General features: G+C 38.3%; 1 pseudogene across 1 annotated transcript; it reads left to right on the top strand.

The window, feature by feature from the left end:
* The first annotated feature begins 38174 nt into the window (after nucleotides 1-38174).
* On the top strand, nucleotides 38175-71710 carry LOC308550947 (V-type proton ATPase subunit d 2 pseudogene; annotated as a pseudogene). Its single transcript has 2 exons — nucleotides 38175-38280; nucleotides 70885-71710. The product of its transcript is annotated as a V-type proton ATPase subunit d 2 pseudogene (transcript).
* Nucleotides 71711-72089: the final 379 nt, after the last annotated feature.

The raw sequence follows: 72089 nt of genomic DNA, 5'->3' as shown, positions 1-72089 counted from the left end.
TACATACTTACCAGCACTTGTACTTTGTTGATTTATTGATGATAGCGATTCTGACAGGTGTGAGGTGCTATGTTATTCTGGTTTTAATTTCCATCTCTCTAATTATTAGTGATGCTGAGCATTTTTTCATATGTATATTGGCCATCTGTATGTCCTTTTTAGAGAAGTGTCTATTCAGGTCCTTTGCCTATATTTAAATTGTTTGTCCTTGAAGTGTTGAGTTTTATAAGTTATTTATGTTTTTAAAATTAATCCTTTATCAGATGGATCCAAATTGACAAATATGGTCTCCCATATAGTGGTTTTGTTTTTCATTTTGTTGCTGGTTAATTTTGCTATGCATATGCTTTCTAGTTTGATGTAGTTCATTTGTTAATTTTTCCTGTGTTTCCCTTTCCCTAAGGGATATATAAGCAAAAATATTGCCACAAGAGATGTCTGAGATTTTACTGCCTATTTTTTCTTCTACAACTTTTGTGGTTTTGAGACTTACATTTAAGTCTTATCCATTTTGAGTTTATTCTTGTGTATATTATAAATTGGGGGGTTAGTTTTATTTTTTGCATTTACCTGTCCAATTCCCCCAATATAATTTATTGAAGAGATTGTCTTTACTCCATTTTATGCTCTTGCCCTCTTTGTCAAATACTAATTGACAATAAAAGCCTGAGTTTATTTCTGAGATCTCTATTCAGTTCCACTCATCTATATGCCTGTTCTTATGCCAGTACCAGGCTGTTTTAATTACAATGGCCTTGTAGTATAGTTTGATATCAGATATTGTGATACAACCAACTTTGTTCTTCCTTCTCAAGATTGCTGAGGCTATTAGGGATCATTTTTTGTTCCATATAAAGTTTTAGAGTATTAGTTCTAGACCTGTAAACTATGCTAGTGGTATTTTAATAGGAATTGTGTTGAGTCTATAGATTGCTTTGGATAGTATGGAAATTGTAATGTTAATTCTTCCAATCTATGAACACAGAATATGCTTCAACTTATTTGTGTCTTCCTCAATTTCTTTCTTCAATATCTTATAGCTTTTTGAGTACAGGTCTTTTACCTCCTTGGTTAAATTTACTGCTAGGTACTTTGATATTTTTGTTGAAATAGTAAATGGGATAATTTTCTTAGTTTGTCTTTCTGATAGTTCACTGTTGGACTGTTGGTGTATAAAAATGCCACACATTTCTGAATATTAATTTTGCATTCTGCTACTTTAGTGAATTTCTTCATTAGATCTACTAGCTTTTTGGTGGAGCCTTTGGGTTTTCTATGTACAATATTATGTCATCTGCTAATGACAGTTTTACATCCTCCTTTCCAATTTGGATGCTTTTATTTTCTTTTCTGATTGCTGTGGCTAAGACTTCAAGTTCACTGTTGAATAAGAGTGGTGAAAGTGAACATCTCTGCCTCATTCTTAATCTTATTGGAAGCACTTTTAGTTTGGGCCATTGAGTATGATGTTGACTGTGGGTTTGAACATATATGGACTTACTTGTTTTGAGATATGATACCTCTATTCCCACTTTTCTGAGGGATTTTATCATAAATGGGTGTTGTAGTTCATCAAATGTTTACTTGGCATCTATTGATATGATCATGATATTTATATCTTTCATTTTTTTCTGTAATCTATCACATTTATTGATTTGCAAATATTGTATGAACCTTGCATCCCTGGAATAAATCTCAATCATGGTGTATGACCTTTTATATGTATTGCTGGATCCGGTTTGCTAATATTGTGTTGAGGATTTTAGCATCTATGTTCATTAGAGATATTGTTCTATAATTTTATTTTTTTGTAGTGTCTTTATCTGGTTTTGGAATTAGGATAATGCTGGACTCATAAAAAGAGCTTGGAAGTCTTCCCTCCTCTTGAAATTTTTTTTTGAATAACTTAAGAAGGATAGGTGTTGGCTCTATTTAAATGTTTGCTAAAATTCACCTGCAAAACCATCCAGACCAGGACTTTTGTTTGCTGGGAGTTTTTCTTATTACTAATTCAATTTCATTAGTTGTAATGTGTTTATTCAGGTTTTCTCATTTTTTCTGATTCAGTTTTGGAAGATTGTACGTTTCAAGGAATTTATCCAATTCTCACAGGTTGTCTAATTTGTAGGCATATAGTTGTTCATAGTATTTTTGTACAATCCTTTATATTTCTGTGGTGTAAGTTGTTACATCACCTCTTTTATTCCTGATTTTATTTATTTGAGTCCTATCTCTTTTTGTCTTGATGAGTCTCTTTAAAGGTTCATCAGTCTTGCCCTGGCCAATGTGACTCAGTTTGTTGGAGTTTTGTCCCATACACCAAAAGTCTGTGGGTGTGATTTCCAGTCAGGGCACTTACCCAGGTTGCAGGTTCCATCTCCATTAGGAGTGCATATGGGAGGCAACTGATCAATGTTTCTCTTTCACATCAATATTTCTCCCTCTCTCTCTCTCTTTCTCTCCCATTGTCTCTCTCTAAAATCAATAAAAACATATCTTCAGATGAGAATTATAAAAAGAAAAAAAGGTTTTCCCATATTGTTTATCTTTTCAAAGAACAAGATCTTAGTTTGATTGATTTTTTGTTGGTTTTTCTTTGTCTCTATGTCATTTATTTCCTTTCTGATCTTTAGTTTTTCCTTCCTTCAATATATTTATTTTTGAAATCCTCACCTTAGGATATTTTTTTCATTGATTTCTAGAGAGAGCTGAAGGGAGGGAGGAGGGAGAGAGAGAGAGAGAAACATCAACATGAGGGAGACACATCAATTGGTTGTCTCCCACACGTGCCCACAGGGAACTGGGAACCTGCAATCAAGGTACATGCCCTTGATCGGGAATTGAACCTGAGGCCCTTCAGTTCACAGGCGAACAGTCTAGCAACTTATTCAAAGGGCCAGGGCTTCCATTTTTCCATTTACTCTGGGCTTTGTTTGTTGGGCTTTTTCTAGTTCTTTTTCGTGTAGGGTTAGATTGCTTATTAAAATTTTTATTGATTACTTAGGTAAGTTTGTAATGGTAGAAACTTTTCTCTCAGGACTGCTTTCACTGTGTTGCATAGATTTGGGATTGTGTGTCCATTTTCATTTGTTTCCAGGTAATTTTTTATTTTTTCTTTGATCTCATTGTCAACCAACACATTGTTTAATAACATGCTATTTAGCCTCCATGGGTTTGAATGGTTTTCAGTTTTGTTGTAGTTGATTTCTAATTTCATACCACTGTGTTCAGATATGATGCCTGATATGATTTCACTCTTGTTGAATCTGTTAAGACTCATTTTGTGTCCTAACATGTATTCTATTTTTGAGAATATTCCATGTGTTCTTGAGAAGAATGTATATTCTGTTGCTTTGGAATAAAATGTTCTGTAAATATCAATTAAATCCCTTTTATATAGTGTGCCATTTAAGTATGCTGTTGCCTTGTTCATTTTTGGTCTGCAAGATCTATCCATTGATGACAGTGGTGTGTAAAAATCCCCTACTATGTGTGTATTGCTGTCCATCTCTCAATATCCACCAAGATTTTCTTTATATATTTAGGTGCTCCTATGTTGGGATCATATATGTTTATAAGGGTTATATCCTTTTGTTAGATCAATCCCTTTAGAATTTTTTTTTTGAAACTCAAGTACTTTATTATTTTTTTGCTTGTTTAGAATATTACAGATGTCCCTTTTTCTCCCCAATGACCCATTTTGTAGTGACACTGTTTGTCCCTTGTAATTGCTTTTGTTTTGAAGTCTGTATTTTCTGATATAAGTATTGCTATACCATTTTGTTTCCATTAGCATGGAATATTTTTTTCCATCCCACATTTCCAGTCAGTGTGTAACTTTTGTTCTGACATTGGTCTTTTGGGAACTGAATATATATGGGTCATGTTGTTTTATGTGCTCAGCTACCCTATGTCTTTTGATTGAAGCATTTAATCCATTTACTTTTAAGGTTATTATTGATAGGTACTCATTTATTGCCATTATTTTGTCTTTATACTATGTTCCTCTCTCTCTATTTCTTCTTCTTCTCCTTAAAACAGTTTCTTTAACATTTCTTTTCAATACTGGTTTGATGGTAATGAACTTTTTTAACTTTTTTTTTTTTTGGTCTGAGAAGCTCTTTATTTTGTGTTTAATTTTAATTAATAGCCTTGCTGGATAGAGTAGTCTTAGTTGTAAATCCTTGCTTTTCATCACTTTGAATACTTCGTCCAATCCTTTTTTCCCTGAAGTGTTTCTATTGAGAAATTAGCTGGTAGCCTTATGTGAACTCCTTTGTAGGTAACTAACTGTCTCTTTCTGCTTTTAAGATTTTCTCTGTATATAAAATTTCACACTTTAATTATGATGTGTTTTGTTGTGGGACTCTGTGTTTCCTGAACTTGTATGACATTTTCCTTCACCATGTAGGGAAGTTTTTAGCCACTGTTTCTTCAAACAAGTTCTCTATCCCTTGCTCACTCTCTTCTCCTTTTCTATGATGTGAATATTGTTACTCTTGATGTTGTCCCAGAAGTCCCTTGAGTTTCTAATTTCTTTTCATTCTCTTTTATTTTTTATATACTGCTTTAGTGCTTACTGTTATCTTTTCCTCTACTTTGCTGTTACAATCCTGTGCTTCATCCAAACTGCTGTTGATACCTTCTAGTGTATTTTTCATTTCAAATCTTGTATTCTTCATTTCTGACAGGTCCTTTTCTATGCTTTTTATGTCCTTTGTAACACTTACTCTCTCTTTGTTTAAGTTCTCACTGAGATCAAACATTCTTCCTCTAGGTCCTTAAGCATTCTTTTTATGAAAAAAAAAAGTTTTTATTGGCTTTTAGAGAGAAAGGGAGGAAAAGGGATAGAGAGATACATGCATTGATAAGAGAGAAACATCATCGATCCATCGCCTCCTGCATGACTCCACTGAGGATCAAGCTCGAGAACCGATCATGTGCACTAACTAGGAATCAAATGGTGACCCCTCAGTTCCTGGGTCAATGCTCAAACACTGAGCCACACCTGGCCAGGCTTGAACATCTCTGTAACCATTGTTTTAAACTCTACATCTGATACGGTGTTTTGTTTTGTTTTTGTTTTTGTTTTTAATTTTATTATTTATTTATTTATTATTTATTTATTATTTATTTTTAATTTATCTTTATTGATGAAAGTATTACAGGTGTCCCATTTTTGCCCCCAATTAACGCTCTTCACTTCGCTCCCACCCCTTCCCCAGGCCTTCACCCCATTATTGTTTACATGGGTTATGCATATAACTTCTTTGGTAAATCTCTTTCCTCTCTCCACCCCCCTTCCCTCTGAAATATGATCATCTGTTGCATGCATCAAAGTCTCTGGAACTATTTCGTTTGTCAGATTCTTTTGTTCATTAGTTTCTTCTAAAGAAGATCCTTCTACATTTCATGTAGTACTGGTCTAGTGGTGATGAACTCCTTTAGCTTTTCCTTGTCTGAGAAGCTCTTTATCTGACCTTCAATTCTAAATGATAGCCTTGCTGGGTAGAGCAATCTTGGTTGTAGGTTCTTGTTTTTTATCACTTTGAATATTTCTTGACAACCCTCTGGCCTGCAAGGTTTCTATTGAGAAATCAACTGACAGTCGTATGGGTGCTCCGTTGTAGGTAACTAACTGCTTTTCTTTTGCTGCTTTTAAGATTCTATCTTTGTCTTTAACCTTTGGCATTTTAATTATGATGCGTCTTGCTGTGGGCCTCCTTGGGTTCCTCTTGTTTGGGGCTCCCTGTGCTTCCTGGACTTGTAAGTCTATTTCTTTCCCCAGGTAGGGGAAGTTTTCTGTCATTCTTTTTTCAAATAGGTTTTCAATTTCTTGCTCTCTTTCTTCTCCTTCTGGCATGCCAATAATATGAATGTTGGGCACCTTGAAGTTGTCCCAGAGGCTCCTTATATTATCTTCATATTTCTGGATTCTTTTTTCTTTTTGCTCTTCTCGTTGAGTGTTTTTTGTTTCCTCATATTCCAAATTGCTGATTTGATTCTAAGAATCTGATGATTCCCTGTAAATTATTCTTCATTTCAGTTCGTGTAGCCTTCATTTCTGACTGGTACTTTATTATTTCATCAGTGGTCTCACTTGTTTTTGTAATAGTCTTACTAAGATTCTTGAGCATCCTTAGAACAATTATTCTGAACTCTGTATCTAGTAGCTTGATTGGTTTTATTTCATTTAGCTCCTTTTCAGGAGATTTCTTCTGTTCTTTCCTTTGTGACATGTTTCTTTGCCTCCACATTTTGGCTGCTTCCAGGTGTTTGTTTCTATGTATTAGGTAGAGCTGCTATGTCTCCTGGAATTTGTAGTGTGGCTTTGTGGCTTTAGAGCCCAGTGGCTCAGCCTCCCCAGTCACCTGAGTTAGGTGGTCACCTGTGTGGGCTGTATGTACTGTCCTGTTGTAGTTGAACCTTGGTTGTTGTTGGTGTCACTGGGAGGAATTTACCCCCAGGCCAATCAGCTGTGAAAAACAGCTGCAACTAGAGCCAAAGAGCTGCTGTGCTGGAGACAGCCATATGGAGCAGGATTTATTTCAGTGGGGCTTTGGTGTTCACCAAGTGTGCCCCTTGAGTGCATCACTCATGGATGTGGTAAGGTTGTAATCCAGCATAGTCGAGTCTGACCACCGGGTGCACTGTCTCTGGGGCTTCTCTGGAAGTGAAAGTCAGCCTCTGCCTGTGCCTTGCCCAGGGCTACTCAGCATGACTACATAGCAAACCGTAGGTGGCTGCTACTAGTATTGGGCTTGTCGTTGTCCAGGAGAGGCCAAGCTATGAACCAATGCAGGCTGTCACTAGTGTCAGGCCTGGGACCACTTATCAAGCCATATGGGGCATGCTGCTATTTGTTTGATAGATTTTAGGAAAGTCCTAAGCATGAGGCTCGAGAAGCCAGTTGCATAGAAAAGCCACTGGAAATGGCTTGGATGAGCTTGCAGGTAGGGAGGGGCAGGGTCACTGGGAATCACCAGGGTGGGGCCTAAGCTGTGAGTCAGGTGCTGGAGAGTCAAATATGGTGCCTGCCTGCCAGCTATGTTGGGGGAGGGCTTGCCAAAGGAGCAATGGCCTCTGCCATCTCTTCTGTCCGGGAGAAAGCTGCCCCTTCTCTTCTCACCCTAATTTCAGGCAAGTTAGTTCCTCCCTAAATGTCCCTGGCTCCTTTCAAGCTGCTGCCAGAAGCTGGAGCTCAGAGGGAGTGCATCTGAGTAAGTCCCTGCACTGGCCCTTTAAAAGGAAAGCCTGGGACTCCCGCAGCCTTCGTGTTCCTCAGCGACAGTCCTAGCTGGTTTTTACAGCCCAAAGTTGTGGGGACTTCTCTTCCTGGCCCTGGAACCCTGGGCTGGAGGGCGTGTTGTGGTGCTGGGACTCCTCACGCCTCTGGGAAATCTCCACCACTGAGATAACACTCTGGGGTTTAAACTGTGGCACCAGGTGTGAGGCCGCTGCTGCGTCTCAGTGATTAAGCCCAGATCTGCCTGAGTCTCCACTTCTCCTACAGATCTCATTGCTTCTTCAGTTTTCTGGTTGTAGGACTTCTGTTCAGCTAGATTTCAAGAGGTTCTGAATGATGGTTGTTCTGTATTTTAGTTGTAATTTTGATGTGGTTGTGGGAATCGGTGGGTACTGCAGTTACTTACACTGCCATCCTGTCCCTCTCTATGTCTGATATCTTGGTTGCTTCCATTTTATTAAATTATTTTTTTTAAATATCTCTTTATTGATTTTCAGAGAGAGGAAGTGAGAGGGAGATAGAAACATCATTGATGATAGAATCATTGATTAAGTGCCTTCTGGGGGCCCCCTACTGGGGATCGAGCTCACAACCCAGGTATGTGCCCTGACAGGAAATTGAACCTCAATCTCCTGGATCATAAGTTGATGCTCAACTGCTGAGCCACACTGGCTGGGCTCATTAAATTCTTTTTGGGGGGTGTCTTTTGTTCTCTTGTTTGGGGCATATTTCTTTGTCTCCCCATTTTGTCTCTGTGTATTAGGTGGATTTGCTATACTCTCAAACTTGTTATGATGGCTTTACAATGAGGTGTCTTGTTGGGCTCAGTGGAACAGTCTTTCAGATCACATGAGCTTGGTTCTCCAGGAATGTTCCTTTTTGTTATGTTCACCTTCCTGTTGTAGTTGAGTCTTGAATGCTTTTGGCTCTTTAATGGGTGGAGTTAACCCTTTTGTTTGGCTGATTATAAGGGTAAACCTCTATTATCTTGTATGATACATTGTGCTGGGGTTATCCCCTAAGACAAGTTGTTCCCAGGAAGGTCTGGTGCCTGCCAGAATTTTTCTTTGTGTGTGCCACTTGTGTGGGTATTTGGCTGGAGCTCTGGTGCTGACTGAAGCTCATCACTGGTTGTGTTGGTTCTGGGTCAACTTTGGTGGGTTTCAGGTACAGGTCACTGTCAAACATTGTGTGTAACCAGCCTTGGGCTATCTTTCTGTAGCTGCCATGCAGTTCACTTTGTCTGCATTCAATGTACCTGGGTGTGCATGGGTAGAGCCAATCTGTGTATAAGTGTCAGCTTCTTTCAGCTTAGAGCTGGGTGCAAATCTTTAAAAGAACTGAGGCTCTCTGAGGTCCACCTCCACCTGTCAGCTACTTTGCCTCGCCATCAGGTTGACTGGTCTCCCACCATAAGCTTCCAAAGTAAGACTGTAGGATGAGCCCAAGCTGGTAATAACCCACAGACCTTTCCACAGTTTGCAAGCTCAGTAAAGCTGGAAAACCAGTGTCAGTAGGACAGAGCTTGTGGGTCCCTTACTTGGGGTTCATCCAGTCAGGCACTCAGTGAGGGGAAAATATCCCCTGCTCCAAAACCAAACCCCTCAGTCTCTGCCAGAATCTTCAACTCTAGTTCCCTCTGGAGAGGCTCACTGCAGGTTCATCTTGGGGGCAGCCTGCCATCCCCCTCTGCAGGAGCAAACTCAACTGCCCTGGGCTCAGAGGGCTAGATCAAAAAGGTCTCCATTTGGGAGCGATGCTGGCCCAGGCTGCAGGAGGGAGCTAAGCAGTTTGTCCCAGTCCCAGACAACAGTCTCCAAGGGTCTCACACTTTGGGTGTCCCAGATATGAGCTGTTCTCCCTTCCTCCCACAAAACTGAAGCCAGTGGGGTGGGATATCCAGGGCTTGGCAGGGCTGATTGAAGCAGTCTCATGTTATGGATGGTGCCCACAAGCCTATAAGAAGGGAGCAGGTACCTCTTCCCCTTTTAGGGGTATCACAGTCTGAACTTGCAGGGGTGAATGTATTTGACCCCCACAATGTAGCCCCACACCCCAGCACTCAACCATCTGGTTCCTGGACAAAAGGTTCCCTGAGAGACACAATAAAAAAATCCCAGCTCTGTGTGGCACTTTGATCCCCTCATGCCACTGAAGGCAGTAGTATGGAGCCAGCCAAGTGATTCAACAGTGGGTGGCAGAGCACCAGCTGTGAAGTCCAAGTGGGGGAGACTGGCCCTATTTCCCAAGCCACAAAGTTTAATCACTCTTTGAATTGCTGACAAAACCTTTCTCAGAAAAAGAGGGCCCCTTAAAGTCACTGCTGAGTGCTGCAAGTAGATCCTTCTGCAGGACCCAAGTAGAGCAGTGTGGCCTTACCAGTAGTCAGAGATCACACAGTGAACTCCCCAGGTTGGTGCTATAATGATAGGAGTGCTCATCCCTGCAAAGGTGGGGTCTGGGTCTCCCAGGTGGACTGAATCCTTGCTGATTTTCACCACCAGATGCTATGTGGTCCCCTCTTCCTGCCTCTGTTACTCTGGATTGGGGATTTCTGTGTTGGGTTTAGACCCCATGCTTCTAGGAGGAGGGAGTTTTTCTGCCATGATATCCCTCCAGCTTCTCAGCTGCCACTGAACCTGAATGTAGGGGTTATCCTTTTCCATGTCTCCACCCTTCTTACTAGTCTTTATGTGGTTTCTTTTGTAAATCTTTGGTTATTATATTTCAGTTCAGCTAGCCTTCAATTGGTTATTCAGCTTGATTGCTCTGTAATTTAGCTGTAAATCCTGTTTGGGGCCAGGAGCAGGTTGAGTGTAGCTTTCACTCTTTCTGCAGCCATCTTGGAATCTTAATTTATAATTTTCAATTAGAACCTATTCTGTGGGTCCCTAGCTGCATTGAGTTTTGCATATACTTATAAAGTATCTTAGATAAATTTCCTGGAAATTTTATATTTGCTGTTTCACCTGTATTTTTCATTCAATAAAATGTGTCAAACTGTCTTACAATCTTAATGAAGCCATGAAATTTTAATGGTTACTTTCCTATTAGGAAACATTTTATCTTGGCTACAATGAAATAAATCTCCTCTAAAACAGGCCAAGGAACTGCAATTAGAGTATAAGCTCATTGCCTTCTCAGGGAAAAATCATAACAACGAAGCATTTTCTGCTGCTACACTTCAAAGGAGAAATACTCATTTTCTTCTTGTGGTTAAAATGTTTGATGCTACATTTAAATCTGTGAAATTTGCCACTTATTAAAATCAATTATTGATTTATTCACTTGAAATATATTCCTTGAGTATCTTCTATGCAATGATTTGTTGAAAGGAAGAAAAATAAGTATAAGGCATATTTTGTTTTGTTTTGTTTTTTCCTAAAGCAGTTTATAGTCCATTTGGAGAGGCAGAACTTGAATATACACTTAAAATAATTTAAATAAAGTTAAAATGATATAAACTATTTCCTGTGGTGGAATAAAATAAAAGACCAAAGGATTCATAGTGATTATAAGTGACATAAGAGTTCAGAGGAGCACAAGGATGTTTTGAGACTTTCTGGGGATGATGAGAGCTAAACTGGTTGTTGAAGGAGGGAGGAATAAAAGTGATGATAATGAGCACTTAACATAGAAGCTACTCTGTGCAGGGTACCTTCTTCAGCATTTTATATACCAGTTCATTTAATACAATCATGCTAGGAAACACAAATAATTTTAGTAATATGACTAAGGTAATGTAGCTAATAAGTGTCAGAATAAAACACAGGCAGTCTGTGTTTTAACCACTACTGTACTATTCCTGATATTCTAGGACTAGTGAAGCAAATGAACAAAAGCACAGTAGTTTGCACCATATATAGTATTAGGTCAGTTAAGATTGGATCTTTCATGGTCTTCCCTATGGCTTGTGATGGGGAGCTATTGGATGTGTTTGGGTAAAAGAACACTGCAATAATTGTGGTATTTCATCTGGTAGTTTTATGTAGGCTAGATTGGATAATAAGAGATGTTTCCAGAAATGAGCAACTATACAGATTACTTTGCTGGGCTTCTTTCTGCTGTTAAGCAATAAAACTGTATGATCAAAAAAAATTCTAAGGTTTTGAAACTTTCTTTTTTTACTTTTCTAAAATTTTTATTTTATTTATTTATTGATTTTGGAGAGAGAGAGTGAGAGGGAGAGAAACTTCGATTTGTTGTTCCACTTGTTTATGCGTTCATTAGTTGATTGTTGCATGTACCCTGACCAGAATCAAACCTGCAACCTTGGCATAGTGAGACAATGCTCTAACCAACTGAGCTACACAGCCATGTTTTAAATTTTTTTCTTTTTCTTTCTTTTTTTATTTAATCTTAACCCAAGGATATGCTTTTATTGATTTTAGAGAGAGAGAAACACCAATCAGTTGCCTCCTGCACATGTCCCAACCAAAGATCGAACCTGCAACCTGGGTATGTACCCTGATTGGGAATTGAACCTGCATCCTCTCGGTGTATAGGATGATGTTCAAACCAACTGAGCCACACCACCCAGGGCTTATTTTTTATTTTTCAATTACTTTACTTTCAACATTATTTTGTTGGTATCAGGTGTACAGTTTATTAGTTAGACAATCATATACTTTAAATAGTGTTCCCCTCAATATTTCCAGTGCCCAACTTGTACAACACATAGTTATAATATTGTTGACTATATTTCCTATGTTTTAATTTACATCGCCCTGACAATTTTGTAACTACCAATTTTTACTTCCTAAACCCTTCACTTCTTTCTCCCAGTCCCCTAACTTGCCTCCCATCTGGCAACCACCAGTCTGCACTCTGTAAATGAGTCTGTTATAATTTTGTTTGTTCATTTAGTTTGTTCTTTAGATTCCACATATAAGTGACATCATATGGTATTTGTCTTTCTCTGACTTATTTCATTGAGTATAATACCCTCCAGGTCCATCCCTGCTGGCGCAAATGGTAATATTTTCTTTCATTTTATGGCTGAGTAATATTACTTTGTATACAAGTGCCACCGCTTTTTTATCTATTTATCTATTGATGAACACTTGGGTTTCTTCCATATCTTAGCTATTGTAAATAATACTGCAATGATTATAGGTGTGCATATACTCTTTCAAATTAGTGTTTCGGGTTTCTTCAGATAAATCTCCAAAAGTGGTATTGCAGAGTCCTATGTAGGAAAAGGCCAGCAAACAACAAACAAACTCTGAAGGAGTTGGGTAGCAAGCTTCCCCAGAATTGCAGAAATCCCCTTGAAAATGAGGGAGACATTTCTGACAGGAACTGAAAACAGATCCTTATCTACCTGGGAAGCTTGCCCCCAGGAGGGTTATGGCCTTAAGAACAAATGTGAAGCATTAGCATAAAACAAAGCCATTTGTTTATGCGCATTTTATAGTTCCTACTGATCACTATCTTTTCACACCTTCCTTTCTGTAACTCACAATAAAAATCGCTGGATGGTAAGGAGGGTTGTTGCAGCGCCTCCAGAGCCTCAACCCTCTGCATCTCCACCTAAATTCTACATTCTCTGTGTCTCGAGTTTTCTTCGCGTCCCGCGAGCACAACAGTCCTAAGGCAGGTCCATTTTTAATCTTTTAAGAAACTCCATACTGTTTTCCACAGTGGCTGCACCAGTCTGCATCCCCACCAACAGCACATGAGGGTTCCCTTTTCTCCACATCCTCCCCAGCACTTGTTTGTTGATTTATTGATGGTAGCCATTCTGGCAAGTGTGAGGTGATATCTCATTTTGGTTCTAATTTGCATTACTTTGATTATTAGTAACATTGAGCATCTTTCCATATGTCTATTGGCCATTTGAATGTATTTATTGGAGAAATGTTTACTCAGGTCCTCTACTCATTTACTTATTTTTTAATTCGATTGTTTTGGGGTGTTTTGTTTGTTTGTTTGATTGGGGTTTTTTTTGGTGTTGAGTAGTATGAGTTCCTCATAAATTTTGGATATTAACTCCTTACCAGGTATATCTTTGGTGAATGTGTTCTCCCATTTAGAAGGTTGTCTTTTCATTTTTTGATGGTTTCCTTTACAGTGCAAAAGCTTTTTAGTTTGACGTAGTCCCATTTGTTTATTTTTTCTTTTGTTTCCTTTGCCCAAGGTGATATATAAGAAAAAATATTGCTATAAGAAATGTCATAAATTGTACTACCTATGTTTTCTTCTAGGAAATTTATCATTTTGAGTTTTACATTTAAGTCTTCAATCCATTTTGAGTTTATTCTTGACATGTAAGAAGGTACCCATCAACATGCTTTATGGATCTAACCTTAAACTGAGTGTGTTTGCCACATATAAAATTATGGTTGTCTATAACTTTTTTAGGAGGCCTCAATGTATCTATAAAGAATATGCAAGATATCAACTTTCAGTAAAATATTTTATATTTCAGGCTGCCACCAAAATTTGACAGAAAAAATGTTAAAGTTCCAGTTTCCCTTACATGTCATTAAGTCTACTTTAAGATGTTTGAATTATTTCTCACTATAAACTCACTTTTAAGACAAGAAGCTATTCAAAATCTCCTACTATAATTTTTAATTTAAAAAGTCTTAATTTAAGGCAGTTTGTGTTTTTGCTTTTTATTTTTTCTTTATGTTGCTTTTCAAGTCCAAGACACATAATTCTCATAACAATTCTATTTTTTTATGATGCTTGCTCCAAATCTTCTTTCATAAGGGGAGGCCCTGATCTTCTACAATTTCCTCACTCTAACCTAACAGCTGTAATCACTTAACAACTAATCAGCTCAATTCAGCTCACCTGTGTGAGTGATCCTTGACAGCTCCATCTGTTTTCAGTCACTGTTTTTTGTTTTTTATTTTCATAAAAACTTAAAGGGAAAAGAACTAATAAACTTGCAAGATTACTTTCAGCTATTTTGAGTGTTAATCAAGGTACAAAATGATTTAAAAGATACACTTTAATGCACATGTCTAATCAACAGATGGCTACCATATTGGTGGCAATCAATAAGGCTGACAACAAATGCAGCACAAATGACCCAAAAGTCAGATATGTGTTCCAGCATAAATAGTGAAAGTCTCCTACTGTGAAAATTGAGAAAACATTAGTTAAAAATCAAAAGTTTAGCTCTAAATATTTAAAATATACAAAACATTTATAAAACCACTTAACATGGCAGAAATTACCATATTAGCTAATGTAAATGCAGAATCGCTTAAAAGAAAGTCGAGGTCTTTAATACTCACAATGAGGCTAACATTGTATTAGGCTTCGTCATGGTGATTCAGAAGATCACTTAAGAAGAAAACAGTGTATTTAACATTACTATGTAGAAAAGGAGTGTAGCTTTTCAAGGCATCAGGGAGCTAGCAAGGTCTTGGAAAATGTATGATCTCTGCTTACTCTAACTTGCATTCTTTGATATTAATCCACACTGCTTCTGTGTGGGAGCTGAATGAAAGGTTAATGGTAGATGGTCCAGGCAAGCTAAATAGCCATCACAGATGGTGAATAAAGAAAAACTTAATTTATTCGAGGAAAGAGGATGGAGGATAGGATATCCAGAGGGAAGGACTACACAGCACCGAACCAAGGGGTATTGGGTTGATGATGGCAGCAAAATATACTTGGGACAGTGAAATAAGGAAGAGCATAGAAGAAGTAACAGGAGAGCCTAGGCTGGGTTGCTTTGGCTCACTGAGAAGTCAGAGAAACTGCCAATTGCTCCCCTTTTGCAAGTCTCCTAGGGTCCCCTTGGAGGGATGGAGATGGTGCTTGCATGCTCCCCTGGTGGTGGTGGTGGGGAAGAGCATGCACTAGGTCCTTTGTCCTGAGCATATTTATCACTTTCTTTCAGGTGGGAATCTGAGGGGAGGTCTCAAGGGAGGATCTTAATAGAATATTCATCAGCTTTTCAGGTGTGCTCTTTCAGGGTCATGGTCTCCATTGATTGGTAAATGCCAGTGCAGGGGTCATTAGTCAATGTATCTGGTCATGAGTCAGCCTGGTACAACTTGTCTGGTTTCTGGTTTCCCTGCTTATCTGGGCCTGGAGCTAAAATACAACTGAGTCCTTGATGTTAGCTTTAGGGAGGAACACTCAGGGGTATCTAAACAGCATGACCAGCAATATGCTAGGGGAAGATAGATTACCCTGGGGACAAGGTTCTTGTTTTCCCAGTTTTTCCCCTTTCTAAGCATCTGGACTTCCCCCTTTGGTGAGTTTCTGTACCCTAGTTTCTGTACTGGTTTTCTGTACCCAACCCAGCTAACACTGAAATCTAACAAAACTTTCATAAACCTCACCCAGCTAATAAAAGATTTACTTCACCAGAAGAATAATGTAGAGCTATTATCTATAAAATAGATTTTACATACACCCACACCTAGCTGTATATAAGAACCTATTATTTAAAAAAACAACCTTACAATTGAGAAGCTTTAGCCTCTTCCCAGACATTCATTCATTCCCCTTTATAATAGCCCTATATTAATGAGCTTAATTTTTGCTTACTAACACCAAAGAAAAAAGCCTAGGTTGTCTTGCTTAGAGTTAGAGTCAGGGGGAGACGTCTTGGCTTGATCTAAGGTGCAGGTGTTCCCCATTAAATTGCAGGGCCAGAACTAACACAAGGTTAACAGCACCTCTGCCTAAACCAAAGAGAGCTCCACTCTTTCCCCTGTTCTGAATTTTTAGATTGAATTAAGGTGAGCATAAATGCCAGGCATTTTTTGTACTCAAAGAAATAGCTCCTTTACTGTACAGAGGGGAAAACTGAGGTAAAAGGTGGTGGACAGACTGGCCCAAGTTTTCCTGGAATAGATTTCTGCTAAATGCCCCTGAAGATTTTCCAGGAAAGTAATCTCCATAAGCCTAAAACAGAGTCTTGCCCTGTAGACAACCTGCAAAACTATGACATTTTTCTTAATATTTAGGCACTGAAGTGACCTGATGAGTCTGTAAAAAGTATTTTCTCTTTTAGAAAAAAAGACTCCTCACAAATGCTATGTTCAGATACACTAGCCTTTGGCAACAACTCAGTACAAAACTTCAATGTTGGTTCAAAGCATTGATTTTCAAAAGCATAAATAGCGAAAGGCTCCTATTGCCTTAGCATCCATATTAACTAGACAAACTTCTCACTGTTTCTCCCTTTATCCCATCAACTAAATTATTCCAATATTCAGTTGTATAGTAAAATAAATATAGCTGCTTTATGACAAATTGCAGAAGGCAGTGTTTCTTCAATTTGTTACTTAGGAATATGTTACATGGCACAATGTTTTCATGGATTTTTACCAAAGAGTTTGAAATATAATTGTTACAAATGAACAGAAGTAAGTGATTTCCATAAAGAGTAAAGTGTAATGGCAAGAACTTTGAAAGTATAATCAGAAACCTGAGTTCAAGTGTGCCCCCTGCTACTTACTAGCTATATGAAATTGAGCTAGTTACTTAGTCACTTATTTTCAGTGTTCTCAACTATAAAATGGGACAGTAACTACTTCAGAGTGATATAATTAGATAATTTACATCAACGTTCTTAATAAACTATGCAGTACTGTAGAAATGGAAGATAATTTTACTCAGAATATTCTTAAGAGGAAGATTTTCAATAATTTAAAAGAATGGAGAGAACATAAATGCACATTATCAGATCATATGGTTTTCAGGAATAATAAGATCCCAGATGATTGAACTCTTCTTCAACAAATAGGTTTTTACCAATTATATTGTTAATAAATTACTTGTATCCATTGATTTGCCCAGTAGCTAAATGGGCTTGTGAAGCAGAAGTCTAAATTTAAATGAATGTGTTTATGTTTCCACAAATAAAATCAGTTTCTTCATTTTAGAGAAAGAAACCATACTTTTTATGAATCAATTGGAAAATTAATATTTACATATTTTTCATGTTTATTGATGCCTTATAATCATGTTCACTTCTGTAACAAAATATATAAACATGTAAATACAAATATAGTCATTATCCCAGAAGTATCCTCATGTATGTTTTTGCTACTCTGTAAAGATAATGGAATTCCCAAACTTCAGAAAAAGACTCCATCTTATCACTCACTCAATCCTGGTATATTTTTTATCCTGAGGCATTTTCACCCTATATAAAATTATTGAATGTATGATTCTCATAAAATTGTTGAGAGTATCCAAAAAGAGTACATGTAAAAGTGAGTTGTATATGGTTCAGGCATTGTAGGTAGAAAGTGGGGCTAAAACGAGGATGATAAAATAAGCTGAGCGGGTTATGAGCAAAATGTGTTGGAATATTTAGGCTAAATGGGATGTTTGAGACTAGTTAGGCCAACCTCTTATATAGGGACTGACAAAGTCAGGTTCATTAGCATTTAAGAAAGGTGATTATCAGAAGCTTTATACTTTTTTTCACATGCCTCTTTAAAAAATAGATTTAAATTTGGAGCATTGGCATCTGGGTAGAGTTTATTATTTTGATAGGCAGACAGACATGAACACAGCAAAGATGATTGGCTAGGTACAGAAGGTCATCAGGGTGGAAAGCTCTGGATGCCCAGCAAAGGACAATTGTAGGGTCATACCTTGCCCCCAGGGTGGCATTTCTTCCCCTAGCATATTACTGGTCAAGTGGTTTGTACCCCCTGACTTTTGCTTCCTAGAAATAATATTTAAGCTCAGTTGTATTTCATCCCCAGGCCCAGAAAAGCAACAAAACCAGCTGAAGCTGACCTGAAGACCAGCTGCATTGGATAATGGCCCCTGCCCTGGCAGTGACCAATCAATCAGTGGAGATCACAAACCTCAAAGGACACATCAGGAAAGCTACTGAATATTACATGAGCTCTTACCCTGGGACCTCCCCTAAGATCTCCACTCTTAAACTATTAGGATGGAGGATCCAGCACTCTTCCTCCTGAAAGCATGTTCTCTCCTGCTCCTTCCCCTTCCTTCCCGCCCCCCCAGGAATGTTAGCATTAGATTCCTCACTCTCCAGCTCCAAGGATCCTGCCTTTGCCTCTAAAACTTGTTTCCTAAGTGCATTTCTTATAGGAATTACTTTTTATATCTCTGTGATTAAGAAAATAAATGTTCTCTTAGAGTTCAGGTTTTGGCCTTGAATTCTTTCCTGGCCAGAACACAAGTACCGTGGTTACAGAACCAAGGTCAATTCTGATCCCACCAGAATAACACCCAGGGCAGTTTCCTGCTGCCTACATAATGGTGCTGTGACTCAGATTGCTGTTATTGTGACTTAGATTTTTTTCATCTCTGGAGCCAGTCATTGCCACTTTGGCATGAAAGGCATGACTAAATGTGGTCACATTCCTCCCTGCATATTTTACTTTGGCCATGGAGTTTTGTCTCTTCAGATTGCTGCACTGTGCAGGCACGGGTAAAGAATTTAAAAGCCATTAAGGGGATTAAAGATGGCAGCAGACTGAGTGGAAGCTGCACTGACACTCTCCCAGGACCAAATTGGAATTGCAACTGAGGCAGGAACTGCCGCCATTTTAGGAAGATTCCCCATTTCAGGTATCAGATGACCTGCCTGAATGTATATGTAACCTTATCTGACCTCTGTAACCCCGCCCACTATTTTCGCTCCACAAGCAGGCCCGACCTCCGACCCTATAAAGCTGACCCAAGCCCTTTGTTCGGGGCCCAGAATTTGGAGATGCCTCCTCTGGGACTGCATGCATTAATAAAGGTCTCCCTTCACCTCCTCCGGTGTATGGCCTGAGTCTTTTCCGCTACACAACTAAAATACAGAAAAACCATGTGAACAGTCAGCTGCAGCTGAAGAGTAGCTGTAGAGCACCCTCAACATCAAGGATGAAAAGTGGAGACCACAAAGAGACTGGTAGGAAGTGTGGAGGCATAAGAGGGCTGGCTGGGCTCCCACAGGCAATGGCCAAAGACCCTGAGGGATATCACAGTTGTGGGAAGATCCCACTGAAGACTCTGGGGCCTAAACCACAGCCCAGGCTTCCCAGCCAAGAGGAGAAGAACTGAGAAAGGTGCCCAGATAACATCTGACTGTGAAAAGCATCAGAGTTTCTGCCTGCCAGGGAGAGAGACCTGGAAATGCAGGCACCCTCTTAAAGAGCCAATACACAAAATTTTAAGTGCAGCCACTCACCTTGGAGCCCAGTAGAGGCAGGGCAGAATGGACTGGAACTGTGTGAGGACTCTGGAGATCTTGGCTGTGGGCTCTGGAGATAAAGCTCAGAGGGCACTCATCTTGATTCCTGTGCTGAGTCATTCCTCCATATTGCAGAGGACATCTTTCACCTGCAGACATTTGTCTCCCAAAGCAGCTTTTGCCTGAGGGGAAAGCAATTGCCCTACCCTGCTGGGAAAAGTCTCTCCCTTCCCCATGGAGTTTCTACAGCCTAAGACTCACTAAGAGATTCAGATTAATCAGCCTGCAGGCAAAGGGAGACCTCAGAGTGCTTTGAGTTTTTGCCTGAACTGCTTCTAGACCCAGGCCTTGGAAGAGAAGACTTTGGTGTGCATCTTGGTCTGGTCTAAATGTACCCAGCCCCAACAGAGGGGGTCCTTATGTTCTGGGGTGACCAGCGACAGACGACCACCAGAGTTTGTGTGTGAATTTTTGGAGACTTTATTAGCTGGCCAGCAGCTATAGTTGCAGCATCTCACCTATGTAAGAGCCAAACTGCAGCCCTGACCCTTAGTTCTTCCCTCATTTTATACTCAGTAACCACAAAGGCACTGTGGTAAAGGGGTTTCCAAGAATTTGTTAGGTTGTCAGCTTTTGTTACAGGAAACAAGGGGGGACCTTTAGCAACACAAAAGGGATGAATTAAACACAATGTTTTACAATGAGTAATGGGGTTATGCTTGGCCCGAGCAGCGTGACTGGTTTGTTCTTTCTATAGGAACTCAGGGGGAGCGGTAATTATTGGGCTAGCTTGTTGGGCCTTGTCCTGTACAATAGGGATCTTGTTCTACCTTTGCTGTTAGTTCCTTAGGTATATTCTTCTGGCCATGGTGGCCAGAACACTCAAGCTGAGGATTGTTGATAGGGCCAAATAGGGTACTCAAGGCCAGTCACAGACAGTGTCTGACTTTGGTTTGCACCAGAAATACTCCAAGAAGAATAAGAGTCTTAGCAGATCTACCTAATACATAGAAACAAAGCCAAATAGACAGCCAAAATGGGGATACAAAAAAACAAGCCCCAAATGAAAGAACTAGACAAGTGCCCAGAAAAAGAGCCAAATGAAATGGAGATAAGAAATCTATCAGATATAGAGTTCAGAATACTGATTGTAAGGATGCTCGACAGCATGAAAAAAGATATGGAAACTGTGAAAAATGAGCAGTCAGAAATGAAGAATAGCATAGCAGAAATAAAGAATACATTTGAAGGAATAAACAGCAGATTAGAGGAAGCTAAGGATCAGATCAGTTAATTAGAAGACAGGGTAGAAAAAATCAATCAAAGATTCAAAAAAAAGCCAATTAAAAAGCAGGAAGATATTCTAAGGAAGCTGTGGGACAACATGAAACATAACAATATTCACATCATAGGTCTGCTAGAAGAGGTCAAAAGTAAGCAAAGGCTAGAGCACCTGTTTGATAAAATAATGACAGAAAACTTCCCTAACCTGGTCAAGGAAAAAAGTCAAACAGGTTCAGGAGGCACATAGAGTCTCAAGAAAGAAGAATCCAATGAGGCCCATGCCCAGACACATCATAATTAAAATGCCAAAAATTCAAGACAAAGAATATTAAAGGCAACAAGAGAAAAACAATCTGCTACCTACAAAGAAGCTCCCATAAGGCTGTCAGCTGACTTCCATTCATAAATTCTACAGGCTAGAAAGGAATGGCCTGAAGTATTCAAGGTAATGCAAAACAAGGATCTGAAATCAAGGCTACTCTATCCAGCAAGGCTATTATTCAAAATAGATAGTGAAATAAAGAGCTTTCCAGACCAAAAAAAGGCTAAGTGAGTTTAGCCACACCAAATCAGCATTACAGGAAATGTGAAAGGGACTACTGTAATTAGAAGTAGAAGTAGAGAGAGAGAGAATCATTGACATAAATAATTAAAATGGCAATAAATAAGTATCTATCAATAATAACTTTAAATGTAAATGGATTAAATACTCGAATTAAATGACATAAGGTGGCTGAGCGGATAAGGAAACATGACTCATATATATGCTGTCTATAAGAGATCCATCTCAGAACAAAAGACTCACACAGGATTGATTGTGAAGAAATGGAAAATAATTTCTATGCAAATGGAAAAGAAAAAAATTCTGGGGTAGCAATACTGATATCAGACAAATAGACTTCAAAATGAAGAACATAACGGGAGACAAGAAAGATCACTACATAATATTAAAGGGGTAGATCCAACAAGAGGACATAACCCTGATAAACATATATGCCCCCAATATAAGAGCACCAAAGTATATAAAAAACTTCCGGAAGACTTTAAGTGAGAGATAGATAGCAGTACAGTCATACTATGGGACTTTAACACTCCACTGACTTCACTAGATAGGCCTTCTAGAGAAAAAATTAACAAGAAAAGAGTGACCCTAAATTACACACTAGATCAGATGGATTTTATTAACATTTACAGAAGATTCCACCCCCAAAGCTACAGAAAATACATTCTTCTCAAATGCGTACAGGACATTCGCAAAACAGACCACACGTTAGGACACAAACAAGTCTCTATAAGTTCAAGATTGAAATCATATCAAGCATCTTCTCAGAACACAGTGGTATGAAATTAGAAATGAACTACAATAAAAACACTAAAAAACATTCAAACACATGGGGGCTGAATAGCATGTTTTAAAGCAATGAATGGGCTACCAAAGACATCAAGAAAGAAGTCAAGCCTGGCCAGGCTTGGTTCACTGGTTGAGCATAGACCTAGGATTTAGGAGATCATGGTTTGATTCCCGGACAGGGCACATGCTTGTGTTGTGGGCTCTATCCTGAGTCGGGGGCAGGCAGGAAGCAGCCGATCAATGATTTCTCTCTCATCATTGATGTTTCTATCTCTCTCTCTCCCACTCCCTTCTTCTCTTTGAAATCAATAAAGATATATTCAAAAAAAAAAAATCAAAAACTTTCTGGTAACAAATGAAAATGAACACAAAACAACCCCAAATCTATGGGACACAATGAAAGCAATCCTGAGAAGTAAGTTCATAGCACTACAGGCCTAACTCGGAAAACAAGAAAAACTTTTAATACACTCTCTAACCCTACAACTTAAAGGTTTAGAAATAGAACAGCAAAGAAAGCCCAGAGTAAGTAGAAGAAAGGAAATAATAAAGATCAAGTGGAAATAAATGGCAGAAAGACTAAAAAATATGATACAAAAGATCAATAAAATCAGCACCTGGTTCTTGGAAAAGGTAAAAATGATTGATGAACCTTTAGCCAGACTCATCAAGAAACAAAGAGAGAATGCAAATAAACAAAATCAGAAACCAAATAGATGAAACAACAATTGACCCAACAGAAATACCAAGGATTGTAAGAAAATACTGTGAACAACTATATACCACCAACCTGGGCAACCTGGAGGAAATGGACAAATTCTTAGAAAAATACAACTGGCAAAAACTCAATCAGGAAGAGTCAGAAATATGAGTAGGCCGACAACTGCTGATGAAGTTGAAGCTGTTATAAAAAATCTCCCAGCACACAAAAGCCCTGGTCCAGACAGCTTCATGGGGGAATTTTACCAAACATTCAAAGAATACCTATCCTCCAAAAACTATTCCAAAAATTCCAAGAGGAAAGAACACTTCCAAGCCTTTTTTACAAGGCCAGCATTAGCCTAATTCCAAAACCAGATAAAGACTGTACAAAGAAAGAGAATTACAGGCCAATAGCCCTGATGATCATTGATGTTAAAATCATCAACAAAATATTAGCGAATCTGATCTGGTAATATATTATTATTATTATTTTTAAATATATCTGTATTGATTTCAGAGAGAGGAGAGGAGAGGGAGAGAGATAGAAACATCAATGATGAGAGAGTCATTCATCGAGCCCGCAACTGGGCATGTGCCCTGACCAGGAATCAAACCCCGATCACCTGGATCCTAGGTCGACGCTCAACGGCTGAGCCGCTCCCGGCCTGGGGGTAATATATTAAAAAGATCATACACCATGACCAAGTGGGATTTATTCCAGGGATGCAAGGCTGGTACAATATTCACAAGTCAATAAACGTGATATATCACATAAACAAATTCAAAGACAAAAATCACATGATCATATCAATAGACACAGAAAAAGCATTTGACAAAGTCCAACACCCATTTTTGATAATAACTCTCAACAAAGTAGGAAGGAATAGAATGATCATACCTCAACGTAATAAAGGCCATATATAAAAAATCTATAGTCAACATCATACTCAATGGACAAGAACTAAAAGCATTTCCCCCAAGAACAGGAACAAGACAGAACACTTCCACCATTACTATTCAACATAGTAATGGAAGGCTTATCCACAGAGATCAGACAAGAACAAAGCATAAAAGGCATCCAAATTGGAAAGGAGGAAGTAAAACTGTCATTATTTGTAGATGACATGATATTATACATAGAAAACCCTACAGACTCCACCAAAAGACGACTAGATTTAATAAATGAATTCAGCAATGTAGCAAAATACAAAATTAACACCCAGAAATCAATAGCCTTTTTATACATCAATAATGTACTGCCTGGTACTGGCACAAGAACAGACATATGGATCAGTGGAACAGAACAGAGAACCTAGAAATCAACCCAAGCCATTATACTCAATTAATATTTGACAAAGGAGGCATGAACATACAATGGAGTAAAGACAGTCTCTTCAAAAAATGGTGGGTTATTTGGACAAGTGCATGCAAAAAAAAAAAAAAAAAGAAACTAAAACCCCCAACTTCAACCATACACTAAAATAAACTCAAAATGGATAAAAGACTTAAATGCAAGATCTGAAACCATAAAAATACTAAAAGAAACATCTCAGACATCTCTGGTGGCAATATGTTTGCTGACACATCTCCTAGGGCAAGACAAAGTAGAAAATAAACAAATGTGACTACATCAAAATAAAAAGCTTCTGCACAGCATAGAAACCATCAACAAAACTAACAGAGAGCCCACTGCATGGGAGAACATATTTGCCAATGTCACATCTGATAAAGGGTTAATATCCAAAATATATAAGAAACTCATACAACTTAACAATATTAAGATAAACAGTCCAGCCTGGCCAGGCGTGGCTCAGCTGTTGAGCGTCAACCTAGGATCCAGGCTATCGGGGCTCAATTCCCGGTCAGGGCACATGCCCAGGTTGCGGGCTTGATCAATGACTCTCTCATCATTGATGTTTCTATCTCTCTCTCTCCGTCTCCTTTCCTCTCTCTGAAATCAATAAAGATATAAAAAAAAAAAGATAAACAGTCCAGTTAAAAAATGGACACAGGACCTAAATAGACACTTCTCCAGAGAGGACATGCAGATGGCAAAAGACATATGAAAAAATGCTCAAAGTCACTAATCATCAGAGAGATGCAAATTAAAATAACAATGAGGTATCACTTTACACCAGTGAGAATGGCTACCATCAACAATCAACAAACAACAAGTGCTGGGGGGGATGTAGATAAAAGGGAACCCTAGTACGCTGCTGGTGGGAATGCAGACTGAGGCAGCCATTATGGAAAATAGTATGGAGTTTCCTCAAAAAATTAAAAATGGAACTGCCTTTTGACCCAGTGATCCCACTTCTAGGAATATATCCTGGGAAACCTGAAACACTAATCAGAAAGAACTTATGCACCCCTATATTCATAGCAGTGCAGTTTCCAATAGCTAAGATCTGGAAGCACCTCAAGTGCCCACCATTAGATGAGTGGATAAAAAAAAGCTGTGGTACATTTATCCCCATGGAATACTATTCAACTGTAAAAACAAGGATCCCTTACCATTTGGGATAGCATGGATGGAACTGAAGAGTATTATGCTACGCAAAATAAGCCAGTCAGAGAAAGACAAGTACTACCTGATCTCACTCATATGTGGAATATACTAAATAAAATAAAATGATGAACAAAATAGAGCCAGAGACATGGAAGTATGGAACAGATTGAGAGATCTCAGAGGGAAGGTGGGGGTGAGGGGAGTGGGTGGAGAGAAGTTAATCAAAGTACTTATATGCTTATATGCATAACCTATGGACATAGATTTGGAATGTCAATTGGTATGAGAAAGGCCTGGTAGTGGGATGGATGTGTGGTGGAGGGAATTAATGGGGGAAAAGGAGGGACATTTGTAATGCTTTCAACAATAAAGATAAATTTTTAAAAATTAAAAAATAAAAATAAAAGCCGTTATGCTGCTCCCTGCTAGAAGACACCTGTGACAGGGTGAGTCAGTCATGGACCAAAGAAATTTGCACCAGTCACCCCCTCAAATGCAAGACAACATTCCTTCATCCAGGAATACTGTAAAATCACACAAGGCCCTTCCCCAGGGCTTTTGCCTGGTAGGTTACTAGTTCCAATGGAGAGAGAGAGATCCTTGCCCTTTGGCTGGAAGGATGTTCTTTTCTTCACTTTCTCTTCCTTCCTTTGTTTCTGGAGTTAAAATCAGGCTAAACTCTTTGAGCTTTTTTAAAATCCTTGAGGTAGAGCTAAGGATTAAGTGTTGGGAGACCCTAGGCTGTAGATATGTGTCAAGGTAACTATGGACAGGTGAAAAATGGCAATTGGAATTGCTTTATGAGAGTCTGAACAGGACCTTTTGCTGGATAAATGAGAGGCTAAACTCATCCAGCTTTGAAAATAAGGGACACCTAGCAGTTTCTAATCTTCCTACAAAAGACCAACAGGATTTGTCCTCAGAGCCAAAGGTGCCATGTCTGGCTGGCTAACTAGCATACATAGGTCATCAGGAATCTTCTCCAGTCCCTGAAACCAACTTCTATGAGAGTCTCAGGGATAACTTAACAGGGAGTCTCCCTGCCCTTCAAGGGCTGCTGCTCTCTCTTATAGGCCTCTTAAAGGACCAGTGCTTATGGGAACATGAAAGGTAGGGAATCAGATTACTAGTCTGACTACTGGAGACCAGATTGTAGGATGAGAGTTCTCCATTTGAGGTGACAAAAGTACTAGGCATGTTGCAGAACTGGAGAGGTTCACCTAATGGAAAGACCAAGCGACATTCTGAGGCCTGGGGTTCAGGAGGTTTATTTTATGCCATGGGCCCAGAGGAGTTCAAGTCCAAAGTCTGAGCCCCAAACACAATCGGGCAAGGAGTTATATACTGTACATGCTTCTGTCTACATTGCTATAGGAGGGCATAGCTAACCTATCTAGTTTGGCGTGCTCGGGAAAGTGGCGGGGTGCAGGAAGGGGAAGCCTGGGGGAGGTAATGTTGGCCATTTTAGACTGAGTTTTCTTTTACCAGGCACCCCTTGTATGGACAGAACAGATAGAAGGGATCCCCAATAAGGCTGGTGTAATGTCAAGGTTCACCAGTTCCCTCCTTCAGTGGCCAGGTGCTCTAACCCCTGAGCTATGGAGATTCACTCTAGATCCAGACAATCTGAAGAAGACGGTGGAGCTGAAGGAGGATGAGACATTTTCTTTATTTGGTGAGGGCAGACAAAATGTACAAGATAGACAAACCCACACACTTGCCCATGTATGCAAGCTGGGCATACATGGGGGGGGGGGTTGGCACACTTCACCCCAGGGGACAAACCCACCCAGAGAGAATAAACCACACCTCAGGGGAAACAAAACCCCAAATCCCATACCTTTGAAAGTCTTGGGCCAGTCTTATAAGAGCTATGACAGTAGTGGCTCTCAGCCAACAATGGATCATATTTTAGTCAGCTAACAAGGCATCTGTTATAACAATGCTATATTATGTTTACATAACTGTGGCCTTCTGCTGTGAGAAGGTGTTGAGAAAACCTAAATGTTTTCACTGTCCCTATAGCTTACTAAGGCAGGGGGTCATTGAAAGAGGGACAACTCATTTGAATGGATCATATTTGTTGGGACTGTGGGTGCAGGCATGTTGGGGGCACTGCTGGATGCCTGCAGGTTGGGGACACAGCTGGGGTGTCTGCCTACAGGATGGGGTGACTGCAGGACTGCCCAAAACAGCCAGGACTAGCAGGAACACCTCTAACTCTTGGCTGGGAATTTATCTGTCTCTCCATAGATGGAGAACCAGTCCACAGTGCCTTGAGATACCCCTTTTGGGTGAAATTTGACCTAAGTCCCTCAAGCTTTTTTTGCAACATAGTCTGACCCTACTATAAAGTGGGCAATGGAGAGATTTGGCCAGTTAATGGCACCATTAAGTTTAATACTATCCTGCAGTTAGACCTGTTTTGCCATTCCCAAGGGAAGTGGATGGAGAATGAGGCCTTAAATCAATGTGTCTTTTCCATACATGCGAGCTCTCAGTAATGACCCTCAGTTATGTGCTACCTGTTGTTATAGAAATAGATTTGTGTGTGTATTAGAGTAAGGAATATAAGTTTGATGTGTGTATTAGATTTGAAATAAGTAACTCCATTTTGTGTGACTGAGTGTAACTGTGATGCCTGCGTGCCATGATAAGATTAAAACTTCGTAGCCCTGGCTTCCAAGCAGGCTCGTGCTCTGTAGGACCCTGATAAGACACACTGAAGATGCACCACACCTTCAAATGAACTGTTAAAACCACGAGCTTTTTGGCCACATCCTTGGATGCTTGTCTGCCCTCCACAGACTTCATCTCCAGCTCTGGGAAAGCTGACCCTGACTTGCTCTGCCCTGCACCTCTCTAGGACAACTTCCAGAGGGCTGCAGTGACCGACGCCGTCGCGGCCACACCCCCAGACCTCGTGTGTGTCTTTCAGCGGATCCTCCGGGTGGCCTGCTGGTGCCGAGAACCATCGGAAACTGGTAAATAAACCCTGTGTGATTTGCTTTATGTTTGTCTCTGTCTCCCTTCTTGAAACTTGAATTATTGGCTCGGTCTCATTGAACCAAAGTGTCTCTCAACCCTTACGGTGGTATAGCCACGTATTGGGAGTTAGACCACCTGCGTTTACGTCTCCAGAGAAACTGGGACACCTGTAAACTAGATCTTTCTATAATTGCTACAGAGCCTGAAAGGAAAATATACTCAGATGGAAGAAACATTCCAAAGAATGGATGAATGTATTTGTCATCCCTTTGCCAACCTTTGCTCGTCCTTAAGGTACTGAAAATGGCTGTCCTTGTTTTACACATAAGTTTTTACAGGGCCAGAGGTGTGGCTGCAGAATATCAAAGCCCACTAAATCTTTTTACCTTCCCCAAACCTCTCATTCCTCAAAATGCTCATAGATAATTGGCTTTAAGAAACCAAAGTCGTATTTCATTTGAAATGCAAGTACCTGATCAAAAACTCTTATCTAGGTCATCCTTTTAAAATGCAAGTTCATGGGAGGTAACCTTTATTGTAGGAAAAAAACACACACACAACCTAGCCATCTAAGTAAATCAATTTAACTTATTTCAACTATTCTTTTTAAATTCGTGAATTTTAAATTAAAGTTATTGAATATCTAGATAAGTTTTAAAAACATGAAATACTAAAACATTGATTGCTAGGTAAGACTTAGGTTTGCCTGCTTTTGGATTTCTAGTGGGAAAAAGTCTGTAAAGTGAATTTGGAGCTGTTGATGTAAAGCCTTGTGCTTTAAGCTCTGTTTCTTGAAACTGAGTGTGTTTAAATTTTTTCATAAAAGTCAATCTAAAGAATGCTAATCACTTACTTTATAGTGGTCACTAAAAATAAAAAGTTTTTAAGAGTTAATAATTTTAATTAATTAGAAAAAATTATATGGTTTTGGTAACAGAAGGTACAATATATGACAATGTATTTTAAAGGAAAAAGAAAGTAAGTTCTAAAGCTGGTATTTCTGAATGGGTAAAGAGGTTTGTAAAATTTATAGATTTGTAAAGAGAAATGTTAAAAGGAAATTGTATAAGTGATTTAGGCCAGTAAATCAGGACAAGCAGAATAGGAAAACTGAAACAGATAGTTAAACAACAGTTTTCAGCCATATAGTAAATTCTATCTTCCCTAAACCAAGAACACTTAAGAGTAAATGGTTGTACTTCTCCTCCCCAACCAGAGGGTAAATAGCTTAAATCTTCTTACTCAGGGAGACAGATAACAGAAATCTAATTAGCAACATTGCTAACCACATCCAGGAACAAATAAAGTTAGGAGAATAAGCCTCATTTTGGCATATCAGCATAAAACTGATGAATTCTATTGAGATCCTCCCCTAAACACCCAGTCCCTAAAATCCCTCAAATTGAAGACTCAGCGTGCCTTCTCCTGAATAATAAATTTAATTAATTAAATAAATTTAAAGATCAAAAGTAAGCTAATACAGAGTTCGAATTTGGTTCTTTTCTGCTTTGTTATAAGGACAAGAATTTTCCTCCTACATTTTCAGATATAAGGAGATATTTTTTAAAAGCAGTTTGGTAAATTATATATTTTTCTCCCTACCTGATCCCTGTAAGGAGGAAATAATCTTTTCTGTCAAAAGGATTAGAATAGGCCAAACCTAATAAACATCCACTTTAGCATCCTCCATTTTGTACTCAGTACATATATGCTCAATTGTCCAACCCAAGGGTCTGCCCCGGGTGTACATTTTCTAAATTAGCCAATTGGTTTAGATTGTGAAACTATACCCCAACCAATAAGGTATGGTGCAGTGGAATTTGCATTAGGGATAAAAGCCAAAGGGACTTCCCTTTTGGTGTGCTTGCTTGCCTGATTTGGGCAGCTCCACACCCTTCTGCAGAAGTAAAGTTTGCCTTGCCAAGTTACTTTCAATTTCTTGTGTCTTTATTTGTGGCATGGTCTAATCCTATTCCCAACATTCCTCCATAATTTGGAAATTCTTAATGAGTCATGGCAGTAAGTTTCTTTGCATAAATTCAATAAAACCAGTTTCCAATTGTGGTTTTATTAACCAAGATTTTGACTGGAATGTCATGTCTAAAAGAGACATGCCTGGATTCAGGATGTCACCAGAAAGCCTTAAGAAATGAAGACTGACTTCGAAGCCAATAAGAGCACCTTGGAGAAATGGTCTGGTACCTTGCTTGGTCATATGGTTCATGGCAGCCTTTCCAGGTAAGAAACAAAGGTTGCTTTCTTGAGAGATGGAAGGAAGAAACCTCAAAATATTTTAAGAACCTCAAGAACTTGAGGAATTCACCCAAGTCGTACTGCAGGCAAACTTGATGACAACTAGGTGGCTCCTCCTTTTTGCCCTGAGGGGCTAACTAAAGCTCAATCTTGAGATTCTAAAAAGCCTATATGATCAGATGCTATTCTTATTGTATTATGCAGATAACCGGGCCAAATGGAAACTGATTTGGCTCTTTAATATAAATGAGGATTATTTTAGGTGGAAAAATTGGGTTTCAATAGACTATATAATACACAGTTGTGATTATTAGACTCTAATTCAATTAATTGTCTTCAAAGTTTTATTTTTCACCTATGAGTTGAACTGTATCCTGAATTTATATTTGGCTACAGCCCTCCAAATTAATGTTTTATTTTTCTCCCATCCTTTGACTTGGAATTAGTGAGAACTAAAATGTTTTTTCCTTCCACAGAACCATTTGTCATAATTCTTGTCTTTATAGGTTTTGCCCCAATAATACTAAAATTTATAACACAGTTTGTCTCCACCAGGTTACAAGGCCTACTCGCACTCAAGGAATACCACCTCTAGATACCATTACCACCTCCTTCTGTGCCCATGCCTCATTATGCTTCTGACAGAGAGCAAGGATCTCTTGGCTCTGAAGGAAAATGTTGTCCCCCTCCCTTTCAGCAAGTAGTTACAGAAAAGACTGCATCCCTTTTCTCTGAAATAATTCAGAGCCAAGATCCTTGAGGGGTGATGTGATAAGTAGTAAGACAGATGAGCAGAGCAAGGAAAATGGGTCAGGTACGTAAGGTTATTAGGGTGGAAAGCCCTGGATACCTAGTAAAGGACAATTGTAGAGTGGGAACCTCACCCCCAGGGTTGCCATTCCTCCCCTACCATATCACTGGTTTTGTGGTTTGGACTCCATGAACTTTCCTCCCTAGATAACATCTAGGCCTCAGTTGTATCTCAGCTCCAGGCCTAGAAAAGCAACAAAACCAGACACAGTTGACCTCGGGACCAACTGCATCAGATAATGACTCTTGCCCTGGCCCTCACCAATCAATCAATGGGAACCACAACACTGAAAGGACACACCTTAAAAACTGCTGAATATTATAATGAGACCTTCTCCAGGGACATCCCCTAAAATCTCCTTCCTTAAAACCTTCAGGACTAAAGACCCAGTGTGGTCTCTCTCCTGGGAGCAGCCAGAGCCTTTGCCTTTTCCTCTTTTCTCCTTTTCCTTTCACTTTTCTCCTCTCCTCCTTGCCCTCCCCCAAAAGCATGTTAGCATTAGCTCCCTCACTCCCAAGCTCCAAGGACACTTTCTTTGCCTTTATAACTTGTTTCCTAAGCCCATTTCTTCTAGGAATTACTTCTTCTACCTCTGTGATTTAACAAATAAATGTTCTCTTATAGTTCAGGTCTTGGTTCTGAATTATTTCCTAGCAATAACCCAAGTGTACCGAGGGTGCTGAACTCAGGTTGTGTCTGACCCCACCAGACTAACACCCAGTGCTGTTCCTGCCCCCTACAACATTACTATTAGTCTGCTGCCTTGGCTCTTCCTGGTCTCCTGTCAGCCCAAATATCTGCTCTTGCCTTTTGTAGGATTTCTTCAGTAATTTTGAAGCCTATAACCCTCATTTTTTAATAATGAAGCATGTAACCCTCATTTTTAATCTGTCAACCCTGTTCTATATCCCTGAACAAACAGTTACAAGCTAGTGTCAGGAAATAGCCAACCGTAATGGTTAAACAATGCTTGTTTTGGCTTCTGTACATTGCTTTGCTAGGTTCCCACCTATCTCCATGCCAACCAGGATGCAGTTTTGCCTTTATATTCTCCCTGTGAAGACTGTTCGGGGCTGTGAGTTTGTTTAGGACAGGAGTCTGCTCACAGTCACTGGCTAATAAATTCCAAACACTCAATTTGGTCTCTGTGTGAATTAATCTCATGGAAAGTTGGTATAATATTTTCTGGTTGAGGCATGTCTTCCAATTGTAATAGCACAGCTTGGAGCATGCAGGCTTAATCTGAGAGTAGTTTGATGTCCATATTTTCTGGTGAGAAAGTCACTTGAGCATTTATTTGCGTTAGTAGATCTCACTCCAACAAAGAAATAAGGCATTCTGGAATATACAGACTTCCAGATACACCAGTAATGGATTTGTTCTCTGGGGAGAAGGGTCCTGCCTAGTGCTTAGTACATATCCAGTGTCAATCAGAAAGTCTGTGAATTTCCCATCATAGCTGTCACTCAGGGTTCTTTGTAGGAAATGTTGATAGAGCTAACAGAATCTAGAGGAGCCCCAGAGTCCCCTCATGCCTGGTGACTACCCACCAGATGTGGCATCTGGTGAGTTGATTTGTGGGAAGTTTCTTCCCCTATACTTGAGGGCATTTAGGGCATTCTCTTCTCTAATGAACCTCTTGTTTACAATATGCATATAGTCAGGTTGTGAGGGCTTGGGGTCTTGTCCATGGTTGTTTGTTTCCTCTAGCAAGCTGCTTACTGCATCTTGATTGATAACAATTAAGCATTGTGAGCTGGGCAACTTGTTCTCTCATGTCATGTAGTAAGCCTCAAACACCCATTCGAGGTAGGTTTATGTATTCTCCTTAAACCCTTGTTTGGGACCCTTTTATGAAGTTCTATTATCAGGCCTACACTGCTTTCTTCTATTGGGGAAAAGGCTGATGCAATGCTGGCAGCATGGAGCTCCACATTGACCTCACCCTGGGGTTGGTCTACAGCTGGCCTCAGAGACACTAAAGCTGCAGCAGGAGCCCAGGACAGGGCCAAAGTGGGGGTTTCTGCCCTGGCACCTTCCAAGCCTGCTGCTTCTTGTTCTCTATACCTGGTGGGTTTCCCACAGCATCTTCTAAATGGACACTGAATTTGCTTCTGGGTCATGCCTTCAGAATTCATAACAGCTGCACGATTCAGTAGACTGGATGAATGCTTACTACTGTGGATGAAAAGGGGCCACATACTAAACTGAAAAGCTCAGGGCAGGCCTGTGTGGCAGCCTTGCAAACTCAGAGACCTAAAATAACCACCAAGGATGGTCTGAAATTAAAACTTTTTAAATAAAAGTTTATGGTTGGTTGGCATGCCCTAAGGCAGTATTTTTCCTTCACAAAGGTTAATTTTCACCTTAACTAAGACTGCCAGTTGCATCTCCTATAACATATCTGATTAATACATGCCTTTGCAAACAAAGCAGTTCCCCCTTTTCCCCAGTCCTCCATGCACCAGTGCAGACACTATGAATCCTCTCATTGTTATTGTAATCTTGTTAACTATTCACTGATAATTACCCTGTACTCACTATGTAAAAGAAGTATGTGTTTATCATTTTTACTTTTTATCCAATCCCAGAGGTTTCCTTGCTTTGCTTTCTCCCACCTCCCAAATCTATTGCTAATGTATTTTTTGTAACCCACTTGCATCTTCTCCTTTGATTGTAATCTATAAAGCAAGGTGAAAAACTGCCATTCTTGGAGCATTATTTCAATCCTTTGAGATTTTGGTTCCCTGGAATATGTCGACAGTTTGACTCCAATAAACTCACAAAAAAATTCTTCACAGGTTTGAATGTTTTCTTACATTAACACTACCATAGGGTTCTCTGTTCCTTGACTAACACCAAAGTTCCCCTTGATGGACTTCCAAAGTGCAGAGATGAAGAAATTCTCCATCTTTTTAGTATCATCTAAGTAGGATGGCATGTAATTTGTTGAATTATATCAGCTGTGGTAGAAAAGGCGGAGGGTGCACGCACACACACACACACACACACACACACACACACACATATATATATATATGGTAGGCAGTTAGACAAACAGCAGAGCAAGGACGATGGGCTAGGTACAGAAAGTCATCAGGGTGGAAAGACCCAGGTGCCTAGCAAGGACAATTGGAGGGTGAGAGCTCACCCCCAGGGTGGCCTTTCTTCCCCTAGTATATCTCTGGTCCTACGGTTTGGACCCCCTGACCTTTCCTCCTTAGAGATAACATCTAGAACTCAGTTGTATTTCAGCTCCAGGCTGAGAAGGGCAAGAAAACCAGCCACATCTGACCTCAGGACCAGCTGCACTGGATACTGACCCTTGCTCTGGTGCTGACCAATCAATCAGTAGAGACCACAACCCTGGAAGGACACCCCTGGAAAACTGTTGAATATTCTATTAAGATCTGGGACCTCCCCTAAAATCTCCTCCCTTAAAACCATTAGGATGGAGGACCCAGAGCACTCTCCCTCTCAAGAGCAAGCCTGTGCCTTTCCCTTTCCCTTTCCCTCCTCCTTCACCTCTCCACCCCACAGGTAAATTACCATTAGCTTCCTCACTCCCAAACCCCAAAAGCCCTTCCTTTGCCTCTAAAACTTGTTTTCTAAGCCCATTTCTTCTAGAAATTACTTTTTCTACCATCTCTGATTTACCACATAAATGTTCTCTTGCAGTTTGGATCTCGGCTCTAAATTCTTTCTGTTAGGCTTGCTGAGGAGGAACACATGAGGCCAGATGAAAAGGTAAAAGCAATTTTTTTAGGGCATTTGAATACAGATGGGCTAAACTCCCAATGGCATCAGTGCCCAGTGGTTGGGGAGGAAGTTTCTTTATAGGGTGTAGAGAGGGAACTTTTTGGCATACACACAGTTTTTCTGAGTGAGGGTGGAGAGTTACCAAGCTTAAAGAACAGGTTGTTGTTTGAGTTCATCTAAAAGTTACATTCTCATGCAAGGAAGGGGTGAGCCCTCAGGAACATTAAGTTTTTGTCCAAACTTAACATTCCAGCCTTTTTGTTTTAAGGAGTGGGGAGCAGAGGTAGTTTCTTCCATAACTGCTTCCTGCTGGAAGGGAGCATTGGAATCAGAGGGAGATGGACTTTGGTAATAGTCAGTTGGTGTGCAGTCTGGGAAAAGATCTGATATCATGCAGAGGTTTGTAGTAACATTATTTCACCAATAGGCTAGTTCATGAAGCCTTGTAAATGATCCTGGAGTAATGAGGAGACTTGGCGCCGAATACAGGGGCCAAACATTAAAGAAATTAATAGAATGATTATGGGGGTTGCGATAGGGACTAAGAGAGAAAGTAGCCAGTATCAGGCATTCCAGGACAGGTAAGGATGGGCTTTAGAAGTTGTAAAGGAGGTTTGTAGTTTGTGTGTAGAGAATTATGAATAGTTTTTAAGATTTGGATGACCTGATCCTGGGGAAGAATATATTTTCCTTGACGTTTTAGCCAAAGTTTTTCTTGGACAGGCCCTTGAGCAAGGAGGGATTCCTGTTCCTGTGTTATGGAGTGAGGTGGGGGATGGCTAAAAGCTGAGGTCTTAGGGGCTCCTTTTGTGCCACTGCCAGTGCTGGCCAACCCCATACTGTGGTGTGGTAATGCCAAGGTCTATGCTAAGTGTAGGGGCAGTGACTAGGGCTGGGGAGGTTCACTCTAGATCCAGACAATCAGAAGAAGGCCGTGGGGCTGAAGACATATGAGACATGTCCTTTATTTGACTGTGGCAAGTCAAACGTACAAGATAGACAAACCCAGACTCTCCCTGTGGTGGCCAGCTGGGCACACAAGGGGGACAAACTTACACCCCGGGGGTACAGACCAGACCCCTGGGGGACAAACCGCCCAGGGGGAACAATCCACCCAGGAGGAACAATCCACACCTCTGAAAATCCTGGGCCAGTCTTGTAGGAACCAAGACAATAGTGGCTCTCAGCCAATGATGGGTCAGACATTAGTCAACTAAAACAGCATCTGTTATGACTCTGCTATATCAGGTTTACATAACTGGGGCCTTTGCCTGGAGAAGGTGAGGAAGCCTAAGTGTTTTCACTTTCCCTACAGGTGTTTGGCTGTTTTGAGAGATATGCTACTACTTGTAAATATTGACACTGATCCTGTCCTAGAACGCCGATGGCCACGCCCTCCCTTTCCGTCTGTGTAGAGCTTAAAAGATTTAGAGAGATAGGGGAAGGAGACAGCTGGAGCTGCTAGAAGGGCCTGTTGGAGTTTCCGTAAATGGGGCTTGATATGAACAGTTGGATCTAAATGTTCTGTTAGGGTTCCCTGGGTGACCTGGTAGATGGGTTTGGCCAGGATGCTGAAATTAGGGACCCATATGCAGAAATAACCCACAAGTCCTAAGAACGATAGAAGGTCCTGTTTGGAGGATGTGAGGGAAAGGGATGCTATGAATTCCTTTCTGTCTAGTGTAATAGCCTGGTGTTGGGGAGATAGGTCTAGTCCTAGGTAAGTGACCTGGAGAGTAGATAGTTGGGCTTTCTTGGGAGAGGCACAATATCCTTTTCCTCCTAGGAAGTTTAAAAGGATTTCTGTGTGTTGTTGGCAGAGCTCAAGGGAGGGACTGCAAAGGAGGAGGTCATTTACATTTTGGAGAAGGGTACTGGGGTGTAAATCAAGATGGGATAGATTGGCCACGAGAGCTTGGCTGAAGAAGTGAGGGCTATCTCTAAAGCCCTGAGGAAGGACCATCCATGTGAGTTGGCAGAACTGTTGAGTAGTAGGATTGATCCATGTGAAGGAGAAGAGATTTTGAGAGTTAGGGTATAGTAGAATAGTGAAGAAAGTGTCTTGTAAATCTAGGGGTGTAAAGTGAGTAGTAGTAGATGGGATGAGTGAGAGAATAGTATAGGGGTTAGGAACTACTCGGTGTGTTGGTAAGACATCCTGGTTTATAATGTGGAAATCTTGGACTAGGTAGTAGGAGCTGTTGGGGTTTATTAACTGGGAGGATGGAAGTGTTGAAGGGAGATTAAGTGAGGTGTAAAATATTCTGGAAGAAGAGTCGATTGATTATGGATTGAAGTCCCTTTCTATTCTCTATAGAAAGGGGGTATTGTTGACATGGGTATGAGGAGGGGTCTCTTAGTTCTATCTGGACAGGTTGATGGTGTTGAGCTACAGATGGGGTTGTTGTGTCCCAGACTTAGAGTATAACTTGTGTTGCAGAGAGTGGAAGAGTATTTGATTCAGGACTGGTAAGAAGTAGAATGAGAGAAGGGTCAGAGTTGGAGGTATGGGGGAAAAGCATAAGGGAAACTTTAAACTTAGACATAACGTCTCTTTCTAGGATTGGGGTGTGACAGTTGGGGAGAATGAGGAAGAAGTGGCCAAAGGGGTTCCCAAGGAGGAGACAGTTAAGTGGAGGTATTGCTAGGGGTCTGGAGACAAGGCCATCAACTCCCACAATAGAGATCTGAGAGGGACTAGATGGGCCTGTAAATTCTGATAAAGCTCAGTAAGTGGCTCCCATGTCGATAAGACAAGAGATCAGCTTACCTTTGATGGTTAGAGTTACCCAGGACTCTGATGGAATGATCAGCATGGGGGCCATGGGGCCTGGCATCCTCAGTCTTTTGTGGCCAGGTCTAGAAGTCTAGGTCTTTTGAGAGTGAGGAGAATAGAGTCTGAAGACCCAAGAAGTGGAAGAGAGTCACTCACCTGAAAATGATCTGCCAGTGTGGAGTGTGGAAGTCAGTAATGGAAAGAGAAATTCCCAATCCAGTGTCCTCCTTGGCTGGCTCAAGAGGGTAGGTGAAGGGGGATAGCACTGCCTGGGCTGGGGTGCCAAACAGGATTCAAAGGTAAGCCCAAGATGAGCTTCTGCAGCCTACTGCTCTCCAAGCTGTGAGTTTGGGATGGCCCAAGCCCTGGACTACGGCTTCCTGTCCTCACCAATCCCTTCCAGGTTTCAGGTTTCAGCACCAAATGTTATGCTTGCTAAGGAGGAACACAAGAGGCCAGGTGAGAAGGTAATGGGAATTTTATTGGGGCACCTGAATACAGATGGTTAAGGCATCTGAATACAGCTGGGCTGAGCTCCAAATGTCATCAACACTGACTGGCTGGGGAGGAAGTCTCTTTACAGGGTGTAGGAAGGGAACTTTTTGGCACACTCAGTTTTTCTGAGCAGGAGTAGAGATTTACCAAGCTTAAAGAACAGGTTGTTGCTTGAGTTCATCTAAAAGTTACTTTCTCATGCTGAGGAGGGGTGAGCCCTCAGTAACATTAAATTTTTGCCCAAACCTAACACTTTCCTAGCCAGAACCTTGTTCAGAGGTTGCTAAACCCAGGTCTGGTCTGACTTCACTGGACTAACACCCAGTGCCATTCCCATTGCCTACAACATATAAATCCCCTAGGTTGACTTTGGTCGTCTAGACCTGCAGGGACTTATCTCAGCACATATTTCCCTGCCAGAGGCAGAATAGCCCCTGGAACAAATTGAGTACTCCGGTAAGTATGAGAAGGGACATTGTTCCTTTGACTATCAAAGAAGGGTACAAAGCTAGACCTGTGGCTCCAGGAAAATTGTTGGTGGAAGCCTCAGCACTACTCACAAGAATTTCCACTTCATACATTGTGGGGACCACAGGATGTGCTGAAGGAGCCAGATGTAGTAAATCAAGGTAATCATTTGGCTCTGACACAGTCAAGACAACCTTTTTCTGAGGGTCTTCCTTCCGAAAAATCATTTCAGTTTAAAGACCCATTTGGGGGCCATTTCTCTACTCAATCCAACTTATATTGGGGTCAGGCAGTGTTACACAAGAAAACTATTTTCTTTTTATTCACAGACTTATAACTACATATTTACTAACTTTGAAGTATATATTCCAAAATTCTACCATTAATCATATTATTAACATTCTCCATGATTTTACACATGTATATATCTGGTTATAATACAACTGACAAATAAATTTGCTTTTTTCTGTAACATATATAACTAGAATTATTTATTTATTTATTTGATAAAGCCTCCCATGTCCTACATAGTTTAAAATTTCTCTTTATGAAGAAAGAAGAAATCTTTGAGGCATTCCATGAGACCTGGAAAAGTCTCCCTTTAAAACCTAAACCCTGGGGATTTTGTCAAACATACTTGACCAAAAAGATCATATATCACTGTGAAACAATATTAAATTATCCATTTACCCAAAGTGACAATAAAATATATCAAACATAAATATAGGTTACCTATTGTTACCAAAACCTTAGTTCTTAGATTAAGGTGACCAGGTTAATGATATCCCACTTTTAAGCCATTTAATATAGGGCTCCTATCTGAACTTGCCACAACACTTTCAACAACTCCTTCAGATTTGCTCAAGAGTAGCAAATACTGAAGTTTTTAAAAATTAGCCATATTTATTTATTATTCTAATTAAATTTATTGGAGTGACTCTGGTTAATAAAATTATATAGGTTTCAAGTGTACAATTCTATGATACAAAAGCTTTAATCTAAAACAAAATGCACACAAAACAAGACTGACACACAGTAGATTGAGTACTCTTCCCTACAAAGAAATCCAAGACCGTAAGACTCAAACCCAAGGTTTGGGATACAAACCCAGACTTGAGGACCTCAAGAGTTGACACTTTTCTTCCAATTGTCTAGGGTGGGACTCGAACCCACAATCCTCAAGTGATTTTCAGATAATTTAGGCAGAAGCACATTATGAACAAAGGCACTCACCCAAAAGTCATTTGACAGAAGCTGTTTCTTTTCCAAAACACTAATTCAAAAGAATATATTCATCTTCATGCTCATTGCAGCATTATTTACAATAGCCAAGATATGGAAGCAACACAAGTGCCCATCAATAGACAACTGAATAAAGAAGACACGTGTGTGTGTGTGTGTGTGTGTGTGTGTGTGTGTGTGTACACAACAGTATATTACTCGGTCATAAAAACGAATGAAAATTTACCATTCATGACAGCATGGATGGACCTAAGGGAATATTATGCTATGTGAAGGAAGTCGAAGAAAGACAAATACCATATGATTTCACTTATATGTAAAATCTAAAGTACAAAGTAAACAAGATAGAAACAGGCTCATAGATATAGAGAACAGGCTGATGATTGCCAGAGTGTTGGGGGTGTAGGGGATTGGGTGAAAAAGTTGAAGGGATTAAAAACTACAAATTGGTAGTTACGAAATAATTATGTATGGTGCCTGGTGGATACTTGAAATATCAAAAGGAACGTTTTAGAAAGTATATGATTGTGTAACCAGTATGCTGTACACCTAAAACTAATACACAATAATACTGAATGTAAACTGCAATTGGAAAAGAAAAAACAAGAAAATATTTGAGAAAAAGCAAAGTGAAAGTAGTGCCAAGGAGCCTGGAGCACTGTGATAGATGAAGCAGAAATCCAGCAGTCAAGCCTCCAGAGACAAACCAGTGTAGGTAGCCACTTTGGATCAGCTACAAGGGCCACACCCTGCAGGGGTCTACAGTGCCTCAGGAAAGCAGTCACAAGGACTGAATTTCCTTCATAGTGATCAAAAGTTTTACCAAGCAAGGATCCCCTTGCCCAATGCATAGAGAAGTCAATAGGATGGCAGCAGTTTTGAAAGAAGAAAAGACTTTTATTTGTAAATCAACTGAGACAGGAGGCAAGGCTCAAATCTGACTCCTCCATCAAGGTTTGGAGCCCACAGTTAAGGATTCAAAAGTGTTACACATGAGTGGTTGCTCAAATGTTACTCATAGTGGTGTATCAAAGGTTTAAACTTTGGTTCTGGGTCTTGCTAGATACAGGATAGGAGCAATTTGATCTGGCCCTGCAGTTAAAATTTTACTAGCAAAATAAAAGAAAATGTTGAGATGAGAGGTACCATAGGGTAGTTTAAAAAATAGTCATGGAGGCTAGGAATCAACAGATCTAAATCCTAATCTCACTTGTTACTTATTAACTCTGAGATGTTTGACTAGAGAATGCCTCTCACCGAAACTTGGTTTCTTAATTAAAAAGGGAGATTCAAATAATGGATTTTAAAACTTTTGACCATGATTCACAATAAGAAATACATTTCACATTACAATATATATAAAATTTAAATAGAAATTTTCTGATGCAACCATTTATCCTTTCTGCATGAGATGCACTTTAATATTATTTGTTACTCTTCTCTTCAATAAAAATCTCACTAGTTATGACCTAGTAAATTAACTTCATGAGTTAAATTGAAAATACAGTTTTATTGGACTACAGATGTTCCATAAGGAACTCTGTCTAGAATTCCATGATTCTATATAAAGAAAAACATTTTTTTCTTTTTAAAATGTTTTTTATTCATTTCAGTGAGAGGAAGGGAGAGGGAGAGAGAGATAGAAACATCAATGATGAGAGTCATTAATCGGCTGCCTCCTGCAGAACCCCTACTGGGGATCAAGCCCACAACCCAGCCATGTGCCCTGACTGGGAATTGAACCACAATATCCTAGATCATAGGTCAATGCTCAACCTCTGAACCATGCTGGCTGGGTGGAAAAAATCTTACTGAGGTCAACAGACGTAGCCAAACACTGAGTATAGTCTACTAAGAAGAGTTAAGAGTGAAAGGAAATTGCCACATTTGGAACAAAATAATATATTAATGAAAGAAGAAAGTCAATAAGCCACTTAAACTTATCTATACAGATGTGTATGCTTGACTCTTTATTACTTTTAAAGTATACAAGAATCAGGGGTACTATGAAGAAAACTGAATACCTGTGTAATTTGGTAAAGACGCCTTTCTCTTTGGAGACCTATGAAGAAACACTGAAAAATTATCCTTTTTTAGTTTATTCTTTTCTAAATTCCTTGCAAACAGATTTCTTCTATGTACACATAACCACCTCTTTCCATAAAGTATAATGCAACTGACTGAAGCACAGCACATTTCTGAGATTACACTGTGGAAAACTTGATTTTTATTTATTATATTTCTTTTTTTAATACATTTTTAAAATTTTTCAATTACAGTTAACATACATTATTATATTAGTTTCAGGGGTAAACCCAAGAGGTTAGACATTACATAACTTACCAAGTGGTCATCTTGACAAACTTGTACTCATCTGGAACCATACATAGTTATTAGAATATTATTGACTATTCTGTAACTACCAATTTGTACTTCTAAATCACTTCACCTTTTCACTAAGCCCCCCAACCCTCCTCCCATATGGCAACCATAGAATGTTCTCTGTATCTGAGTCTGCCTCTGTTCTGCTTGTTCATTTATTTTTTTTTAAGATTCAATTGTTGATAGATATGTATTTATTGCCATTTTTATTGTTCATATTTTTAAATCTTTCTTCTCCTTCATATAATGCTAGTTTGATGGTGATGGACTCCTTTAGCTTTTTCTTGTCTGGGAACCTCTTTATCTGTCCCTGGATTCTAAATAATATCTTTACTGGGTGGAGTAATCTTGGTTGTAAGTCCTTGCTTTTCATCACTTTGAATATTTCTTGCCAGTCCTTTCTGGCTTGAACTGTTTCTGCTGAGAAGTTAGCTGATAGCCTTATAGACAATTCCTTGTAGTTAACTAACTGCTTTTCTCCTGTTTCTTTTAAGATTCTCTCTTTGTCTTTAACCTTTTGCATTTTAATTATGAAGTGTCTTGGTGTGGGCCTCTTTGAGTTCATCTTGTTTGAGACTCTCTGTGCTTCTTGGACTTGTATGTCTATTTCTTTCACCAAGTTAGAAAAGTTTTCTGTCATTTTTTCAAATAGATTTCCAATTTTCTTGCTCTTTCTTTTCTCCTTCTGGCACCCCAATGATGCAAATCTTGGTATGCTTGAAGTTGTCACAGGGGATACTTAAACTGTCCTCATTTTTATTCTTTTTTTCTTTTTGCTCTTCTGATAGTAGGGTGTTTTTTTGCTTCCTTATATTCCAAATCACTGATTTGATTCTGGGCTTCATCTACTGTATTGTTGGGTAGATTGCCTGTCTCCATTTTGTTTACCATATGACTTCACTTATAGGTGGAATCTAAAGAATAAAATAAATGAACAAATAAAATTGAAACAGACTCATAGATACAGAGAACAAACTGTTGGAGTTTTGTTCTGTGCTTTCATTTGGTACATGTTTCTTTGTCTCTTCACTTTGGCTGCCTCCCTGTGTTTATTTGTATGTATTAGGAAAAGCTGCTACATCTCCTGGGCTGCTGGAAATGCCTATGTAGTAAGTGTTCTGTAGGGTCCAGTGGAACAACCTCTCTGATCACCCAAGCTGGGCACTCCAGGTGCATCCCCTGTGTCAGCTGTGTACACCCTCCTTTTGTAGTTGAGCCTTGATTGATGTTGGCACATCAATGGTAGGGATTTACTCCCATGTTGATAAGGGGCAAGGACTGGCTGTGACCACCAACTACCATGGAAGATGAGCTGTACAGGGGCCCACCCCACAAAGCAGGACTTATTTCAGCGGGACTCTGGTGCCTGCTAAATTAGCCCCTTTAGTGTGTTGCTTGTGGAGGTGGTGGTTGGGTGATGCTTGAACATGGTCTATATCTGTAAACCAGGTTCTCTGGCTCTGGCACCTCCCAGGAGGTGCAGGTCAAATTCAACAGCCACCCATGTTCTGCAAGGGGCCACTGGCAGGGGCTACAAAGCAAATTGCAGGTGGCTGCTACTTGTTCTGAGCTTAGAGATACCCAGGCAAGGCCAAGCTGTGAACCAAGCCTGACTGCTGCTAGAGCCAGGCCTGGGGCCACTTAGCAAGAGGTTCAAGGCTCACTGGAGCTAGATGAGAAATTTTAGAAAAATCTGAAGCATGAATCCAGAGAAGCCATACATATGGAAAAGCCAATGGAAGCAGCATGGGTGGGCCTAAAATGTGGGTGTGGTGGGGTCTCAGGGTATCACCAAGGTGGTGCCGGCCTGCAGGTTCCATGAGGGAAGGGCTCATCAAAGGAACAATGGTTGCTCAGTGGTGTTGCTCAGTGATTGAGCATCGACCCATGAACCTGGTGGTCACAGTTTGATTCTCAGTCAGGACACATGCCTGGGTTGCAGGCTCGATCCCCAGTAGGAGGCATGCAGGAGGCAACCAATTGATGATTTTCCCTCATGACTGATGTTTCTATCTCTTTCTCCCTCTTCCTTCCTCTCTATGAAATATATATATATAAAACATTGAAAATAAAATTAAAACAACAACAACAAAAAAACTGGCTTCTGCCAGCACTTATGTCTGGGAGAAAGCTTCCCCCCAGATCTTGCCCTGGTGCAGGACAATTCAGTTTTTCCCATGTGTCTCTGGTGCCTTTCAAGCTGCTGCCCTAATCCTGGAGCTCTGAGGAAATTTGTCCAAGTACGTCTGTGCATGGACCCTTTAAGAGGAACTGCTGGGACTCCAGCAACCCTCTGTCTCCTTCAGTTGCAATCCCTGCTGGTTTTTATAGACAGGTGTTATGGGAATTTCTCTTTCTGGCACTGGAACCCTGGGCTGGGGAACCTGGTGTGGGTATAGTACCCCTCACTCCTCAGGGAGGACATTTTCAGCCATGATATCCCTCTCAATTTTTATCTACCACACATGGGTGTGGGACCAGCCTGTTACATGTCTCCACCCCTCCTACCAGTCTCAATGTGGCTTCTTCTTTCATTTCTTAGTTGTAGAACTTCCATTCAGCCAAATTTCAGGTGGTTCTGAATGATGGTTGTTCTGTAATTTAGTTACAATTTTGATGTAGTTTTGGAAGGATGTGAGTTCCTCATTTACTTACACCACCATCTTGACCATGACATACTCATGATTTAAAATAACAAGTTGCAAAACTTTAGGTAAAATCTGATCCCATTTAAATAAATAAACCATGACCCCTGTATCAACCTATGTTCCTCTGTTTGAGGGGGTGGTGGCCCTGCTGATGGACGCTGAACTGTGACTTTGGACACCTTGATTTAAATTGGGATACAAATTAAACAATTTGGTTGGTCATCCATTTATGAAGTGTTGCTTTGATTTTGTTATTGTCAGTAATATATAATCTCTCATATTTAGGGAGAAATATTATCTTAAGTTTTGGGAAGTTGATTTTTTTGTCATTAGATAAGTGTTTACTGAGTACCTAATGGATGCTAATCTTTCTTCTAGGTGCTAGAGATGAAATAATAACTAAGAGAAGGTCTTTACTCACATGGAGCTCTTGAAGTAATTATATTAACATGCCTACAATCCATATGCCACAGGCAGAGCTAGCCTACTTCATGAAATGATCAACATAAGGAGCTTAGGGGCAAGGAAACTGAGCTTAGTGGAACAGATCTAATCATAGTAGGGAAAAACAGATAAAGAAAATGTAGATCCAATTAAACTAGCTGGGAACATGACAGCACCAAATTCTATAAAGTTGTCATAGATCCAGGTTTCTAAATACCTAAAACCATTTGCAGCACCGCAGCCACTAAAATCCAAGAAAATTGAATTACCTTACCTCAAATAATCCTTTTACTTTAGGAAATTTCTGTGAATATGTATATAAATTCATTCATTCATTGACCAACACTCAGGCTATTTCTATATCTTGACTATTGTGAATAATACTGTAATGAACATGGGGTGTAAATATCTTTTTGATTTATTGTTTTCATTTCTTTTGTATCTATACCTACAAGTGGGATTGCTGGATCATATGGTAGTTCTATTTTAAATTTTTTGAGAAACTTCTGTACTGTTTTCCATAGAGACTGAACTAATTTACATTCCCACCAACAATGCACAATTTTTCCCATTTTTTCACATCCTGCTCAATACCTGTTATCACTTTTCTTTTTGTTGATAGACAGTAAAATAGATGTGATGTGATGTGATGTGATATCTCATTGTGGTTTTAATTTACATTTCCCTGATTATTAGTGATTTTGAGTTTTTATTCACTTATCTGTTGGTAATTTTTATGTTTCCTTATAGAAGTATCTATTCAAGTCCTACACCCATTTATTAGTTGAGTTGTGTGTTTTTTGTTATTGAACTATGATTTCTTTATGTATTTTAGATATAACCTCTTTTCTGGTATACGGTTTGCAAATATATTCTCCCATACTGCAGGTTGCCTTTTCATTTATACATATATATATTTTTGCTGTGCAGGAAGTATTAAATTTTTTAATTAAATGTATTGGGTTAACATTGGTTAATAACATAAACTTAAGGTATTCAACTTTATAAAACAACATCTGTACACTCCGTTGTGTACTCACCACCCCAGTCTAGTCTCCTTTTGTCACCACATATAAGACTCCAGTTACCCAATTTCATTCTCCCCCCACTCATCTACTTTCCTCTCTGGTAACCACAATTCTGTTTCTGTATCTATGAGTTTGTTTGTTTTGAATTTTTTTTGCTCCTTTGTGTTTTATATCTCACATATGAGTGAAATCATATGGTCCTTGTTCTTTGTCATCTGACTTATTTCATTTGATACTCTCAACATCCATCTATGTCTCAACTGGCAATGTTTTGTTACTTTTTGATTATAGAATTGTACACTTGAAACCTATATCATTTTATTAACCAATGTCCTCCCAATAAACTCAATACAAAATAAAAATGTTATCATTTTTTATAGCTGAATACTATTCCAGTGTGTGTGTGTGTGTGTGTGTGTGCGTGTGCGCACGCCACAGTGGCTAATATCCCAGATAAACAATAAACTCATACAACTCAACAGCAAAAACAATCCAATAAAAAAATTGGACAAGGACCTGAATAGACATTTTTCCAAGAAGACATACAGATAACCAATAGATATGTAAAAAGATGCTGAACCTGACACGTTATAAATAAAATGTAAATTAAAACTTTTTAGCTTGATGTAGTCCCACTTGTTGATTTTTGCTTTTGCATTTCTGCTTTTGGTGTAATATACAAAAAAAAAAGGAAAAATCTTTGCTAAGACAAATGTCAAGGGGTTATACACTATGTTTTCTTCTAAGAGTTTATAGTTTTGGGTCTCAAGTTTAATTTTTTAATGCATTTTGTGTCCATTTTTGTGAGTGCTGTGAGATGGGGATCAATTTCATTTTTTTGAACATAATTATTCACTTTTCCAGCGCTATTTATTGAAGAGACTCTCCTTTACTCATTGAGTATTTTTTACCTCCTTGACAAATATTAGTTGATTGTATATGTAAGGGTTTATTTCTGGGCTCTAAATTCTGTTCCATTATGTATATGTCTATTTATGTGACAGTAGTATAATGTTTTCATTAGTTTAGTTTTTTAGTATAGTTTGAAAGAAGAAATTGGGATGCCTACAGCTTCTTCTTCCTCAAATTTCTTTGACTTTTCTGGTCTTTTGTGCCATTATACAAATTTTAGGATTTTTTTTCTATTTCTGTGGAAAGTGCCATTAGAATTTTTATAGGAATGGCATTGAACCTATAGATAACTGGGGGAAGTATGGACATTTTAACAGTATTAATACTTCTGATCCATGAATATGAGGTTTCTTTCCATTTATTAGGGGTTTTTTTTAATATATTTCACCCAAATATAAGAATATATGCTAAGAATTTCAAAACACCAATCAGAAAAACCTTATGCACACCTATGTTCATAGTAGCACTATTTTCAATAGCTAAGATCTGGAAACAACCCAAGTGCCCATCAGTAGATGAGTGGATAAAAAGCTGTGGAACATTTTCACCATGGAATATATACAGCTGTAAAACAAGAAGATCTCTTACCCTTTGGGACAGCATGGATGGATCTGGAGAATATTATGCTAAGCAAAATAAATCAATCAGAGAAAGACAAATATCACATGATTTCACTTATATGCGGAATCTAAGGAACAAAATAAATTGAAAACAAGATAGGACCATAGAATGGAAGCATGAAACCAACTGACAGATCTCAAAAGGGAAGAAGGGAAAGAAGGCAGGAAAAAATTAACTGAAGAACTTATAAACATTTGCATAGCCCATGGACACAGACAATGGACAGGTGAAGGACTGGTGTGGGGCAGGAGATGGGTGGATGGGGACAAAGGGGGGAAAATGGGGGACATCGGTAATACTCTCAACAGTAAAATGAATTTTAATAAAATAAAACTGTTTTATGACCCAGCAATTCCTCTTCTGGGTACATACCCATGGAACCACAAAACACTAATTTAAAAGAATTTATACACAGCTATATTTATTGAAGCATTATTTACAATAGCCAAGGTATGGAAGCAACACAAGTGCCATCAATAGACAAGTGGGGGAAAAAAGCTATGGTACATATATACAATGGAATATTACTCAGCCATAAAAAAGAATGAACTCAGCATTTGCAGCAGCATGGATGGATCTAAAAGGTATTATGCTCAGTGAAATAAGTCAGGGAAAGAGAAATACCATATTATTTCACTTGTGTGTGGAATCTAAAAAACAATATAAATAAACAAACAAAACAGAAACAGACTCATAGATACAGAGAGCAGATTGATGGTAGCAAGAGGGAAGGGGATATGGTGGACTGGATAATAAAGTTGAAGGGATAAAGAATCACCAAGTGGTTGTTACAGAATAGTCAGGAGAATGTAAAGTGCAGCATAGGGAATATAGTCAGTACTATTGCAATGACTATGTATAGTGCCAGGTGGATACTGGAAATATCATGGGGGATACTTTGTAAAGTATATGATTGCCTAACCACTATGCTGTTCACCTGAAACTAATACTGTTTTCCATAATGACTGCATCCATATGCATTTCTACCAGCAGTGAACTAGTGTTTTCTTTTCTACACATCTTTGCCAGCACCTGTTGTTTGTTGATTTATTGATGATAGCCATTCTGACATTTATGAGGAGATATCTCATTGTGGTTTAAATTTGCATGTCTCTGATGATTAGTGACTGAACATTTATTCATATGGCTCTTGACGATTTGTATGTCATCTTTGGAGAAGTGTCTGTATAGGTCCTCTGCCCATTTTTAAATTGAATTGTTTGTCTTCCTTTTGTTGACCTGTATGAATACTTTATATATTTTGGAGATTAACTCCTTATCAGATATATCATTGGCAAATGTGTTCTCCTATACAGTGGTTTCCATTTTCATTTTTTTTGGTAGTTTCTTTTGCTGTGCAGAAGCTTTTTATTTTCATGTAGTATCATTTGTTTATTTTTCCTATTTCTCTTGTCCTCGGAGATGTATCAGCAAAAATTCTGCTATGGGAGATGTCTGAGGTTTTACTGCCTATGTTTCCTTCTAGGATTTTTATGGTTTCATGGCTTACATTTAAGTCTTTTATCCATTCTGAGTTTATTCTTGTGTATGATGTAAGTTGGTGGTCTAGTGTCAACTTTTTGTACATCTGTCCAGTTTTCCTAACACCATTTGTTGAAGAGACTGTCTTTACTCCATTGCATGTTCTTGCTTCCTTTGTCAAATATTGATTGACTATAATAGTGGGGTTCAATTTCTGGGTTCTCTATTCTGTTCCATTTTTCTATATGCCTGTACCGTGCCAGTACCAGGCTATTTTGGTTACAGTGACTTTGTAGTATAGCTTGATATCCGGTATTCTGATCCCTCCAACTTTGTTCTTCTTTCTCAAGATTGCTGCAACTATTCGGAGTCTTTTTTGGTTCCATATAAATTTGTGGATATTTGTTCTAGCTCTGTGAATTATGCCATTGGCATTTTAATAGGAATTGTGTTGAAGCTACAGATTGCTTTGGGTAGTATGGACATGTTAATGATGTTAATTCTTCCAATCCATGAACACAGTATAGTCTTCCAATTGTTTCTATCTTCCTCTATTTCTTTTTCAATGTACTATAGTTTTCTGAGTCCAAGTCCTTTATTTGCTTGGTTGTTTATTCCTAGGTATCTTATTTTTTGTTACAATGGTAAATGGGATTGTTTTTTCATTTCTCTTTCTGAGAGTTCATTATTAGTGTTTAAAAATGCCACCAATTTCTTAATATTGATTATGTATCCTGCTACCTTGCCTGGAGAATTTAGAATTTTCTATGTACAGTATCATGTCACCTACAGATAATGCCAGTTTTACTTCCTCCTTTCCAATTTGGATGCCTTTTATCTTTTCTTTTTGTCTGATTGCGGTGGCTAGGACTTCCAGTATTATGCTGAATAAGAGTGGTGAAAGAGGATATCCTTGTATTATTCCTGTTCTTAAAGGAAATGCTTTTAGTTTTTACCCATTGAGTATAATGTTGGCTCTTGGTTAGCCATATATGGCCTTTATTATGTTGAGGTATGATCCCTCTATTCCCTCTTTGTTGAGTTTTTATTTAAAAACGTGTTTGACTTTTGTCAAAAGCTTTTTCTGCATCTGTTGATATGATTGAAGGATTTTTATCTTTCATTTTGTTTATGAGATGTATCACATTTATTGATTTGAGAATATTGTATCATTTTGCTCATTTTTGTACCATCTGAGAATATTTGTCCATTTTTCCCAGTTTGTTGGTATATAATTGTTCATACTCTTTGCCCAAAATTCTTTGTATTTCTGTGGTGTCCATTATTATATCCCCAGAATATATTCCACTTCATCATGGTGTATGATCTTTTTTAATTTATTGCTGGATGTAATATGCTAGTATTTTGTTGAGGATTTTAGCATTTGTGTTCATCAAGGATATTGGCTTGTAATTTTATTTCCATTTAGTCTCTTTATCTCATTTTGGAATTAGGATAATGCTTGCTGCATAGAAAGAGCTAGGAAGCTTTCCTTCCTCTTGAATTTCTTGAAATAATTTGAGGATAGGTGTTAGTTCTACTTTGTATGTTTGGAAAATTCTACTGTAAATCCAACTGGTCCAGGACTTTTGTTTGCTGGGTATTTTTTTGTTATTGCTTCAGTTTCATTAGTTGTTATTGGCCTATTCAGGTTTTTAATTCTTCCTGATTAGTTTTGCAAGATTGTATGTTTCTAAGAATTTGTCCATTTTGCCCAGTTTGTCTAGTTTGTTGGTATATAATTGTTCATTCTGTTTGCTTACAATTCTTTGTATTTCTGTGGTGTCCATTATTATATTGATTTATTCATTTCTGATTTTATTTGAGTCCTCTATGTTTCTCGATGAGTCTGGCTAAGGGTTCATCAGTCTTGTTTATCTTTTCAAAGAATCACCTCCTGGATTCATTAATCTTTTGTTTTGTTTTGTTTTTAGTCTCTATGCCATTTACTTCCACTCTTTATTATTTCCTTCCTCCTACCTCCTCTGGGATTTTCTTGCTTTTCTCTTTCTAACTTTTTAAGTTATAGCATTAGTTTTTCTTGTTTCTTGAGGTAGGCCTGCAGTGCTATGTACTTCCCTCTCAGGACTGCTTTTGCTGTGTCCTATAGGTTTTAGGTTGCTATGTGTTCAATTTCACTTGTTTCGAGGAAGTTTATTTCCTGCTTGATCTCTTTGGTAACCCATTCATTGTTTAATAAAATGCTATTTATCCCCCATGTATTTGAGTGTTTTTGAATTTTTTAATTGTAGTTGATTTTTAATTTCATGCCATTTTGATCTGAAAAGATGCTTAGTATGATAGCAATCTTGAATTCGTATAGACTTGTTTTTTGTCCTAACATGTGATTTATTTTTGAGAATGTTTCATGTGTGCTTGAGAAAAATATATATTCTTCTGTGATGGGGTGAAATGTTTTGAAAATATCTGTTAGATCCATATGATCTAGTGTATCATTTAAGGCGACTGTTTTCTTGTTGATTTTTTTCTGGAAGATCTATCGAGTGATATCAGTGGGGTGTTAAAACCCCCTACTATGACTGTGTTGCTGTTGATCTCTCCCTTAAAGTCCATCAAGAGTTTATTTTTTATGTATTTGGGTGCTCCTGTAGTGTATGCATATATGTATACAAGGGTTATATTTTCCTGTAAGATTGATCCTTTTAGTGTTACATAGTGGCCTTATTATGTCCTTTGTTTTGAAGTCTAATTTGGCAGATATGAGTATTGCTACCTTAGCTTTTTTTTCATTTCCATTTGCATGGAATATTATTTTCTATCCCTTTACTTTCAGTCTGGGTGATTTTTTTTTTTTCTTCCTGAGGTGTGTCTCTTGTAGACAGCATATATATGGGTCATGTTTCCTTATTTGTTCAGTCACCTTATGTCTTTTGATTGGAACATTTAATACATTTACATTTAAGGTTATTATTGATGGGTTCTTATTCATTGCCTTTTTTTTTTTCTTTATGCCTATGATCCTCTTTCTCTCTTTCCCTTCTTCTTCTTAAAGTAGTCCTTTTAAAATTTCTTGCAATGCTGATTTAGTGGTAATTTAATCCTTTAGCCTTTTTTTTTCCCTTCTCTGGAAAAATCTTTATTTTACCTACAATTTTAAATGATAGCTTTGCTAGATACAGTAATCTTGGATTTAGGCTCTTGCTTTTCATTACTTTGTATACATCATGCCACTCTCTTCTGGCATGAAGTGTTTTTATTGAGAAATCAGTTGACAATATAATGGGAACTCCTTTGTAGGTGATTATTTTTCTCTCTCTTCCTGCCTCTAAGATTCTTTCTTTGTCCTTAACGTTTGCTGTTTAAATTATGATGTGTCCAGTTGTGTCCCCCTTTGAACTCTTTTTTATTGGTACTCTCTCTGCTTCCTGAACTTGTGTGACTTTTTCTTTCACCAGGTTAAAGAAGTTTTCTGTCATTATTTCTTCAAACAGGTTATCTGTTCCTTGTTCACATTTTTCTACTTCTTGTATCCTTATGATATGGATGTTGTTATGTTTCATGTTGTCCCAGAGCTCCCTTAGGTATCCTTTTGCTTTTAATTCTTTTTTTACATTTGCTGCCCTAATTGGGTATTTACTTCCACTTTATCTTCCGAATTGCTGATTTGAACCTCTGCTTCATCCAATCTACTTTTATTTCTTTCCAGTATGTTTTTGATGTCAGATATATTATTCTTTATTTCTTTCTGGTTCTTGTTCATTGTTTCTATTTCCTTTTTCATGCTGTTGTATTTCTTACTGAATTTCTTGTATTTTGCACTAAGTTACTTAAGCATATTTATAACCACTGATTTGAACTCTATGTCTGATATGTCCCTTGCCTCCATTTCATTTACTTCTTTTTCTGGAGATTCCATCTTTTCTTTCTTTTGGCTGTTGTTTCTTCATCTCATTTTAACTATTTCTTTGTATTTGTTTCTATGTAACAGATAGGCCTGTTATGCCTCCCAGTCTTTGTGGGATGGCCTTATGTAGGAAGCGTCTTGAGGGGTTTGTGGTGCACTCTCTTTGATCACCTGAGCTGGATGCTCTAAGAATGCCATTTATGTGCATTATTTAGGTTCTCCTGCTATAATTGTGACTTGATTGTTGATGTCCCATTCTTGGGAGAGATCTCAAGTCCAACTTGATGACAGGGAGGCTCAACTTCATCCTCACCTTGCCAGCTGTTTTACAGGTGCTGACAGGACAGAACCAGACACTATAAGACTGAACCAAAAACACCAGAAAAATCAAGCTATGCAAAGCAACAATAACAGAAAAAACTAAGATGGAAAATAAAGATAAAGCAAAGTAAAATAAAAATAAGACACAAGACCAGAGACTTACAGGGAATATAAAGAAAAAGGGAGAAAGAAGAAGAAAGGCTATATGGAAGCAAGAAGGAAGCTAAAAGAACTAGAATAAGAATGAAAAAGAAAAAAAAAAGAAAATAAATAAAATAATAATAACAATTTAAAACATAATAATAATGGATATATTACTATATAAATAGAAAAAGTAATACAGAAAAAAAGAGAAAAGAAAAAAAAATAATATAAGAAAAATTTATAATAACTATAAAAGGAGACAGAAAGAGAATAGACAGACTCAAAGGAAAGAGAGAAATTAGAGATATGCAAGAAAAAAGAGAAGATGGTAAAAAAGGGGAAAAACAAATGAACAAACAATAAAAATCAAAACACAAAGACACACACGCACACACACACACACACACACACACAGCTTTGTGTCTGCTATTTGTGTAGTTTGCTGGATTTTGCTCTGATGTTGTCGAATGTTGTCCCTTGGTGTATTTAACCTGGGCTTCTTGGGAGCTTTTCTGGTGGAGGCCAATGTGAGTCACTGTCCCTTCCTAGTCCTGAGGTCTGCTGACTGAGGTCCCATAGGTTATCGTCCCAAGAAGTCCTGTGGGTGGGGCCTCTTTAGCCCAGAGACTAAGCCAGCCTCTAGTTTCACACCTTGAGTGTCCTTGTTCTGAGCTGTTCTCCCTTCTCCCACAGAAGTGGGCTCTTCAGGGGTGTTGTTGCCTTGGCCAAGTTGGTTTGATCAGATTTGTGTTCATGTTGGTGCCCACAGCTTATAGAAGTGGGGTTGGGCACTTAATCTCCTTTCAGTGCCTCAGTTCTGTCTGGCTTGCTGGCTCCTCCTTACTGCCACGTGCAATGGCACAGATTTCCAGCCCCAGGCTGTTCCCACTTGCCTCAGGTCACTGTGAGGTGGGTCAGAAGCAGCTGTTTTGCTGGTGGGAAAAAGGGTACTTCCCCTGCACTCCAAGTGGGCAAGGCTGATCCTGCTTCCTGTCCTACTGTCAAGTCCACTTTCTGCTCACCAGCATGAGTTTCTCCAAAAATTAAAGGATTCCCCAGATTCAATGCTGGGTGTGTCCTTCTGGGCCCTCTGTTGGAGGCTGGCCCTGAGCTCCTCTGCATGACCCTTTCTGCTGACACAGATCAGGATGAATTTCATAGACTAGACCATGGTGGAGTGCTGGTCTTACTATATCTAGGGACTTCAGCCTCAGGCTTCTGCTACTGCACCCACTCTGATGTCTCCACATCCAGCGCCCTCTGTGCCACCTCTCTGTCTCCTGGACACTCCTGTCTCACCCACAGATCTGCAGCCTCTTCAGTTTCCATGAGGTCCTCAGTTGTAGTTGGCCCAGGGTCAGGCAGGCCACAGCCCCCTCCCTCGACTTCAGCACAGTTTTTGCTCCCAAGCTCTAGCAGGGGAACCAAACAGATAAGTTCTAGGGTGGCAGTGGCAGCATGGTGGCAGTGGGTAAGTCCAGGGCAGGGCCTCCACAGGGGTGAGAGTCCTGTCTGGTCAGCAGTGGTCACCTGGGGTTTGGGGCAGGGTCCCAAATGGGCACTCAGGGTCAGATGCAATATTCTTATTCCTTTAAAATAATTGCTACTTAACACATATCTATCCACTGGAGTATCTGCAAATCTGCCATTCCTGTCTACTCTCCCTTTCTCATGGGTCCTACTGAGCTATGCATAACACATGCCTGATTAGAGTGGTAATTATTTGTCTGTGTCTAAGCAGGTAGTTTTCTAACATCTAAGATTTGGTAAGTCTTGGCAAGACAAAGCCAACACTCCATGCTGTGACTGTCAGCTTTTTCAAGATATTTGACAAACACTTTTTGAGTCTAAAATTTAGGTATCAGAGCCCAGAGTATATGCATGAAGGTCCTTTTATTTCACCCTTTCCACAACTGGCATGGAACTAGTCCCCTAAGTAGTAAAGAGCCCTAATCAGCCTGGCAAACAGCCCCAAGATTTTAGCTTCAATTTATTTAACTAGCCTGTCTCACCTAAGCCTTTGTTTACATATCAGCAGTCTGTTGGTTAACAGCTTCTGGCCAGTGTCTTTTTCTGTTAATGTCTGTAAAGGCAGCCTAAGGGAATAACTTCCTCTGAGTATTTTGGATAATATTTCTGAAACTTGACTGGCCTCCAGATGATTGTTTCCCTTGGTGCCTTGCAAATGCAACACTGTCCCTGTCTGCATTTTACACAAGGGTGATACAGATGTAAATAGAGCTTCCAAAAGCCAAGGGGGGGTTGGAAAGGTACAGCAGACTGACAACTGATTGATGACTTACATTTATTCTTTCTCCAGTTATGATCTAGAGGTAAAAAAGGTAAGGATTCTATGCAGTGGTTCCAAGTGTGCTCCCAGAAGCTGTGACATCACTCATCATCCCTACCCCTTTTATGTGACCAGGTGTCTCTAACTGGCTGTCTAGAACCATGAGGACCTGGAGCACTGGGGCCCCAGGTCTTATGTGCATTCTCGGGACAGGTCAAAGTTTAATGATAGCTGTATTCTGGAGTCCCTATGAAGTCCCTGCATGTCTTAGGGTTCAACCCCAGACACCTCCACAAGGCCCTTAATCATGTAAGTACATTTGAGACTCTCGAACACTGGAGGGAGGAAATTGCCTCTTTGATCTTCAGAGCTTGGGCAAGGACCCAAGCACTCATTTGGTTTTAGTTTCAATTTTCTGCCCTCTTAGTATAGGCCTAGTATGTTTTGCTAATTTTTGTTATGCTGCAACCCCCTAACCCTGATGGCAAAACAGAAAAAGAAATCCCCTAAGGGACTGAACTCACTGCGATCCATCAGAGGGAATCAAAGACAACTGTGCAGCCAAGAGTTAACTTGCAGCAATCTAACTCAGATCCTAATTGTGCTCTTTGATCCATGTCACAGCACGGAATGTTAGAGGTACCTCTCCCAGACATCAGAGAGGTGTTATTGGACAGCCCTCTGAGTCAGAGGGAGAGGGCTGTCCCCAACCTCATTTCTTGTCTTCTCATATAAATGAATTTACATGAGAAAACTCCAGATGATTGCACTGTGATAAAGCCAATTTTATTAAAGTTACAGCATGCACCTTTATTAAAGAAGCAAGGCATGTAAATCTATACATCAGTCTTAGGAAACACAGAGGAGCTCTCAGATAATCTGAACAGTGAGTTGGTTGGGGGTCTGAGGAGTTATTTACTCTCCTATCTATAGGTTTCAAAATTCCTCTGTTGAATATTTTGGTACTGATTACTTTTCAAGGTCTCTTTTCACTTTGTTGTGGTTTTCCCAGAATTCATGGGAAACACCTGTCAATTTTATCTTGCCAAGCCTGGATACTGGAAACTTCTCTGCTTAGAGAGTAAAACTGTCCATTTTTCCTTTCCCCTTCCCCTCTCCTTTCCTGCATTCTCTCACGGGGGATGCATTTAACCATTTGCTCTCAACTGTCCTTGGTTAGGGGAAGATAATGGCTTTTTACAAGCTGGCTGCAAATTGTCCACACTGTTTGGTCTTTTTTAACTTTCTTCTCTCAGTTTCTCTATTCCACTTTCCCTGGAATTTTCCTAGCTCCTTACTGTACTCTAACAAAACAACATACATTTATCATCTCACAATTTCTGTAAGTCAAGAGTCTAGGCATAATTGGACTGAGTCCTTTGTTTAAGGTTTCACAAATCTGTACTCAATGTGCTAGTTAGGGTAATTTTCTTATCTAAGGCTTGACTAGGGTAAGATCTCCTTCCAAGTTCATGTGGTTTTTTGTTAGTATTGTTTTGTGGGCTGTTGGACTGAAGGTTTCAGTTATGGGCCAGTTGTCAGCCAAAGGCTTTCCTCAGTTCCTTGTCACATGGGCTATCTTAGTCTATTTAGGATACCTTAATAAAATCGCAATAAATTAGATAGCTTATAAATAAGGAAAATTTATTTCTCACAATTCTGGAAACTGGACAGTCTAACAAGATGCCAACATATTTGCCATCTTCTGAAAACCAACTTTCTGTTTCATATATAGCATCTTTTTGCTGTGTTGTTACATGGTAAAAGGTCAAGCTAGCTCTCTGAGGTGTATTTTATAAGGGCAAATATCCTAATCATGAAGGTTATACCCTCATGATCCAATCACTTCCTAAAGCACTTACCTGCAAATACCAACATCTTGGGAGGAAGAATTTCAACACATAAAGTTAGCAAGGACAAAAACATTCAGTCCATAGCATCATCTCAGTATGACTGCTTGCTTCCTCAAAAGCAGCAAAAGACAGAGCATCCCCTCATAAGATAAGCCTTACAATCTGATGTAATATAATCATGTACATGTAATCAGCTACACCCCGTGGTCCTTGCGATAGTCTATTGATAAGAAGCACATTATAAGTCTTGACCATTTGTAGGAAGAGGGGATTGTACAAAGGTTTGATTACCAGGAGGCAGGGATCATCATGGCCACCTTGGAGCCTGCCAGCACAATCATTTTTTACAACAATTAAAAGAAAATAATAGTCCATATTCAGGTTCATACCTTGCTTGTTTTCCTTAAATATATATCTTTCATATTTTCTTACAAAGAGATAAACCTTATACTTTTAAATAGTTCCCTCATATTTCACAATGCAAATATACCACAAAGACTTAACCCATCCCTCCTTGAATAACAGTGATATCAGTTCTACTTTTTTCTATGATTAATACTGCAAATACACATCTTTGTATATGCATTATTGAGTACTTCTGTGAGTATGTGCATAGATAAAATTTTAGTACTGTAATTTCTATTTCAAAGACATACTTTAAAATTTTTGGTGAACAGAATACAGAGTGAGCCAATTCTAAATATAATTAAACATTTTAATACTTCCCAATCTGATGGTTTAAAAATGGTGTTATACTGTCATTTGATTTGCATTTCTTAATAAGAGAAGTGGAACATTTTTATATTCTTTTATACACTTAATTTTAATTTTGTAAGTACTTGTGCTCATTTTTTATAGTTTCATCTTTTATCTATTGATTTATAATAGTTGTGTATATATTACAAAAACTAACCTTCTGTAATATGCTTTACATTTTCACAGTTTATCATTTGCTTTCTGATTTTTTATAATTATTTTTCTATAAATGTTTAAATTTTTAAGTAGCTATATTCATCTTTATCAATTCTGTATTCTTATGCTGCTTGGTTTGATTTATTTTCTTATAATTTAGATTCATCTGTACCTTATTTTGATGTAAAGAGTAAAGTAAAAAATTAATAATTTTTTTTTACCACACTGGCTGTCCAGTTCACCTTAATCTTATTTACTTATTAATCTATATTACCTCTACTGATAAACTTAAACACATGGAAATATGTAATTCAAATAACAGAGAATTCAATATTGCAGTTCTAAAAAAGTTAGATATAAAAGAAAGCACAGATTGGTAGTGTAATAAACTCAAGAACAAAATCAACAAGCAATACAAATACATTCCAAATATATTGAAACTCAAAAAATAAATAAATAAAAAAATTTTGGAGATGATGGACTCAACAAAAGAGATAAAGAACAAACTAGTGAGCTTAGGAAATAGAACTGGCCAGATAGAAAAAAAGATTAGTGATACTGAAGATAGAAATCTAGAAATTATACAAAGGGAAGAAGAGAGAGATTTGAAGAACAACAAAAAGAAAACAGCTCTATGACAACTGACTCCATTAACGAGCAATATAAAAATAATGTGCATACTAGGAGAAGAAGAGAGTGAGAAGAAAATGAAGGGTTTTTTTGAACAAATTGTTGACAAGAATTTCCCAAACCTATGGAAAGAGCTAAATCCTTGACTCCAAGAAGCAAATAGGTTCCCTAATTGCCTCAATCCAAAAAGACCTTCTTCAAGGCACATTATATTAAAACTGGAAAAAAATAATGACAAGAAAATAATTCTCAAAGCAACCAGGAAAAAAAGTACAGTAACCTTTAAAGGAAAGCCTGTTAATTATCGTTGTGTTTCTCAGAAGGAACCCTATGAACTAGGAAAGAGTGAAATCAAATATTCAAACTACTGAAAGAGAAAAATTACCAGTCAAGAATAATATATCCAGATAAGTTATCTTTTACATATTAAGAGATTAAGATTTTTCCTGACATACAGATGCTGAAAGAATTTACTACCACAAGGCCTGCATTGCACAAAATACTCAAGGGGATCATTCTATTTGAAACAAAGAACAAAAAGCCACAAACTACAAATAAGATTACCAACAACAGACAGAAGCAGGATATTACAACCCTGTTTTAGAATTGGGTACTGTACACTGAAATATGACATAAAGGTTAAAGGAAGTAAAACATTTAAAAAGGGGAAGAAGACAATACCTCTTGAAGTTTGGAAATAAACTCACAGCATATATAGAGATAACTTGTGACAACAAAAACATAAAAGGGAAGGGGGTAAAACTGAATTTTCAAAAGAGGATGGAGATTAGATGCATTCAGAAGAAAAAGGACTACTGTATATATGAAACTTTTTCCATAAACTTGATGATAACCCCAAACAAAAACACCCCACAAAATTGAGACATATAATCTAATAAAAGTGGAAACAGGAAAAAAATATGGAACACCACCAAACAAAAACAATAGACAGAAACAAAAGGGAAAAAAAAAAACTATGGTGGCACATAGCTACCAGTAAACAAAAGTTAAAATGACAATAGGAAATTCTCATATATAAATAACTACTCTAAGTGTAAATGTACTGAGTTCACCAATAAAGAGGCACAGAGTAGCAGATTGGATCTGAAAATGAAACCCACCCATATGCTACCTTCAGGAGACACATTTAAGCTGCAAAGACAAAGATATACTCAAATTGAAAGGGTGTAAAATGATTCTTCAAGAAAATAACATCCACAGAGAAACAGGTACAGTCTGTTATATCTGACAAAACAGGTATCAAGATAACAAAAGTGACATGAGAAAAAGATAGATCTTTTAAAATGATAAAGAGGGCACTACATCAAGAAAACGTAACACTTCTTAAAATATATTCACCCAATCAGAGAGCACCAAAATATATAAAGTAACTAATACAAAACTAAAAAAAAAAAAAAAAAAAAAGATCAAAATACAGTCATAGTTAGAGACATTCATACTCAATTCACAGCTCTAAACAGATCAACCAAACAGAAAATCAATAAAGAAATATGGGCCTTCAACGACACATTAGACAAAATGGACATAATTGACATTTGCAAAGCCTTGCATTACAGAACATCAGGTGATACTTTCTTCTCCAGGGCACATGGAACATTATCAAGGATAGACAATATGTTGGGTAACAAAACTAACCTCAACAAATTCAAGAAGATTAAAATCGTACCAAACATATTCTCTGACCACAATGCTTTGAAATTAGGAAGCAGTCACTAAAAGGAAGCAAAAATCCCACAAATATGTACACATTAAACAACAAAACTACTAAAAAATGACTGTGTCAAAGAAGAAATAAAAAGTGAGATCAAAGAATATATAGAGGCAAATGAGAAGACAATATGACATAACAAAACTTCTTTGATGCAGTGAAAGCAATAATAATAAGTAAGTTTATGTCATTACAAGCCTATATATAAAAAAAGAGAAATCCAAGTAAACAATCTAACATTACTCCTTAAAAAATTAGAAAAATAAGAACAGAAGCAACCCAAAGTAAGTAGAAGAAAGGCAATAATAAAAATTAGAGCGGAATTGAATAAAATAAAGAACAAAAAGACAATACAAAAATTAATTCAATGAAGAGCTGTTTCTTTGGAAAGATTAATAAAATTGACAAACCCATGGTTAGTCTCAATAAGGACGAAAGAGAAAGGACTCATAAACAAAATTAGAAATGAAAGATAAGTTACCACAGATATTACATAAATACAAAGGATCATACTAGAATACTATGAAACACCATATGCCACCAAATTCAATAACCTAGAAGAAATGGATAAGCTCTTAGAAATATATCACTCTCCTAGGCTGAATCATGAAGAACTGGAAAATCTAAATAGACCAATCGACAGTGAAAAAATTGAAACAACCATCAAAAACCTTCCAAAAAATAAATGTCTAGGACCAGAATGCTTCACTAGTGAACTCTATCAAACATTCAAGGAAGATTTAATACCTAAACTTCTGAAAATCTTCCAAAAAATTGAAGAAAAGGCAGTACTTTCCAACACATTTTATGATGTGAACATAACCCTGAGAGTAAAACCTAGCAAAGATAACATGTATAAAACAAACAAACAAACAAACAAACAAAAATAACCCCAAAGAACAATATCTTTGAAGAATACAGTTGCAAAAATCCTGAACAAAATACTAGTAAATGGAATATAACAGTACATTAAAAAATAATACATCATGATCAAGTGGGTTTCATTCCAGGGGCACAAGGTTGTTTCAACATTCACAAATCAATCAATGTCATACACCACATTAGCAAAACAAAGGATAACAATCATATGATCTTATCAATAGATGCAGAAAAGCATATGCTATGATACAACACTCATTTATAATTAAAACACTCAATAAAATGGGTAGAGAATGAAAGTAACTCAACATAATAAAGGCCATATATGACAGATCCTCAGCCAATATCATACTCAGTGGTGAGTAATGGAAAACTTTTCCTCTAAGATCAGGAACAAGACAAGGATGCCCACTCTTATTCAACTTAGTTCTGGAAGTCCTAGCCAAGCAACCAGGCAGGAGAAACAAATAAAAGGCATCCAAACTGAGAATGGAAAAGTAAAAGTGTTACGTTTTGCAGTAGACATGATTCTGTATAAAGAAAATCATAAAGACTCCACCAATAACCTATTAGAAACAATAAACAAATACAGTAAAGTTGGAGGATACAAAATCAATGTAGAAAAATCCACTGCATTCCTATGTACTAATAATGAAACTTCAGAAAAAGAAATGAAAACAATTCCTTTTGCAGTTGCAAGTAGAATAAAATACCTAGAAATAAACTTAACAAAGGATGTGAAGGACCTATATACTGATAACTACAAAGCATCATTAAAAGAGATTGAAAAAGACAAAATAAAAGGGAAAGATATTCTGTGTTCATGGATTGGAAGAATCAACATTGTTAAAATGACTTTATTACCCAAAGTAATATTAAGATTTAATGCAATCCCCATCATAATCCCAATGTCATTTTCTAAATAAATAGAACAAAAAGTCACCAGGGTTTTATGAAACCACAAAATGCTTCTGTGTCACTGAATCTACTTTCCTCATCAGTTTATTATGTTCTTAGAGTCCACATATAAGTGAGATCATGTGCAATTTGTCTTTATCTGCTTGGTTTATTTCACTTACCATAATATTCTACAGGCCCATCTATACTGTCCCAAAGGGTGTGAGATCCTTCTTCTTTACAGCTGAATAGTAAAACATTTTTAAAAGAGAGAAGTCAATAGCTACTGCAATTCAGAAATGAAGTTACAGCATAAATAGGGATAATTTCTGACAACAAACACATAAAAGGGGAGGAGGTAAACATCTGAATTTGCTTAGAAAAATGGAACTAAGATGTTTACAGGAGAAAAAGGACTACTGTAATTATAATACATTCTTTTGCATACATAGGTTAGCCACAAAAAATTCAAAACTGAGATACATAACTTAATTAAAGTGGAAACAGAGGGGGGGAAAATAATAGAATACCACAAAATAAAATGAAAAAATAGAAATACAAGAGAAAGGAAACAATGGAAACACAGAACTACCAGAAAGCATAAGATAAAATGGCTAAAAGAAGAGATTAAAGATGGAGGCGGGCTGAGTGGAAGTTACACTGACATTCTCCTGGGACCAAACTGGAATTACAACTAAAATATAGAAAAATAATCCTGAATAATCAACTGCAACTGAAGACGAGCTGGAGAGCACCATCATAACCAAGGACTAAAAGTGGAGACCCCATAGAGACAGGTAGGAAAGCAGAGGTGCAAAAGGGATAGCTGGGCTCCCACAGGCAGCAGTTAAAGTTCTGGAGAGATATCTCAGCTATGGGGGATTCCCACTGAGGATCCTGAGGCCTAACCTCCAGCCAAGAGCACCAGAACTGAGAAAGGAGCCCACATAACATTAAGCTGTGAAAAGAAGCCAGGTTTCTTTCTGCCAGGGGGAGCTGGCTGAAAATGCAGGCACCCTCTTAAAGATCCAATACACAAAGTTTTGTGTGCAGCCAATCACCTTGTGCTCCAGCAGACGGAGATCAGCATGGACTGGAGCTCTGTGAGGATAGTCTAGGGTGGTGGGCTCTGGAGATAGAGCACAGAGGTCATACCTCTGGATTCCTGTGCCAAGTCATTCTCCCATACTGTAGAGGACATCTTTCTCAGGCTGATATTTTACTGCTTTTGCCTGGGGGTGAAGCAATTGCCCCACCTGGCTAAAAAAACTCTCACCCTACCCCAAGGAGTTTCTACAGCTTGAGGCTCACTAGGAGACCGATAACAATCAGCCACCCCACCTGTGGAGTTTCTACAGACCGAGGCTTATTAAGAGATTCAGATTAATCAGCCTGCAGGCAGAAGCAGACCTCAGAGTGCTTTGAATCTTTGCCTAATCTTCTTCTGGACACAGGCCTAGGAAAAGTAGACTTTGGTTGGCATCTTGGTCCTGTCGAACTGCACCCAGCCTCAGCAAAGAAGACCTCAAGGCAAGGGTTATTGATAGCTCCAAACAGGGTACTCAGGGCCAATCACAAACAGTGTCTTACATTAGCCTGCACCAAAGACCCTCCAAAAAGACTGAGAGTCCTAGTAGATTTACCTAATAAATAGAAACAAACCCAAACAGGCAGCCAAAATGGAGAGACAAAAAAACAAACCCCAAATGAAAGAACAAGAGAAGTCTCTAGAAAAAGAGCTAAATGAAATGAAGATGAGCAATCTCTCAGATATAGAGTTCAGAATACTGATTGTAAAGATGCTCAACAGCGTGAAGAAAGACATGGAAACTATGAAGAAAATTAAAAATAACATAGCAGAAATAAAGAATACATTGGAAGGAATAAACAGCAGATTAGAGGAAGCTGAAGATCAGTGAGTTAGAAGATAAGGTAGAAAAAAATCAATCAGAGATCCAAAAAAAAACAATCAAAAAAACAAGAGGATGGTTTAAGGGAGATGTGGGACAACATGAAACATAACAATATTTGCATTATAGGAATGCCAGAAGGGGAAGAGAATAAGCAGGGAATAGAAAATTTGTTTGAAGAAATAATGGTAGAAAAGTTCCCTAACCTGGTCAAGGAAAATGTCACACAAGTTCATGTCACACAGGGAGTCCCAAGCAAGAAGAATCCAAAGAGGCCCATGCCCAGACACATCATAATTAAAATGCCAAGAATTCAAGACAAAGAGAGAATATTAAAGGCAGCTAGAGAAAACCAATCTGTTACCTACAAAGGAGCTCCAATAAGTCTGTCAGCTGACTTCCCATCAGAAACTCTACAAGCCAGAAGGGAATGATATGAAGTATTCAAGGTAATGCAAAATAAAGATCTGAAACCAAGACTACTCTATCCAGCAAGACTACCATTCAAGATAGACGGTGAAATGAAGAGCTTCCCAGACAAAAAAGCCTAAATGAGCTTATCACCACCAAACCAGCATTGCAGTAAATGTTAAAGGAACGGCTCTAATTAGAAGTAGAAATAGAGAAACACAGGTATAAAGAATTAAAATGGCAATAAAGAAGTATCTATTAATAATAACTGTAAATATGGAACAAGTCTCTACAGGTTCAAGAAGTATGAAATCATATCAAGCATCTCAGATCACAATGGCATGAAATTTGAAATTGACTACAGTAAAAACACTCAAAAACATTCAAACACATGGAGGCTAAATAGTATTTTATTAACCAATGAATAGGTCACCAATAAGATCAAGAAAGTAATAAAAAACTTCCTGGAAACAAATGAAAATGAACACACAACAACTCAAAATCTATGAGATATAATGAAAACAGTCATAAGAGGAAAGTTCATAGCACTACAGACTTACCTCAGAAAGGAAGAAAAATTTTTAGTAAATTATCTAACCCTACAATCTAAAATATTAGAAAGCTTCCCTGTGAAGCTGTTGGGACCAGGGCTTTTGTTTGGTGGGAGGTTTTTTTTGTTTTTTTTTTATTACTACTTCAATTTCATCAATTGTTATTAGCCTATTCAGATTCTTCCTGATTCAGTTTTACAGGATCTCACTCATATGTGGAATCTAATAAACAAAATAGACTGAGGAACAAAATAGATTCAGAAACATAGATGCATGGAACAGATTGATGATTCTCAGTGGGAAGGTGGGGGTGGGGGTGTACGTGGCCAGAGATTAATCAAAGCACTTATATGCATATATCCGTAACCCATGGATGCAGACAATAGTTTGTTGAAAGCCTGGAGGGGTTGGATGTGGGGTGGAGGTGATTAATTGGGAATAAAAAGGGAGATAGCTGTAATATTTTCAACAATAAAGATAAATTAAAAAAAGAAAATTATTCAAAAATTTTAGATTGAAAATATACCGGGTTTCAAAAAATCTTAAAATAAAAATGGCTATAGGAAATCTTCATACATAAATTATGACCCTAAACATAAATGGACTGAACTTACCAATAAACCGGCGCATATTAGTAAATTGGATCAAAAAATAAAACCCAATCATATGCTGTTTTCAGGAGGCACATCTCACCTGCAAGGACAAATACCGACTCAAAATGAGAGAAAATGATTCTCCAAGCAAATGGCATCCAAAGGAAAGTGACTGTAGCCTTATTTATATCTGACAAAATAGTATTGAAGTTAGAGTCAAAAATAGACAAAAATGGACATTTTATAATGAGAAAGGTTACATCAATGATACATAAATATATATATACACCCAATCAGGGACCACCAAAATATATAAAGCAACTACTGACAGAATGAAAGGGAGAAACTGACAAAAACACACTTATAATAGGGGATCTAAATGCCCCATTGACAGCTATTGTTAAAGAATCCAAACAGAAAGTCAATAAAGAAATAACAGCCTTTAATGACACATGTGGTCAAATGGACATACTCAAAATTTACAGAGTTTTTTATCCCAGAACACCAGGTTATACATTCTTCTCCAGTGCCCATAGAATATTTTTAAAATTACACCACAAATTGGGACACAAAACTAGCCTTAACAAATTTAAGAAAATTGAAATCATACCAATCATATTTCTTGACTGCAATGCTTTGAATTGGAAATCAATTGCAAAAAGAAATTAAAAAAAAAAAAAAAAAAAAAACCAATATGTGGAGATTAAACAACATGCTACTAAAACATGACTGGGAAAAGAAGAAATAAAAGGAGAGAGAAAAAAATATGTAGAGTGGCTTCAAGATGGCATCATAGGTTAACGTGATACTAGAATATTCCAACAATCACATCTCTTGCTTCATGCTTCAGACTTTTTAAAAATCTCTCAAACAAGCAGCAGCTGGTCTCAGCATCCTCCACATGTCTCAGTAAGTAGCCCCAGGCCTGGGACTAGCGGTAGCCCACCTTTGTTCACAAATTGCCCTCTCCTGGGCACTTTCAAGCCCATCACAAGTAGCAGCCATCTGAAAATTGCTCATTAGCTAGTGCTGGGTAGCTCCAGAGAGGGCACAGACAGTGGCTGACTTTGCACCTCCTGGGAGGCCCCAGAACCAATGCACTCACTGAGCAGCTTCAGACCATGCTGAATTACAACCCTACCACATCCACAAAGGACACACTCAAGGGGCAGACTTGGTGAGCACTAGAGCCCCAATGAATCAAGTCCTGCTTCATAAGGTCAACAGCTGCACAGTAGCTCTTTTGCTGTAGTTGCAGGTGGTCTTCACAGCAGATTGACCTGTGGTCATTTCTTCCCAATGATGCCAACAACAACCAAGGTTTAACTACAATAGGACAGTGCACACAGCCCACAGAGGGGCACAACTGGAGTGCCCAGCTCGGGTGACTGGAGAGGCTGTGCCACTGGGCCTTACAGGAAACCTATTACTCAAGGCCACTGTACAAAGTCTTGGAGACATAGCAGCTCTACCTAATACATAGAAACAAACACAGGGAAGCAGCCAAAATTGGAGACAAAGAAACGTGTCACAAGTGAAAGAGCAGGAGAAATCTCCATAAAAAAACAACTAAATGGAATGGATGCAAGCAAACTACCAGATACAGGGTTCAAAACAATGGTTCTAAGGTTGCTCAAGGAACTTAGTGAGAGCTTCAAGAAACTTAGTGAGAACTTCAATAGCATGCAAAAGGACTTAGGAACCATAAAAAAGAACCAATCAGAAATAAAGGATACACTAACTGAAATGAAGAATAATTTACAGGGAATCAATAGTAGAGTAGAGGATTACAAGAATCAACTCAGTAATTTAGAATATGAGGAAGCAAAAAATACCAAATCAGAAAAGCAAAAGTAAAAAGAATCCAAAAATATAAAGATAGCGTAAGAAACCTCTGGGACAACTTCAAGGGTACCAGTGTTCCCATCATGGGAGTACTAGAATGAGAAGACAGGGAACAAGAAATTGAAAACCTATTTGAAAAAATAATGAGACAAAACTTCCCTTAATGAAAGAAATAGATATACAAGTCAATGAAGCACAGAAAGCCTCAAACAAAATGAACACAAAGAGGTTCACACCAAGACACATCATAATTAAAATGCCCAATGTTAAAGAGAAAGAGAAAATCTTAAAAAAAAAAACAAAAGAAAAACAGTTAACTACAAGGGAGACCCCATAAGTCTTTCAGCTAACTTCTCAACATAAACACTTCAGGCCAGAAGGGATTGCCAAGAAATGTTCAAAGTGATGAAAAGCAAGGACCTACAACCAAGATTACTCTAACCAGATAAAGCTATCATTTATATCTGAAGGTCAGATAAAGAGCTTCCCAGACAAGAAAAAGCTAAAGGAGCTCATCACTACCAAACCAATATTACATGAAATGTTAAAGGGTTTTCTTTAAGAAAAAGAAAGGGAAAAATTAAAAATATGAACAATAAAATGGCAATAGATACACATTAACAATTTAATCTAAAAATCACAATAAACAAACAAGCAAAATAGAAACAGACTCATAGATACAGAGATCATTTTGGCAGTTGCCAGATGGGAGGGGGGTTTGGGGAATGAGTGAAAAAGGTGAAGGGATTTAGAAGTACAAATTAGTACTTATAGTATAGTCATGGGGTGTAAAGTTCAGCATAGGGAATATAATCTATAATATTCTAATAACTAGGTATGGTGTCAGATGAGTATGAGATTTTTTTGGATGATAAACTAGTAATTTTTATAATGTCTAATTACTGGGGTATACCCCTGAAAATAATATAATATTGTATGCTATCTGTAATTGAAAAATTTTAAAAATGATAAAAAATATATATACATAAAGAAAAATGAGAATGACACTATAACATATCATAACTTTTGGGATACAGCTAAAGCAGTAATAAGGAGAAAATTTATATAATCAAATGCCTATCTCAAAGAATAAGAAAAACCCCAAATAAACAACCTAATATTACATCTTTAAAAAACTATAAAATGAAGAATAGATGCAGCCCAAATTCAGAAGAAGGTTGGAAGTAAAAATAATAATAATAATAATAGAGCAGAATTAAATGAAATAGAGACAAGAAACCAAAATAAAATATCAAAGAAACTAAGAGCTGGTTCTTTAAAAAAGATAAACAAAATTGATAAATTTTTATTCATACTACATCAACAAAAAAAGAGAGAGCCAAGAGAAATACAATCAGAAATGATAGGAAATTTACAACCACCACTGAAGTACAAAACACCATAATAGATACTATGAACAGATACTATGAATAGATACTATGAATAGATACAACAATATATTGGTCAATCTAGAAGAAGTGAGTAAGTTCCTAAGGACATAAAGTCTTCAAAGTATAAATTGTGGAAGAAGAGAAAATTAGAACAGACCAATTACTAGTAACAAAACTGAATCAGTGATCAAAAAAATTCCCAGAAAACAAAAGTCCAGGACCAGAGGGCTTGACAGGTAAATTTTACCAAATATTTAAAGAAGAATCAATACCTCTCCTTCTCAAACTACTCTAAAGGAGTTGAAGAAGTAATGCATTTAAACCCATTCCATGACACTGAGATTACCTTGATAACAAAACTAAGCAAAACCACTGCAAAAAAAAATTACAGACCAATATCCCTAATGAACATAGATGTTAAAATTCTCAAAAAATACTAGCAAAACAAATTCAACAATATATTAAAATAATTATAAGTCATGGTCAAGTGGGATTTATTCCAGGGATGCAAGAATGATTCCATATCAGAAAAACAAACAACATGGTATACCACATCAACAACAAAGGATAAAAATTATATGATGATTAAAATATATTCAGAAAAAGCATTTGACAAAATTTAACATCTGGTAAAAAAAAAAAAATCTAAGCAAAATGTGTATAAAGGAGACATACTTCAACGTAATAAAAGCCATATATGATTAATACATAGCTAACATCAGACTCAATTGTGAAAGCTGAAAGATTTTTGCTAAGACCAGAAAAAAAGACAAGGATGCCCACTTTCACTACTTCTTTTCAGTGTAGTTTTAGTTCTAGCCACAGCAATCAAACAAGAAAAACAAACAAAAGGCATCCAAATTGGAAAGCAGGATGTAAAACTCTCAGTATTTGCAGATGACCTGATACAAACCTAAAGGCTCCACCAAAAATGAATAGAGCTAATCAGTGAATTCAGTAAAGTTGCAAGATGCAAAATTAATATACAAAATTCAGTTGTATTTCTGCACACTGATAACAAACTATCAAGCAGAGAAAACTAAAATTTTCAGCGGCTGTTCAGGACACAGCTCACTCAGCCTAAACCACCCTGACTTTTCCCCATGCTGGAAATCACCAGAGCTGTATTTCAGTGTGGACCACAGATACCTGGAGGGCCTGGTGCAAGGGTGCAAAGCCAGCCTCCTGACCCAGCAGGATTACATCAACCTGGTACAGTGCGAGACCCTGGAAGATCTCCAAGTTCATCTCCTGACCACTGATTATTCCAACTTCTTGGCTTAATCAAACTAATCCTCTGTTTCCAAAATTGACACCAAGAAGAGGAAAAACTGTTCATAGAATTTGAGTATTTCCATAATCATTACCTAGAGCCCCTGAGCACATTTTCCACTTACATGATGTGCAGTTGCATGATCAACAGTGTATTTCTACTAATGAGTGCTGCATTGCAGAAAAAGTTTGTGAAGGAAATTCTAGTGAAGTGCCACCCATTGGGCCTGTCAACCTCACAGAGGTGCAGTCCCATCTCTTTAATGCCATCTTGATGGAACACTATTTGCTCCATTCTTTCAAGACTTTATATTTGAAAATACGCTAGATGAATTGAATACTGAAATACTGCAGAATAAACTGTACAAGTCCCATTCTTGAGTTTGAGGCTGACAGATGTGCTTTTATCATCACTCTTAACTCTTTCCTTGCAGATTTGAGCAAAGATGGCTGGCAGACCCTCTACCTGACCTGTGGCAAGCTCTATCTAAGGGATATATTTTACAAACATGAGGTAAAAGTGAATGTGCTGACATTCAACAGGAAATTTCACTGTGGTGTATTTTATGCTTATCTGAAGCTGAAGGAACAAGAAATGAGAGGCATCCTGTGGATTGGAGAATGCACCTCACAGACATCAAACTCAAATCAACAGCTATATTCTGATTCTGTAACCTAGTGTGGGGCCTCAGGTGCAGAAAATCCTAAATGTGAAGAGAAAGTTATTGAGGAAAATAAAAGAAACTCTGTTAGGTTGTCTAGGCTACATAAAAGGAAGCCATGCAGCCCCTTGGTGAATTGCAGACCCACTGGAAACACAGTAAACCAACCTTGAAACAAAAAACAACAAAAGAGAGAGAGAGAACTAGAAAACAGTCCCTTTTGCAATTACATCAAAAATAATAAAATCCCTAGAAGTAAATTTAACCAAGGAGGTGAAAGATCTGTGCTCTGAAAACTGTAAAACATTGATGAAATAAATTAAATACAACAAATTAATGGAATGATATACTGTGTTTATGGATTGGAAGAATTAATAACATTAAAATGTCC

Source organism: Miniopterus schreibersii (genome assembly GCF_964146895.1).
Source record: "Miniopterus schreibersii genome assembly, chromosome: X".
NCBI lineage: Eukaryota > Metazoa > Chordata > Mammalia > Chiroptera > Miniopteridae > Miniopterus > Miniopterus schreibersii.
The sequence above is the reverse complement of the archived record's forward strand: the minus strand, read 5'-3'. Positions and strand labels throughout refer to the sequence as shown.